At 47.1% G+C, this 70,782-nt stretch overlaps 4 protein-coding genes and 2 long non-coding RNA genes across 8 annotated transcripts; 4 read left to right on the forward strand and 2 right to left on the reverse strand.

Annotated features, from left to right (window-relative positions):
* The first annotated feature begins 1,066 nt into the window (after positions 1-1,066).
* LOC109754442 (uncharacterized) lies at positions 1,067-4,192 on the forward strand. The gene is made up of 5 exons (XM_020313352.4): positions 1,067-1,316; positions 1,391-1,529; positions 2,235-2,461; positions 2,899-3,156; positions 3,658-4,192. Exons 1-5 carry the CDS (start codon positions 1,098-1,100, stop codon positions 3,961-3,963), a joined length of 1,149 nt encoding a protein of 382 aa, XP_020168941.1. The 5' UTR covers positions 1,067-1,097; the 3' UTR covers positions 3,964-4,192.
* Positions 4,193-5,230: 1,038 nt separating this feature from the next.
* Positions 5,231-7,356, forward strand: LOC109754443 (uncharacterized). Its single transcript, XM_020313353.4, has 4 exons — positions 5,231-5,691; positions 6,337-6,504; positions 6,685-6,793; positions 6,939-7,356. Exons 1-4 carry the CDS (start codon positions 5,356-5,358, stop codon positions 7,124-7,126), a joined length of 801 nt encoding a protein of 266 aa, XP_020168942.1. The 5' UTR covers positions 5,231-5,355; the 3' UTR covers positions 7,127-7,356.
* Positions 7,357-18,159: 10,803 nt separating this feature from the next.
* On the forward strand, positions 18,160-23,115 carry LOC109754440 (hexose carrier protein HEX6). Its single transcript, XM_020313350.4, has 3 exons — positions 18,160-18,512; positions 19,346-19,674; positions 21,638-23,115. Exons 1-3 carry the CDS (start codon positions 18,377-18,379, stop codon positions 22,751-22,753), a joined length of 1,581 nt encoding a protein of 526 aa, XP_020168939.1. The 5' UTR covers positions 18,160-18,376; the 3' UTR covers positions 22,754-23,115.
* LOC141021413 (uncharacterized) lies at positions 18,925-20,040 on the reverse strand. Its single transcript, XR_012182717.1, has 2 exons — positions 19,913-20,040; positions 18,925-19,685 (listed from the first exon to the last, which is right to left on the reverse strand). It is a non-coding gene; the product is annotated as an uncharacterized lncRNA (long non-coding RNA).
* On the reverse strand, positions 23,069-23,864 carry LOC109754441 (uncharacterized). The gene is made up of 2 exons (XR_002230691.4): positions 23,689-23,864; positions 23,069-23,259 (listed from the first exon to the last, which is right to left on the reverse strand). It is a non-coding gene; the product is annotated as an uncharacterized lncRNA (long non-coding RNA).
* A 166-nt stretch (positions 23,865-24,030) lies between these two features.
* LOC109754439 (U-box domain-containing protein 35-like) lies at positions 24,031-29,289 on the forward strand. 3 transcript variants are annotated; one of them, XM_020313349.4, is made up of 11 exons: positions 24,031-24,134; positions 24,543-24,755; positions 24,888-25,009; positions 25,715-25,839; positions 25,950-26,149; positions 26,418-26,689; positions 26,799-26,876; positions 27,238-27,339; positions 27,439-27,867; positions 28,091-28,828; positions 28,972-29,289. In XM_020313349.4, exons 2-11 carry the CDS (start codon positions 24,563-24,565, stop codon positions 29,167-29,169), a joined length of 2,457 nt encoding a protein of 818 aa, XP_020168938.1. In that variant the 5' UTR covers positions 24,031-24,134; positions 24,543-24,562; the 3' UTR covers positions 29,170-29,289. The 3 variants fall into 3 exon arrangements, with proteins under 3 accessions (XP_020168938.1, XP_073353330.1, XP_045084013.1); XM_073497229.1 differs by having other exon boundaries at positions 28,975-29,289; XM_045228078.2 differs by having other exon boundaries at positions 26,799-26,861.
* The last annotated feature ends 41,493 nt before the right edge of the window (positions 29,290-70,782 follow it).

The raw sequence follows: 70,782 nt of genomic DNA on the forward strand, positions 1-70,782 counted from the left end.
TCCCATCAATAGGTTTCAAAGGGCTCGAAGTTCTATCACCAAGATGACCATCTCGTTCCATGTACACTTTTTGGGCCTAGCGTGTGTCTGGACTCCCCTTGCCCTTCCTCTGGTATGTCCTCCACCCTTGTTGCCTCGACTAGGGGCCCGACCTCACGATGACGGGGGATAGGACACAACCCTTCTCTGGGTGATCAGCAAGCTCCTGCCCCACTACTTTCTTTCTCCTTCCAAACTCCATTGCCACACTCCTCAAACCATGATCCATCAAACTGCAAACCTCGTAGAAAAAGGGAATTTTCTCATACTTAACCAACAACATGTGTGATCCTTCTCCTTCAGTTGTCAATGGAGTAAATCAGGTCAAAGGCTTTGCAGCAAGCACATGAGCATGGACTCGCACATAGTTCCCCAATATAGCGCACATGGATAGTTGTGCCTCTCTTACCTGCCAATTCGACGAGCTAGTTGACCACCACCTTTTCATGACAATACAAGTCAGGAACTTTATGAATCCACGGGCCCCATGCACAACCTTCTTCCAATAGCCTAGGCAAAATATTTGGAACACAAACAAGCTCTCTCCCGCTTCTCTAAACTTTGGGATATGGGACAAGCTCCACACGAATTTCATATGCTGAAACATCGCAGTAGTTCCGCTAAAATAACGATCGGTATTCAATCTTCCCACCGCTAGCCAACGCTTTTCCGCCTCCATCTGCTCCACTTCTGCTTTCCCGAAGACGACATCATCTAATTCGTTATCATGTAGGTCCATATGCTTCAGGATCTCAACTAGGTTATCCTCTGTCCAAGGGCCCGCGTCAGACGAGGATGTAGGCGCATCCACCTTGATTTAACCGAAGATCGGTGTAGACCAGGATCGCCTCCGGAGAGCAAGATAAAGCTTAACGGAGATGGCACACGAGAAGCCTTTTGGTAGGTGGCCCAACAAACTCGGGCATGGTCAACATTTATCGGGACTGATTTTATCTTTTGGTAACAAACTTTGGGATGATTGGATTTTGATTTACAAAAAAGAGAGGGAAGGTAATATCAATGGATGGAAGGTGGCACGTAGACGACGTGGCCGATCGATGACATTGACGCCCCGCTCCACTCGCCTGGCACCCTTCCAATCCGTCTTCTCCTCCCCCTCCCCTGCCGCTACTCCTGTCGCCGTCACTCCCCGCCGCTCCAACTCGCACCCCGCTGCCCGCCTCCACCTCCGCCTCCGCCTCCGCTGCTGCTGCTCCGCCAGCGATCCGGCGCCGATGGTGAAGGCCATCAGGGTCCACGAGCTCGGCGGCCCCGAGGCAAGCCGATCCCCTCTTTGTTTTCCGGGCCGAGGGTAAGGGCTTCTCTTTTCTAATCGATTCCTGGTGCGCAGGCGCTGCGGTGGGAGGATGTGGAGGTGGGCGAGCCCGGGGACGGCGAGATCCGGATCCGGAACACCGCCATCGGCGTCAACTTCATCGACGTCTACTTCCGCAAGGGCGTCTACCCCGCTCCCCTCCCCTTCACCCCCGGTACCGTACCCAACCCTAGAACAGATTTCCACTAGATTGATATATGATAGCTTGCTGTTGCTGACGAAACTGAAGAAACCGTATCTATCCCGGGCCAGTTGCCACTCAAACTAACGCTGTCCCACTTACCATTTTACTACTACACTGTCCCATAATGTAAGACGTTTTTGCAGTTCAATTTGAACTGCAAAAACGTCCTATATTATGGGACAGAGGGAGTAGTTGACACGCCATAGTTTGATTTGATCGATGGTCAGTTGGTGTAAATGCTCAGGGGCAGGATTCTCGAGATCATTGCTCACTGAGTGTCACACCAAATGGTCCAACTAATTTTATACTCCCTCCGTCCCATAATATAAGACGTTTTTGCAAGCTCTCAGAATTGCTACGGGCCTATTGCCACTCAAACCAAACATTGTCTCACTTACCTAGGTTCAGAGATGTCTCATAAGTTTGGCCGTCGGCTCTTTTAGATGCTCAGACGCATGATTCTCTCGAGATCATTGCTCCCTGAACATAAGACTAATTGGTCCAATTTATTTTATTGCTCAAAGAAGAATTGCTGCTCTCTTGTGTTACCTGGTGACATGTATTATATGGCATCAGACCGTTGCTTGTATCAATTGGCTTGTGGGTTGTGCTTTGCACCGTTATCAGTGTTTCTGTTCTATTATTCTCTAGCTTTATGGTCTGTTCCACCTCCAGGCATGGAAGCTGTTGGCGTGGTGACTGCCGTGGGGCCCGGACTGACCGGCAGGAAAGTCGGGGATGTTGTCGCGTACGCAGGCAAGCCTATGGGCTCTTATGCTGAAGAGCAGATTATTCCAGCCGATGTTGCTGTTCCTGTCCCACCTTCAGTAAATCACAAGACAGCGGCTGCCATCATGCTCAAGGGGATGACTGTTCATATGCTAGTTCGCCGCATATTTAAGGTACATTCTGTCTTGTTCGTGTTGTAGTGTTGTGTGACATACTAATAAAGTCCTAAAGTTAAGAATTGTGCATAGGTCAATCGGAGCACCTAGATGGATAAAACACACTGTATGTATCGAGGGGCATGATTACTATTGATTACGTGTTGCTTGTTGAAGGCCTGATAAGCAATTTAAACTGCTTTTTAGTGCAAGGTGTTCATACATCATATACTAATATAAAGCGATCCACTGTAAGAGTGAACATGGGGATTTTCGTTATCATGGATTATTGCAAAAATAATTGCTAACCTCTACAGCATATATATGTTGGATCTCTACAACCTGTAAGTACTGTGTGTGCATATGTTACATATGCTCAGGGATCAACATTGCTTCATGATGATTCACCCGATTGCCATGACAAAAAGCTTGACTGCATTTTGATTACCATGCAGGTTGAGACCGGCCATACCGTTCTCGTCCACGCTGCTGCTGGTGGAGTTGGATCACTCCTTTGTCAATGGGCAAACGCCCTTGGTGCCACTGTCATTGGAACTGTTTCAAATGAAGAGAAAGCCACACACGCACATTTTGATGGATGTCACCATATGATCATCTACACAAAGGAAGATGTTGCAACCAGAGTCAAGGAGATTACAGGTGGAAAAGGTGTAAATGTGGTCTATGATTCTGTTGGAAAGGACACATACAAGGTAAGATTGCTGTACCAGGTCCTAGTTTGGAAGCTTGATTCACTAGGAATACATTTTTTTTATCCTTTCGATGATACTTTGCGTAGAACTACTATTGGCAGAACATCTGAATACTGAGATCTGAACATGATCTGCTCGTGTTGCGCCATCCCACTAATAAAAAGAATAACTAATATATAATTAATACCTTGTTAATATGATCTGAGCACCCATTTCAAAATAAACGGTTGGTGTTTCCCTTCGCATCGTCATGACTCAGTAGCAATCCTGGGCATAATTGGTTGCAACTACGCCACCTGCATTTTCATATCTTTCAATAGACACAGCATGTTATCTAGTGTTTTGGCTGCAGCCCATGGCCTTCTTGTATGGCGTTTGTGTAACTACCTGATATATCGCCTCTTATCTTTTTTCCCCATTAATTCATGTTATGAGTTTACATACATATGCATGTTGTCATACTGACATGAGTAATGACACCTGATCTGTTCATGTGTGCAGGCATCCCTGGAGTGCCTGGCGTCCCGCGGTTTCCTGGTGTCGTTCGGGCAGTCCTCAGGCTCGCCTGACCCGATCTCCATGGGCGACCTGGCGTCGAAGTCGCTTTTCCTGACGAGGCCGAGCGTGATGCACTACACGGGCACCCGCGACGAGCTGCTGGAGGCGGCGGGCGAGGTGTTTGCCAACGTGGCCAACGGGGTGCTGCACACCCGCGTGAAGCACACCTACCCGCTGTCCGAGGCGGCCCGCGCCCACGCCGACCTCGAGGCCCGGAAGACCTCGGGGTCCGTACTGCTGATCCCGTAGAACTAAGCACCGTCTTCTTTTCGGTAGGAGAAGCTTGAATAAACGGGGGACGCGGCAATGTATGCGCTCTACAATCTACGAATGCTTGTGAATATGTTGGCTGGAGTTTAGCATCTGAACACTGAATCCTCTGTCTGTCTCACCTCACCTGGTTATGTTGGATTCAGTAGTAAGAATGAATGTTGGGTGATTATGTGTTGAATGAATTGGATTGTGGTATTGTTGCGCACATCACTGTTTGTCTAGTACATGATGAATGTGATCATCTCATGTCATGTGTTGATTGGCTGTGAGGAGAGATGGACAGGTGTCATGTACTTGCACCTGTAAGTTGACCTTTTTACCTGTCCTTGTCCCTGTTTAGGTGGAGATAACAGGTAGAGAGAAGTAGGAGATTAAGAAATATTTTTGCAAATATTGTATGTGTGATGATCAGCATTCTATCTACTACTCCCTCCGTTCCTAAATACTTGTCTTTCTAGGCATTTCAAATGAATATCACATACGGATGTATGTAGACATATTTTAGAGTGTAGATTCACTCATTTTACTCCGTATGTAGTCACTTGTTGAAATGCCTAGAAAGACAAGTATTTAGGAACGGAGGGAGTAGATGACTCAACTTTGTACTAACTTTAATATAAACTTAGTACAAAGTTGAGTCATCTATTTTGGAACGGAGGGAGTACTTCATATATAGAATGCAGATAACAGGTAGAGAAAAGTAGAGAGGTAGGATTATATCTCATTTGTTTGTTTGAAATGGTCAGTAGAGGAAAGAGAGGAAGAGTTGTTCGCACGCAAGTCGACTTCTGCAGATATCTTATCTGTTAAATTTGCGATTCAAAATTGTTGGAAACCTGAATAAGAAGAGTTGTTCACAAGTCGATTTTATAATCATTATTATCTGTTGTAATAATAATGCTACTAGTATAAAATTGAAAGAAGAAACACAAATTGAAAGCTTCGGCCTTTGCCTTCCTGGGTTTAAAAACAAGTTGGTTGTTTCAGAGATATATTTGCAAATATTTTATGTGTGATGATCAACATTTTATCTACTACTATATCTCTTTTGTTTGTTTGAAATGATCAGGGGAAAAAGAAGAAGATGGTATTTTATCTACTCCATTTGTTTGTTTCAAAATCATTGGAAATATAAACAAGAGTTGTTCACAAGTCGACTTTGCAATCATTGTTGTAAATAAGTATGAAAACAAATCAATTGAAAACGTCGGCCTTTTTTTCTGTTTAAAATGGGGAAGATGGTGGTTGTTGTTCAAAAAAGTTCCAGAGAGGAACAGTCCCAGCAGCGCTGCCTTCTACTACGCCTCTTCTCCAAGAAACAGAGGAGAGGAGAGGGGCGAAAGGCTTGATCTTGACCGGCCGGCGTCCATGGCGGCGGGGCGGCAGCAGCGGGTGGTGGTGATGCGGCACGGGGACCGGCTGGACCACGCGGAGCCCATGTGGCCGGCCAACAAGCCGCGGCCGTGGGACCCGCCGCTGACCGACGCCGGCGTCCTCCGGGCCTGGACCGTCGGCAAGCGCATCCGGGCGCAGGCCGCCGCCGACGGCTACGCGCTCCACCGCGTCCTCGTCTCCCCCTTCCACCGCTGCCTCCAGACCGCCGCCCAGGCCGTCGCCGCGCTCTGCGCCGTCCCCGACGACGCCGCGCTCGCCGCCGTCCTCGACTCCAGCGCCAATGTGCCCCTCGACACCTCCCGCGTCAAGGTACCCTCCTCGCTTCCCTCCCTCCATTGCTCTGTGTTGGATTCATTCGCTCATGCTCGCGTTGATATTGGTTGGATCTGCGCCATGTTAACAAGCCTGAACTTGACTTGTTTTTTAGTTAACTGAAACACACCAGACAGGTTTCAGACTCTCAGTTAACCGAACTGAAGTTAAACTGACTGACTGTTTGTACAGATACTCATTATGATTTAGGGTAAATAAATCCTAACAACAGTTTAGCTTTCCGATTTGCGCCCTTATAGCCGATGAATAGCTGGAGTAAAAATGACTGTTCCTAACTTCCTGTTGCTTAAACCTGAACTGAAGGTTCTTTGTGTGGCACACACCTGAACTCGCTCAAGTTGATTCTGTGAAAGAAACTTAACTTGTTGGAACAGATACTGATTTAGGGTGATTGTAGCATTAGTTTACCTCTACCGCCCTGTCACCGTGGTCGAGTTGCATCGTGGAATCTAGCTTCAACTGTTGTGAGCTTATTGTACTCTCGTGCGATTAGTGCTTCTACGTTCGCTGGATTTTGTGTTGCAGATTGGTTAAGCTAGTGCAGAGATTGAACTATCAACTTTGCTGTTCCTGCACTCAACAGTTATGCGCAGTGATAAGGAATCCCTTTGACAATTTCAGGTGTCGATCGAGTATGGACTGTCTGAGATGATGAATGTTGAAGCGATGGGCGCTCTTGTCAGCCAGGTCGCGCCCAGTGTCGAGAAGTGGTTCCCTGACCAGGCAGAACTCGAAGCCATCTTACCACCTGGAACCATCGACCATTCTACACAACCGCTCTTCCCAGAGGTCAGCTTGGTCCATAGATTGCGATTTCTTTCCTTTTTGCAGTCACCATTGACACATCTTATTTTGTTAAGTCACCACTAATTTCCAGTTGTGTCCGCTTTTGTGCACAAATTGACAAACAGTTTGTCACACAAATTCATCATATATATACCTGAAACTGTCAAACAATTTCCACTGCAGGTACCCAAGTGGGGAGAATCTGTGAGGGGGGCAAGGATCAGATACGCTAGTGTTATCAAGGCTCTGGCCGACAAATACCCCAACGAGAACCTACTCTTGGTAACACACGGTGAGCTCGAAAGCGTTTAGCCTCTTCTACAGCGAAACACAACAGTTTAGATTCAGTAAATCACAATCGCACCGCATATGTGGTATATCGTTCGATTCAATCCTGCAATGGACCGGTGAGTTGAGGCGATTTGTTGCTGCTGCAGGGGAGGGCGTCGGTTCGTCGGTGGCGTGCTTCGGGGCGACGGGCATGGAGGTCTACGAGGTGGAGTACTGCGCATACGCCGTGCTTGAGAAGCAGCCTGGCGGTGTGGGTGGCGGTGATGAGAGCGTGCTCAAGGTGGTGGCGGATCGAAGCGGCCCGACCACGGGCATACACTACCTGGTCACCTGATGAACACAATCAAGCAGCATGATGCCATTGCTATCGCCATCATCATACCACTCCTCGAGCACTGCACGGTCACGGGGAGCTTTGATTAGTTTAGTTTTGCAATCTGTATTTGTTTCCACAAGATTTTATGCTTGCTGTGTCATCTTTAGAAAACTGTGGTCGGTTCGTCACGGATATTTTTTGTACTACCAATCGGGGTAATAATTTGCTAAACTGCTTTTCTAAGACAACTTTTGCATTCATTAATTAAGCACGACATAAGATGTAATGAAAGACACACCATTAATTAAGCACGACATGCTCTACGTAAATGGGGTTTCTCACAGCAGTGGATTTCTTGGATTATGGTATGTGTGACGTCGGTAAAGAGTATTCAGTGAAGCTGAATGGAAAATTATTGGAGTCCTTCATCCCCTCACGCGGCCTCCGACAAGGTGATCCCTTGTCTCCGTTTCTTTTCCTCTTTGTTGCTGATGCATTGTCTCTGTTGGTCAACAAGGCTATTTCGGAGGAGGGGTTGGAAGGAGTGAAAGTTTGTCGGCGGGCACCTATGATATCTCACTTGTTATTCGCAGATGATTCATTGTTGTTCTTTCACGCCACTGTGCAGCAAGCAACTATTGTAAAAGGTTTGTTGAGCACTTATGCACGAGCTACGGGTCAACTCATAAACCCTTCGAAGTGTTCCATCCTTTTCTCTGGTAATTGCAGTGAGGTGGTGTCTGTGGAGGTTAAACGTATTCTGGAGATAACAAGTGAAGCTTTTGAACCCAAATACCTAGGGTTACCGGTTCCGGAAGGGAGAATGCATAAGGGTAGGTTTGAAACTACTCAAGAAAGAGTAAAGAAGAGACTAGTTGATTGGAGTGAGCAATTTATGTCCTCTGGTAACAAGGAAATATTAATTAAATCGGTGGCACATGCAATACCCACTTACGTTATGAGTGTTTTCCGCTTACCTGCATCAGTTTGTGATGATCTTACCAAATTGATGAGACAGCATTGGTGGGGAGTTAAAAGAGGTAAAAAGAAGATGGCTTGGCTGAGTTGGGACAAACTAAGGCTGCCTAAGAGTAAGGGTGGCATGGGCTTCAGAGACATGCGTGCGTTTAACCAAGCCTTGCTTGCAAAGCAAGCTTGGAGATTATTAGAGTTCCCTGATAGTCTTTGTGCTCGACTATTAAAAGCTAGATACTATCCTCATGGCAGTCTGTTGGATACAGTTTTTACTGGAAATTCGTCTGCGGTTTGAAAAGGTATTGTGCATGGACTAGAGCTGGTGAAGAGGGGAATTATATGGAGAATTGGGGATGGTAATTCGTGTTGGAATATTAGGCAAGTTCATGATTAATTCCAGTAAATAATTCATGACTAGAAGAGATACTAGCATGCAATAATCTAGCAAACTAGAAGAACAGCAAGACATGCATAACAGCAGCAAACACGTAACAATAGCTGTAGAAACAGACATGAACAGAGGATGTTGAGCGTACTGATCGTTAGCTATTATGGGTGCGACAGTGCTGATGACGATGTTGGCGACGATCTGCTGCTGACGGCGATGAATACGACGATGAGTAGCACCGCCCGACTTGGACGGAAGACGACCCGTGATGACGAATTTGAGCAGTCGCGCACAGTGCTTCCCAAAAACCTAATTCGTCCTCTCCCGGTGCAGGATCGCAAAGACGAACGGTTCCGGAGACCTGCTCTCCCACGCGCCGATGCACGCCGGCGTTTGGGATGGAGTAGACTACGATGGCGGCGCAAGTTGTGAGATGAGGCAAAACCCTAGGTGTTTTTCGGTGTATCTCTGGCCGCAGCCGGTAGCTGTATATATATTAGGACCAGAGGCGGTATTGTGTCGCGACCACAATCCCAAACCGACGCCCCGCCCCGCCCCGCCCCGCCCCGCCCCGCCCCGGCCAGGCGAGGCGAGCGAGCGCGCGCGTGTGGTTTTCCCTTTCTCTTCTCACACACCACTTAGAGTGGTGGAGAGAACCCACTATATAAAGAGGTCCAACTCTTCTTCAACTTCCGGGGTGGGACTAAACTTAGCACATGAGTGAACCGACAATTTGAGAGTATCTTAATTGATCTCTCGTTTCTTTCTTGTTCTTTCTGAGTGTCACGCTGGGATCATAAGGTGTTGGAGAAGGCTTGCTATCCATAAAACCGAATCGGTTCAAGACCTTCTCAACATAGTGAGATTGCGTTAATGTAATCCCACTCTCATCCTTAATAAGTTTGATGTTAAGAATTACATCGGCTTCTCCCAGATCTTTCATGTCAAAACTTTTTGATAGAAAAGACTTGACCTCATTAATTGCATTAATGTTTGTACCAAAGATCAGTATGTCGTCCACATACAAACATAATATGACACTATTGCCCCCACCATGGCAATAGTAAACACACCTATCAGCCTCGTTAATGACAAATCCTGCAGAAGTCAGAGTTCTTTCAAACTTCTCATGCCATTGCTTAGGTGCCTGTTTCAGACCATACAAAGATTTTAACAACTTGCACACCTTTCTCTCTTCACCCTTAACCACAAACCCGTCAGGCTGATCCATATAGATCTCCTCTTCCAACTCTCCATTGAGAAAAGCTGTCTTTACATCCATTTGATGAATGATAAGACCATAAGAGGCAGCCAAGGAAAGTAACACTCGAATGGTGGTCATTCTAGCAACGGGTGAATAGGTGTCAAAGTAATCTTCGCCTTCTTTCTGAGTGTAGCCCTTGGCCACTAGCCGCGCCTTGTACTTATCAATAGTACCATCAGGCTTTAGCTTCTTTTTGAACACCCACTTACAGCCCACAGGTTTACAACCATATGGTCTATCAGTTAGTTCCCAAGTTCCATTAGAAAGAATTGAGTCCATCTCATTATGAACAGCTTCTTTCCAATCATCTACATCCGGAGATGCATATGCTTCTGCAATCGTCTTGGGTGTGTCGTCCACAAGGTATACAATGAAATCATCACCAAAGGATTTTGCAATCCTTTGTCTCTTGTTCCTTCTAGGAACTTCATTGTTATCCTTCTCAAGGACTTCCTCATGTGATTGTTCGAAATATTCATCAGTTGTACTAGATTCAGGAATTATCTCAGAAGAAAATCTAGCAATGCTATGCATATCTTTCATAGGAAATATGTTCTCAAAAAATGTTGCATCACGAGATTCCATTATAGTATCAACATGCATATCAGGTACTTCAGATTTTACCACTAAAAACCTATAAGCAATGCTCCGTTGAGCATACCCTAGAAAGACACAATCCACTGTCTTTGGTCCAAGTTTGCGTTTCTTAGGAATAGGAATATTGACCTTTGCCAAACATCCCCAAGTGCGCAAATAAGAAAGTGATGGTTTTCTCCCAACCCACTCCTCATAAGGGGTTTTCTCCTTATTATTGTTGGGAACTCTATTCAGGACATGACATGAAGTCAACAGAGCCTCCCCCCACCATGCCTTAGATAAACCGACAGTGTCTAACATGGCATTCACCAAGTCAGTCAATGTGCGGTTTTTCCTCTCGGCCACTCCATTTGATTGAAGTGAATAGGGAGGCGTCCTCTCATGAATAATACCATGTTCCTCACAAAATTCATCAAAAACTTTTGGAAAATACTCTCCACCACGATCAGACCTAAGACGCTTGATCTTTCTCTCTAGTTGATTTTCAACTTCAGCTTTATAGATTTTAAAGTAGTCTAATGCTTCATCTTTAGTTTGCAACAAATAAACATAGCAAAATCTAGTCGCATCATCAATCAAAGTCATGAAATATCTCTTTCCACCTTTTGTCAACACACCATTCATCTCACAAAGATCAGAATGTATGAGTTCTAGAGGTGCCAAGTTTCTCTCCTCGGCAGCCTTATGAGGCTTTCGAGGTTGCTTAGATTGCACACAACTATGGCACTTAGAACCTTTGACAACTGTGAAGTTCGGAATTAAACTCATGCTGGATAGCCGAGACATTAAACCAAAATTAATATGACATAAACGAGAGTGCCAAATACTTGCATCATCATTAACACTAGCACAAATTTGGTTTATTGACTTATTGCAAAAATCTGAAAGAGAAAAGCGGAACAAGCCTCCGCACTCATAGCCTTTTCCTATAAATTGTCCAAATCTTGACACGATTACTTTATTGGACTCTAAAACTACCTTAAATCCATCTCGACATAGAAGGGAGCCGCTAACTAGATTCTTGTTCATAGTAGGGACATGCTGCAAGTTCCTTAGTTGCACGATCTTTCCCGAAGTAAACTTCCGATCCACCGTGCCAATGCCACGAACAGAAGCATGTGACCCATTCCCCATTAGGACGGAAGAATCCCTTGCGACCTGATAAGAAGTAAACAGGGAGATGTCAGCACACACATGAACGTTAGCACCCGAATCAATCCACCACGAAGATGATTGAAATACTGAAAGCACAATAGGTAAATTACCATACCCATCAGTATTGCTAGCGGTCACCATGTTGACAGTCTTGGAGCTTGTTTTCCCTCTGCGGTCTGCACGTTCAGGGCATTCCTTGGAAAAGTGTCCAGGCTTCCCACAGGCGTAGCACTCTAGCTCAGCCTTGTTAAACTTCTTCTTCTTGAAGGTAGTAGTCTTGGTAGGCTTGTTGAAAACAGGTTTGTTCTTCCCTTTGTTCTTGTTCTGTGGGTACCTCCGCACCATGTTAGCAGTAGGCTGAACCTCACCTCCTTTTTCAGTAGTATCTTTAGCCCGAGCTTTTTCTTCAACATCAAGAGATGCAATCAGATTTTCAACTGATATCTCCTGTCTCTTATGCTTCAGAGTTGTGGCGAAATTCCTCCATGAAGGAGGCAACTTGGCAATCATGCACCCAGGCACGAATTTGTCGGGTAGAACACATTTAAGGAGTTCAAGTTCCTTCACAATGCACTGTATCTCATGAGCTTGTTCAACCACAGAATGGTTATTCACCATCTTGTAGTCATGAAAACTCTCCATGATGTAAAGTTCACTGCCTGCATCTGTTGCACCGAATTTTGCATTCAGTGCATCCCACAGAATCTTTCCGTCATTTATGTGAATGTACACATCACACAGACGGTCAGCAAGAACACTCAGAATGCATCCCACAAACATAGTATTGGCTTCCTGGAATTTTCTCCGATCTTCGTCGGTCATTCCCTCTGGAGCACCAACACTAGCGTGGAAAATTTTCAGAGCAGTAAGCCAGAGCGTGGTCTTCACCTGCCACCTCTTAAAGTGCACACCGGTAAACTTATCCGGCCTCAGTGCATCAGCGAATCCAGCCATAGTTAACTCAGGAAATTGCCTATAATTAGGTTTTTGGTTTGTTGGAATATTAGGCAAGTTCATGATTAATTCCAGTAAATAATTCATGACTAGAAGAGATACTAGCATGCAATAATCTAGCAAACTAGAAGAACAGCAAGACATGCATAACAGCAGCAAACACGTAACAATAGCTGTAGAAACAGACATGAACAGAGGATGTTGAGCGTACTGATCGTTAGCTATTATGGGTGCGACAGTGTTGATGACGATGTTGGCGACGATCTGCTGCTGACGGCGATGAATACGACGATGAGTAGCACCGCCCGACTTGGACGGAAGACGACCCGTGATGACGAATTTGAGCAGTCGCGCACAGTGCTTCCCAAAAACCTAATTCGTCCTCTCCCGGTGCAGGATCGCAAAGACGAACGGTTCCGGAGACCTGCTCTCCCACGCGCCGATGCACGCCGGCGTTTGGGATGGAGTAGACTACGATGGCGGCGCAAGTTGTGAGATGAGGCAAAACCCTAGGTGTTTTTCGGTGTATCTCTCTGGCCGCAGCCGGTAGCTGTATATATATTAGGAACAGAGGCGGTATTGTGTCGCGACCACAATCCCAAACCGACTCGGTTTCTAATTCGTATACTTACCAGACAAGTAATCAAAAACTTGTCTGCCAAGACATAAAAATAAAACGGCAAAAGGAAGCTGCGCTCCTGCAAGGAGACGTGTGGTTTTCCCTTTCTCTTCTCACACACCACTTAGAGTGGTGGAGAGAACCCACTATATAAAGAGGTCCAACTCTTCTTCAACTTCCGGGGTGGGACTAAACTTAGCACCACCACTTGCCATTTTACACATGGGCTTTGAGATTTCAGAAATTGCTATGGGCCTAGCCCATTAATTCTAACAATTCGGTGAGAACATGGAGAGATCCATGGATCCCTCGACGGTATAACTTTCGGCCTATTACCCCTAAGAGGAACTGCCGGTTTAACCGAGTGTCGGATTTCTTGGACACCAATGGAGCCTGGATTGTGGATCAGATCCACGAGCACGTTTGGCCGATGGATGTTGTAGAAATTCTGAAAATCCGTACTTCTCCAAGGAATAGGCAGGACTTCATTGGCTGGTCTCCTGAGCCTCGTGGTAATTTTACGGTCAAGTCGGCGTACAAGCTAGCTACTGAATCACATGATGATATTCACGCTGGGGGTGCTAGCAGCAGTAGACCGGACGGCAACCGGACAATCTGGAATTCTATTTGGAAATCTCAGGTCCCGCTCAAGATGCGCATCGTGGCATGGAAGACAGCGAGTGGGGCGTTAGCTACTAACTTGTGCAAGGTACAACACCATATTCCTGCGCGTAGTTCCTGTCCGGTCTGCGGCAAGGAGGAAGAGAGTAGCTTTCATGCTCTTATCACATGCATGCATGCTCGGCAAGTCTGGGATGGTCTGCGCAAGATTTGGCCACTACCTGATGATGTTCTACTAATTGAATCAGGGAAAGATTGGCTCTTGCAAATCCTATCAAATTGCCCAGCACACACTAGGGACATGGTGATTATGACCATTTGGCGAATATGGCAGCTACGTAATGATATTACTCATGGAAAGGGTGAGACCCCGGTTCAAGCTACTGTTGATTACTTGGACAGCTATTACAAGTCACTTCATTTGGCAAGGAAATTTAGTGTGGAAGAGATATTAAAAGGAAAGATGCCAATATCAGAGGATGGACGTGTTGTGAGCAGAAAATATGCACCAACCCCTGTTCCATGGCCTCGCCCACCAACAGGCTGGGTAGCCCTATTTGTTGATGGTTCTTTTTCGAGCCATGATGGGCGTGCTTCTGCTGGAATGGTACTGCGGAACGGGGACGGGACTACGATCTTTGCGGCATATAGATACATTTTTCATTGCAATGACGCCCTTGAAGCGGAAATTCATGCAATCATGCAAGGTATGGCTTTGGCCATTCAACATTCAGACATGCCGGTCATAGTCCAATCGGATTCTTCGAATGCATTGGCAACCCTCACGGACGCCACACTTTCCAGATCAGCCTATGGTCATCTTGACGCAGAGATTAAAGCTCATATGGTTGCTAGGGAGTTTGTTCCTTGTAAAATTGGTCGAGAGCAGAATAGGGTAGCACATCTTTTGGCACACTATAGTCGTACCGAGTGTTGTACTGCGGTATGGTTGAACTCGAGTCCTCCATGTTGTGAGGAGCAGCTGTCTCGAGATTGTAACCCTATCATTTTGGAATAAAACTCCCTTTCACCCTGCAAAAAAAAAAATTAAGCACGACATAGTTGTCCGATTAATTAACAAAAAAAAACCCAGACGGAACCGATAAAACAAGGCCCAAGCCCACCCCCGAGCACTGAAACATGCCGCGCGCCCCGTTTTTGAGTGGTTGTTACTCGACATTGATGATCAGTTGATAGCAAACGAAAAGCTATTCAGGTAGACAATAGTCTGGCTCGATTGGCTAGGTGTGTCCTAGTCACGCCCACATAGGGTTGAGGAACACGTGTTTGTCCAATGTCGACAAAAAACAGAGGATGCCTCAAGAAGGAGAAGCCGTGACCGCTGTGGGAAGAGCGTAGACTCCCCTGCAGAAGTGAATGGCATGCACTCCACAGGCCTGGCAACAGTTGCATCACTTGACATTCTAGAAGGTCTAGCTCGTCATCTTTATGCATATCGATCTAGTCATCTAGATCTAGGAGTATATGGTTACACGATGATCCACGCATATACTACAAAGGTGGCAGTGCACCATCATCGGTGGCTATAGCTTTACGTCTGTGTTCTGCACCAAAAATCGAACAGCAACATAAAGATTGCAAGACAATGAAATGAAAAGGATGGATCGTCTCGTCCGCCCTCAAGAAAATGCAGTGCAATCTACTATCTCGTCGATCGTCGGTCGTATATCCATGATGTTTCGTGTACCTACTACACGTCCTATGTAAGATCCAATCCATGCCTAAATCCCCTGTTAATTAGTTAACGATGATGTGCACGTCTCATACTGGATACTGCCTTTGTGCTGCTGCTGCTGCTGCTGCAAAAAAGCATGAATGAAAGGGATAAAAGAGAGAGGGACCAGCCAAGCCAAATAGCCAAGTGTATGGGCTTGGGTGGTGGTATATGTGTAGTAGAATCTTCCATCCTTGCCTTTTTTTGTGTGTGTGATAATGCACTAGCGCAAAGTAAGTCATGTCGATCGTCGCTAGCTGGATCGATCTAGGCTACGCATATATACAGTTTCTAGCAGGAGTTGACCGGACACGACAGTAGCACCTCACTAAAACGACATGCAGAAAAATCACTAGTAACACCGTTTATCCAAAGTGAAATTGGTATGAAGAACCTTTAACTAGCATGATGAACACAAACACACTGCATGTTAACATGACTCACGCAAAAATCATGTAGTAATGCAAAGAGTGTCGTGGTTTTGATCTTAGCTCGTAACAACCGAGTGAAAAGGGGGAGTCAATTCCCCCACGTCCGTGCTTTGTTCAGAGGCACGCAAAAGCAATGGTTGGTTTCGGTCCCTGATCCCTTGAAAGGGAAGGGCTGGAACCATAAGTCAACAATCAATCTTGAAAAGGAAGGGTTATGTCTCTCACTGGTTGGACTATCTAGCCGTCTTGTCTTCCCATATACTAGTGGCGTTCGTGTTGGTGAGCAATTTCTCGATATAGCGTGCGTGCATGAATCCGACATCCATGGTCACCTGGAGATTCGTGTAGCATTCTTTGGTTTATGTCAAAAATTGTTTGTTTCAAAATGTCATAGAAGATCATTGCTGCCTTTTTTTGTGTTTCAAAATGTATTATCATGTTTTCGATGTGTACGTACCACTGAAAGGAAAACTATATGCTTTTTTAGGTTTTCGTCCGGCTTCTTCTTGTTTCTTAGGGGCATCACAAAGTTTTGCCCGCAAGTCAGCAAGGCTCGCGCGTGAACGATTTCTAAATGCTAGGGCTGTAATTTTAACTCAAAACTCGTGAGCCAAACGAGTAGCTTGTGACTCAGCTTGACTTGACTCGAACTCGGTGTTTAGCGAGTCGAGTCGAGTTTTCATCTGAGCTTGGTAACAAAACAAGTTTAACACCGAGCTAACAAACTACTCAGTTAGCTCATTAAGATCATTATTCAGAAGGGGCATGAGATAGATACCAATATTTGCTGTCGATTGTTATTATTTGGTGTACCAAATGTTCCTTTAGTGTGAATTGCTAATGGACTTGTAAAGAAAAGCTGATGTATGTCACAAATATATTTTTATAAGTCAACTGTATATATAATATGTATATTTTGTTATTCACGTTTGTAACAAACTTAACGAGTTAAACAAGTCACGAGTTACACCAGTCAAGCCGAGTTTGAACCTGAGCTCGTTATGTTAACGAGTCAAGCCAAGCTAACTCGTTATCTTAACAAGCTCTAATGAGTTGCTCGACTCGACTTGAATTCCGTACCTACTCGAAGCTCTGATCGGTGGATCACCCTACATAGCGTGCACTGTAGAAACACATTTTTATCCCGGGCTAGGTGCTACACATTTTTATCGGTGGATCACCCAAGTCAAGTCATGGATCATGGTACGTTCCAGCGATGCATGCTGGGCTGCTGGCCACATGCCCTTGTCTAAATATAGGGAATTACGCGCCACGAGTGTGTGCATCGTCTGGAAAAAGTAAAGGAAATCAAATGTGTGCGTCGGTAGAGAGAGAGAGAGAGATGCTCAGCTGGGATAAATGAGAATTTTGTTTCCTTCCGGAAGAGGTTACTGCAAGCGGGAAGAGAAGATAGAGCAAGAGTGTGAGTGAGTTTTCTTTCTTGTTGGTTATTATTTACATTAACTTTAATAAAGATATGGCTTCTCCTCCTCTCTTGTGACTGCGGCGGCTAGGGCACTCACCCCTCCAAGCTTCGCCGATGAGTTTGCGGATCCACCCCCCCTTTGCCTGACCGTCGGCGGTGCTGTCTAGTGGTAAGTTTTTCCTTTTTTTTTTGCTCGCAGGAGTGGTGTTCGGGTGGATGGTGTCGCCTCATCTTCGAGCTGGTCCTCCGGGCTCCGACCCTCTTCGAGTTCGTCAATCGGGTTGGATTCGACGGATCTGCCATCTCCTTGACGCGCTGAAGTTACGGTTTTCTCGCTCTGCGTGCGCGGCGGCCATACTTGGTGTTAGGCACGTCGGATTGATACAAGGGTTGTTTGGCGATGCTGCGGCTCTGGTCCTTGGACATGGGCAAAGTGAAGTCGGCTCCGGCAGGGCAAGCGGCGTGTACTGACGGCGACGGTGGTTCAATGATGCAGAGGCTGGATGTTTTTCCTACTTTTTTTCTTTCTTTCTGTTAAACGAAAGAATGATGGATGCAGAGTGACACAGCACGTGGTGGCATGCTCGCTTGCTCCAGCTTGACCGAGGACCGGGCCGCCGACGCGTGGCCCCTACCCACCGAAACCGAAACCGAAACCGAAGAAGCCAACGCTAGACAAAATCTGGCACCAGCTAAGCTAGGCAAGATTGATTGGTCGATGTGAGCGGGTGAGTGAGGCTGAGCCGTGGTCCCCAGCTGCTCGATCCGTCCGCTGAGAGGAGAGGCAGAGCCAAACCGTCGGCCAGAAGCATCCAACCCAACCCCCAACCCGGCCCACCCTCACCGCCGGCCCGGCTGTAAACATCTGCTAGGACACAGGAGAGGCATTGCCTGCCGCTGCCATTGCCCAGTCGAACCAGAACGCGAACGCTTAGCTAGCTCATAACAATAAATAGGCACACCCCACGACCCCTTCCTTCACATCCCAAGGGACTCTCGCTCGCTCGCTCACTCCCCACTGCTTGCTAGTGCTACCCAAGCCAAGCTCCCCTTCCGTCCCCCGATCCATCTCCAACTCCAGCCTACCAAGAATCAACCAATCAATGGCGATAGGGGCGTTCGTGGAGGGCCCGGCGGGCGGCGCCGGGTACAGCGGCCGGGTCACCTCCTTCGTCGTCCTCTCCTGCATCGTCGCCGGCAGCGGCGGCATCCTCTTCGGCTACGACCTCGGAATCTCAGGTACCTCCTCCTGCAATTCTTCCCATCCGCCTAGCGCTAGCAGCTCGCATTCCTTCCTTCAAGGGCAGGCAGGGGCCCTGTAGAGTTCATCAGAGTGAGGAGAGAAGGCAGGCAAATAATAATTTATCCATTAATTAAGCGCACACTCAAAAGGACACGGTCATTAAGGAACGCTTACCTTGGGCGTACTTGCGGCGGTGCCAGATTGGAATTGGAAGCCCCGTCTTTCTTTCTTGCACCAGATTGGATGGATGGGCTTCCCTTCCTTGTGCATTTAACACCTACCCACCCACTGCCCGTACCACTCACTCTGCACCCGTATGCATGCATGATTGTCCAGTGTTCTCTTCACAGCTGCATGTACTACTAGCCAGCAACAAATTCACCTCATCAACATGACTTCCTCTTTCCCTTTCTTCTGGAAACGACGAACTCATCACCATGACTTTGCAAAATTCACCATACCAACTTTTACAGTTACTACTTACTTCTACCACTCCCTCCAATCCATTGCATGAATTCTTGCCGTGGTCTCAGTTCAAATTCTAAACCAAACTAAAACCAGCACGAGAATTATGGAACGGAGGGAACGCTTGTCAACATTGTTCTTACTAAAACCTGTCGAATCAATCAAAAAAATTAATTAATTAATCCTAGTACGTACGCAGCAGTACATCCCATCTAGTCTAGTTCAGTTTAATCAGACTACGACTTGATGTGATTAGCCAAGCCAGCTAACAATAACTGCTGTACATACTCCTACATGTACAAACATGATGTGATTCTGATGTTGATTGGTTGATTGACTGATGGATGGATGACCAAACACACAGGCGGCGTCACGTCCATGGAGTCGTTCCTCAAGAAGTTCTTCCCGGACGTCTACCACCAGATGAAGGGGGACAAGGCCGCCACCGTCTCCAACTACTGCCGCTTCGACAGCGAGCTGCTCACCGTCTTCACCTCCTCCCTCTACGTCGCCGGCCTCGTCGCCACCCTCTTCGCCTCCTCCGTCACCACCCGCTACGGCCGCCGCGCCTCCATCCTCATCGGCGGCTCCGTCTTCATCGCCGGCTCCGCGTTCGGGGGCGCCGCCGTCAACGTCTACATGCTCCTCGTCAACCGCATCCTCCTCGGCATCGGCCTCGGATTCACCAACCAGGTACTTCCTACCTGCATGTCACAATAACATATATACTTAATCATCAGTTAGTTATTATTAGTCTTTAAATACTAATAGGATTCCGGTCACAAGCAAGTCCATGATCCATTGACTTTGACACTTGGTACCGAACTTGATCGCGAGAGGCAGACATCGCTGTGCAATTTGTCCAGATCAAAGCTGCCACACACACGCACACAACCAAGATTATTTAGTGGACTTCGTTTTCTATAAGTACCTTTCTTACCTGGCCCTTCCAGTCTAGCAAGAAAGCAACCGATTGTGGTCACCCTCTCACTGTGGATCCACTTTTGTCCTTGTCAAAATTGGCAAGTGGCACCACACCTACACACTTCATTAGTACTGTCCACAGATTATTCATTCATATTATCATATAAAATTACCTCGAGGGAAAATATTTCGTTTGAGAGTGTGCATCAGTAATAATCAAAGTCAAGTCAGCACTTGTCTTCATGAACACAACGACAATTTAGTCGACAAGTCAACTTTTCAACCATTATTATTGTGGCCATAATGAATTGGTGTAATTTTTTAATTTTGGGAAATGGATGGATTATTTCTAATTTATACAACGCGGCAATTCGCCAATTAGATAAAAACAGCAAGAAACCAACAAAATAGATCAGTGTCCCAACTTGCTACAGCAATGTGCTGCCTGAACCGAAATGTTACCTTTGAGATATTTCAAGTTTATAACTGGAAGAATCAAGGTCAAGTCAGCAGTCTTCTTCAAGGACACAACAACAATTTAGCCCACAAGTCAAATTTTCAACCATTGTTAATTGTGGCCAGAATGGATTGCTATAATTTTTATTTTGGGGAATTGAATGGATTATTTCTGCTTTATACAACATGGGAATTCGTTAATTAATTAAATGAAAACAACAAGACACCAACAAAAATAGAACAGTGTCTCAACTTGCTACAGCATTGCCGCTGCCTCAAGGAAAATGTCCCGTTTGAGATATTTCAAGTTAATAGCTGCAAGAATCAAAGTCAAGTCAGCTGTCTTCTTCATGGACACAGCGACAGTTTAGCCCACAAGTCAAATTTTCAACCATTATTAAACATGGCCAGAGTGAATTGGTACAATTTCTATTTTGGGGAATTTGATGGATTATTTCTTTTTATGTCTTCTAGGCATAGCCGGTCCCAAGCCCGGGTAAAGGAGGAGGGTTGTGATAGGCTTGCAAGCCAACGTAAAAACTAGCCAGTCCCATAGGTATGAAACCCATTTGAGCGAGAGTAGTACTACGATAAGTGGCCTCCTGGGAAGTCCTCGTGAAAGGGTTTCATATCTAAGGGTTGTGATAGGCTTGGCGAGCCAACGTAAAAAGTAGCCAGTCTTTTGGGTATGAAACCCATTTGGGCGAGAGTAGTACTAGGATGGGTGACCTCCTGGGAAGTCCTCGTGAAAGGGTTTCATATCTAGCCTACCCCAACTTGTTTGGGACAAAAGGCTTCGTAAGTAAGTAAGTATTTCTTTTTAACACAATGCCAGGATTCATTCGTTAGATCAAACCAGCAAGAAACCAACAAAATAGATCGGTATCTCAACCTGCTAAAGTGGTGACTATTCACATCAACGAAAGAGCAGAAAAGGAAGTTCACTATGATCATCACCAAAAGCAACCACAGCGCAATATGTTTTTTGCAAAAGAGAAACACAAGATGCTCTCTCCTGAAACTTTATGCTGTCTCAACTTTATTTTCATATTCGTAATCCACAAAGTATATTCACGTGTCCTCCTTGCGATATGCTTTTGCAAAAACGAAATACAAGATGCTATCTCCTGAAACTTTATGCTGTCTGAATTTTCTTTTCATACGCGCAGTCTAGAAAGGATATTCATGTGTCCTACAAGTATATCTTTTTCAGGAGAATTGAAGGTTAGACTTTTATTCTACTGGTAACTAACTAATGAGTAAATTTGCCTTGCAGTCGATTCCACTGTACCTCTCGGAAATGGCGCCGCCGCAGTACCGTGGCGCCATCAACAACGGCTTTGAGCTCTGTATCAGCATCGGCATCCTCATCGCGAACGTCATCAACTATGGAGTGCAGAAAATCGAAGGAGGATGGGGGTGGAGGATATCACTGTCCATGGCTGCTGTGCCTGCTGCATTTCTAACTATCGGTGCGATCTTCCTGCCTGAGACCCCCAGCTTCCTGATCCAGCGTGATGGCAATGTCGACGAGGCGAAGATGATGCTCCAGAGGCTGCGTGGCACGACGGGGGTTCAGAAAGAGCTCGACGATCTGGTCACTGCCAGCAACATATCCAGGGCAATCAAGAACCCGTACCGGAACATCCTGAAGAAGAAGTACAGGCCACAGCTCGTGATAGCGCTCCTCATTCCTTTCTTCAACCAGGTCACGGGAATCAACGTGATCAACTTCTACGCGCCGGTCATGTTCCGGACCATCGGGCTAGGGGAGAGCGCGGCACTCATGTCAGCGGTCGTGACACGCCTCTGCGCCACAGTCGCCAACATCGTGGCCATGATCGTCGTCGACAAGTTCGGGCGCAGAAAGCTCTTGCTGGTAGGCGGCATTCAGATGATCCTGTCACAGTTCACTGTCGGTGCGATCCTGGCCGTGAAGTTCAAGGACCATGGAGTCATGGATAAGGAGTACGGATACCTGGTCCTGGTCATCATGTGCGTGTTCGTGGCAGGGTTCGCCTGGTCCTGGGGACCTCTCACCTACTTGGTGCCAACAGAGATCTGCCCGCTGGAGATCAGGTCGGCAGGGCAGAGCGTCGTGATTGCGGTCATCTTCCTGATGACGTTTGTGATCGGGCAGACGTTCCTCAACATGCTGTGCCATCTCAAGTTCGGCACCTTCTTCCTGTTTGGCGGGTGGGTGTGCGTGATGACGCTGTTCGTCTTCTTCTTCCTGCCGGAGACGAAGCAGCTGCCCATGGAGCAGATGGAGCAGGTGTGGAGGAAGCACTGGTTCTGGAAGAGGATAGTTGGGGAGGGGGAAGAAGAGGTGGATCAGGCGCACACTGGAGCAGGAGCCATAGCCATGTCCACCGCACCACATAGCAGTTAGTGACATTTCTTTTGGGGGGTGTAAAACCTGCACCCAAAAATGATGAACTAGTCTGATGGTCAGTCAGTATATCTGCATGTACAAGGAGAGGTGGTACTCATATAGCCATACTATATATATACTGTATGTATCCTAACTCAAGCCAATAGAGTATGACTGAATTAATGTAACCTATATATAAGTTGATGTTTGGAATGGCAGAAAGTGATAAGGTAGGAGTATATTGCAGAGCAGCTTGACTGAATAAGATAAGGTTTTGTAAGCTGTGCTTGTAATTAGAGATGCATGTCAGAAGACAAGCCCTCACCTGTGCTCTTGTATATGGAAGAAACCACATTATATATGATTTGGTTTTCATCAAAGTACAAGGATCTATCTTGGGACTCAGATGATGTATCTTCTGTGAGGGCACTCATTTACACGCATCATATTCGACCGCCTTGAGCTGTTGGTTAAACTGCCCTGTGTTTTTCACCTTGGTAATACAAATATGCAGCACACTTGTCCTGCAACAAAAGAGGAAAACAGCAGTGAGTCCGCGGCGGCGATGCGACGGGAAGTCGAGCAGATTGTCATGAAACAAGACTGTTGACTACTGACTAGATCAATGTGCTCATGTGCAGTTCAGCTTCCCGTGCAGTGAAATTGGCAAGCAATGGCAGCATGCCACTCAGACAGAGAAACAAACATGCCACATACTGAATTTTAGCTGACATTTTACTGGTTATTATTATGCCTTATCACAAACGAACTCAAAATGCTACTAGTGGTTGCTGCTTTGACACTAACTCCTAAGGAAAATCCTGTTGGGAGTCAAATCAGCTAGAGCTAGGGATCAGTTAAGTGGAGGGGAGGCAGGCCTAGGTTGCCATAGGGGAGTGAATCCATGGTGATTCAGCAGCTCGGGAGCGGGGAGAAGAGAGGGAGGGGCATACCTCCGGTCGGAGCTCTTCGGCGGAAGGGAGCCGCGCACGTCCTGCCGGCGAGGCCGTCTTCTTCCCAGCGGCCGGCGGCGGCCGCGACTCCCCCCCCTCCAGCGGCGGTCCGTCTCAGTGTGCAGCGGTGACAGTTTTTTTCTTTTTCTTTTTTTGAGGGGGGACAGACAGAGCGGAGGCGGGTGGGCCGAGCCGAGCCCTAGAGCAAGAAAGGAAAGGATGGGCCCAACATCCAGCTGGGATTTCACTCCGACCGGCCCACGAAGCCAGCGTGGCCCATACGACCAGGTCCGTTCCGTCCTACAAAACTCCGCATCCTCCTGCTCTCTTCTTCCATAACCGCCGCGCCGTAGCGTAGCTTCCCTCCTCCTCCGCTCCGGGGGCCTCGCCGTCGCCGTCGCCGTCGCCTTCGCCGGCCGGAGTGAAGCACCGCCCGCGCTCCACGGGTAAGCCCCGCCCCGCCCCCCACCAAATGCATGTGAAACCCCTTCCCCTCTCGCTCGCGCCGCGCCCCTTACCCCAGAGCGCGCCCGCGCGACCCCTCGGCTCGGCACCGCTCGAGAGGGCCTACGCTAGCCTCGTCGGCGGCGGAGGCGGAGGCGGTGCTTCGCGCGGCTGCCGCAGAGGCGGAGCCCCTGTGCTCCTCTCTCTCGCTCGCTCGCTCTTCCCCGACCAGAGCGCGCGCGCGCGCGACTGCTCGGCTCGGCTCGAGAGGCCCTACCCTAGCCTAGTTGTCGGAGCGGCGCGCGTCGTGGTGGCGGAACTCTCGCTCTCTTCCCCGACGAGAGCGCGTCGGTAATTTCCTGCTGCTGTTGCTGATCGATTTCATTTCCGCGCCTCTTGCCGATGAACAGGGCGTGCGACTGATCCACCGATGGCCGCCAACGAGGGAGACGGGACCGGAGCGGGCGCGGCGCCCACCGTCGTCGGGCTGGCGCTCGGCGGCTCCAAGTCCAGCGCCTACGTCCTCCAGTGGGCGCTCGCCAACTTCGCCAGGGACGACGCCGCGCCTCCCGCCTTCAAGCTCATCCACGTCCTCACCCCGGTCCTGGCCGTGCCCACGCCAAGTACGTACGCACGCTCCAGCTCCGCACGCCCAGCTCCTTCTTACCTCGTCGCTTCCGCCCGCTTGAGTTGCTTCCGCTACATGCTCACCATCTGTTTGTGCCTGTGCCTGTGTGCGGCTTACCTACCTTCAGTGGGGGGCCGCCTCCCGATTGATGAAGTCAAGTCCACCGTCGCCGACGACTATCTCGGGAAAAAGTGGATCAAGAAGCAGCAAATGCTGTTCCGCTGCAAAGACACATGTGATGAAAACAAGGTGGTTTCAGTTAGCAACTGTACTCCATTTCCGTTTCATGTTCTAGACTGAATCTGAATGAATGGATGGATGGATGGATGGATCGACCCCCTTGTATGTTGGTTGGATTTATCTGTTTAGTTAATTGGATCAGGTTGGCTTGTACTCCATTTCCATTTCATATTCCACACTGAATGAATGCATCAACCCCTTTGTCTGCTGGTTGAATTTATTTGTTTACTCACTAGTCACAGGTTGATTTGCCTTATAACAAGGAGCATGTTTCCATTTCCTATTCTAGACTGACTGACTGAATGCATCAACCCCTTGCCTGTTGGTTGAATTGATTTCTTTACTTTCTTGGCTCAGGTTGAATCTCTCCGTAAAGAAATATAAGAGCGTTTAGATCTAACGTAGTTATCTAAACGCTCTTATATTTGTTTACAGAGGGAGTACTTGCTAATTCAAATGCATGTGGGTTGGATTTAATTGTTTACTTAATTAGCTCAGGTTGACTTGACTTGACAAGTAGTCCGTTTCCATTTCATGTTCTACACTGAATGAATGCATCAACCCCTTTGTCTGTTGGTTGAATTTGTTTGTTTACTTACTTGGCACAGGTTGACTTGCCTTAACAAGCATATCTCCATTTCCTATTATAGGCTGACTGGATGAATCAACCCCTTGTCTGTTGGTTGAATTAATTTGTTTACTTACTCGGCTCAGGTTGAAGCTCAAGTACTGCTTGTTGAGGGTAACGATGTCGCGGATACCATTTCCAGTCTTGTTTCTCAGTACAAGATACAGATCCTCGTTGTCGGTAACTCTTCCAGCATGATCCCATTCACTAGGTAGCTCCTCATACTCATACTCATACTCATACCTGTACTGTACTAATTCGTGGTGAATAATAATTAATGTGCATGCTCCTTTTGATCATTGGATGATATATGTCTTATAGGATGTCCAGTGTAACTAGGACGTCCTCCAAAATCTGCAAGAGTGTCCCCAGCTTTTGCACAGCATATGTTGTTTCAAAGGATGGATTGTCTTCAGTTTATGCTTCTGAATCAGAAAGTGGCTTGCCCTCTGGCTCTCTAGTACCAAAAGGCAACTCCGAGAGCTCCGAGACCGAAGAATTTATAGATTCCTCAATATCAGGTAAGGCCCCATAGTCGTCAAGCTACCATCAAATATTTCTCACGTATTGTTCCCTTCCTGTGCATCTTTGGCGTGCAGTATATTCCTTCCTATTTCTTATTGCTGCTGGAACTGTGAAACTGCAGCAAGCTTGCATGAAGACATAAGCCTATTATTGTCTCTAGTACTTGGCTTAAAAGTATAATCTCAAATGCAAAGATAGACAAGTTGGAGTTGCTTATTTCCCCTTCTCATCATCTGAATGTTACCTGTTCCCTTGTCTCATCAGATTTGGATGACAGTTCAGGGCGGGGCCTGTCTGGTTTTCCAAGCCTGCCACGCTCCAACTTGGCATCAGAGAACCTCGAAAGTATTTCATCTGTTGAAGGTTTTAATCTATATGATTATCTCACTGGAAATGCGTCAGTATATGCCAACAAGGACAGAAGAATTACCCCATGCACTGGTGCTCAAAGCTCTATATCAAGTCAATTTCAGGGTTCAGACAAGGTGCCAACAAAAGAAAGTTCACTGCTGGGATTCATGCTTTCAGACAAGAAGGTTGGTGGTGCAATTTCTTGGTTATTGACAGGATTTTAATTATATGAACATCTTCATTGAAACTATATTTACGTGTCCAACACATAGCTTTTGATTTGGTTAATTGCAGGGTTCGGACAAGGTGCCAACAAAACAAAATTCACTGCTGGAATTAATGCTTTCAGAGAAGAAGGTTAGTGGTAACAAGGTTAGTGCTGCAATTTCTTGGTTATTGACAGGATTTTAATTATATGAACGTCTTCATTGAAACTATATTTACGCGTCCAACCCATAGCTTTCGTTTTGTTTTTTTTTCAGATAACATTTAATATATTAAAGATTCCCAGTTTTTTCGCTAACTTTGCCACAGTAATTTGTTTTCCTCCAATCCGATTGATAATGAGTTACTATGGAGTTCGCACGTGCCTTATGGATCTTGATCTTATTATAGATGCATTCCTTAATTAGGCAAATTTACTGTTGCGCTGGAAGAAGATGTGAATGGAACATGTATATTTTGTGGGTTGCACTCTAACTCTGCTCTGCTCTCGTAACCTGTGCCAATGCAGGATGATATCAGTACAGAGCTTGAAAAGCTGAAGCTTGAACTGGGACATATACAGGGAGCATACAAACTCGTTCAGGATGAGTCTGTCGATGCATCTCATCAGGCAAGTCAGTGGTGTGGCTGCTGTCAAAAAGGGTGAATGTACCAATTCAGCACAAATGTTTAAATCATCTTACCTCTGATCCTTATTGATGTCGATCAGGTGAATGAATTAGCTGCCAGGCGCATGGAAGTGGAAGCTCAGTTAAGTGAGATACAGGCCAGGGTGGATAAGGCCAATGACGATGTACAGGAACAGATGGCGCAGAGACTCCTCGCAGAGGAGGCAGCAACCCAATTAAAGGATCTTGTGAGGGCGGAGGTTATGCAGAAAAATAGGCTGCTGGCAAAGGCATCCAAGGACGCTGATAGGAAGGCGAGGCTGGAGAAGCTCCTTGTACTTCAAGGCGACTCGTACTCGACGTTCACTTGGGAAGAGATTGATAACGCTACAGCATCATTCTCAGAGTCACTCAAGATCGGAACTGGGTCTAATGGAACGGTATACAAGGGCCATCTCAACCACTTGGATGTAGCGATAAAGGTCCTTCATTCTAATGACAGCACCAGTACCAAGCATTTCAACCAAGAGGTACGTATTGGCTGAATTCATTTTGTGCTTCTTCTTCTTCTTCTTCTTCTTCTTCTTCTTCTTCTGGTGAGCTGTTTGTTTATTAGGCAGCACTGCGTGTATTTTTAATGGCCTTTTCTTCATGACGCAGTGAAGCAGCTAGGGTCCCATCTTGAGAATTTTTATGTCAAGTTATTAAGTGACAATGTTCAAAAAATGTTGATGCAAGTGCCTGTTTCTGCAGCTTGAGGTTCTGAGCAGGATACGCCACCCACACTTGCTGATGCTCCTGGGAGCCTGTCCGGACAAGGGCTGCTTGGTGTACGAGTACATGGAGAACGGCAGCCTTGCTGATCGTCTGCAGCGCAGAAAAGGCACACCAGCGATCCCATGGGTTGATCGCTTCCGCATTGCCTGGGAAATTGCTTCAGCCCTGGTGTTCCTGCACAGCACAAAGCCCAGCCCAATCATCCACCGTGACCTGAAGCCTGAAAACGTGCTCCTCGACAGCAACCTAGTGAGCAAGATTGGTGACGTGGGCCTGTCAACCCTGATGCCACAGAAGGAGACTCTGTCAAACCGCACGGTGTACAAGAGGACGGGTCTGGCGGGCACACTGTTTTACCTGGACCCGGAGTACCAGAGAAGCGGGCAGGTGTCGGTGAAGTCGGACACGTACGCGCTTGGCATGGTGATCCTTGAGCTGCTGACGGCCAAGTCACCGATCGGACTACCTGAGCTGGTGGAGCGAGCAGTGGAGGACGGCCAGATTACTGATGTCTTGGACAAGAGTGCAGGGGACTGGCCCGTGAAAGAAGCGCATGAACTCGCCCAGCTAGGGCTAAAGTGTTTGGAGATGCGGAGCAAGGACCGGCCTGACCTCAAGAGCGTGGTGGCGGTGGATCTGGAACGGCTGAAGCATAGCACGGCCGTGCCAGGCTTGGCCGGGCCGCCCAGCCACTTCATGTGCCCAATACTCAAGGTACGTACGGTTTCTACAGCAGATTTATAAGTGTGGCAGTTTGTGTGATAGATAGATAGACAGGCTGATTATCATTTGGTGCATGGACGTGTGATTAATACAGTAGCTGTGTGTGTGTGTGTGTGTGTGTGTGGTTGGTGCAGAAGGTGATGAAGAACCCGTGCCTGGCGGCGGACGGGTACTCGTACGAGCACGACGCGATAGTGATGTGGCTGTGCGACCAGAACACGTCGCCGGTGACCAAGGCGCAGCTGCGTGACAAGAAGCTGGTGCCTAACCTGTCTCTGATGAGCGCCATCGCGAGCTGGATGGCCCAGGGGGGGAGGCCTCTGATGGAGTGAGTGAGGCTCATGGTAAATACTAGTACCATGCTAGTCTAACAGAGTGCTGCACATATCATGGGGGCTTGGTTGGGTTTTGGGTTGGGAGAGAAGGTTTATGCCATTGCCTCCCTCCCCAAATCGATCCATCCAATCCAAAGCGTTCCAAATCGGAAGAAAGAAAAATCCACCCGTCAAACCTGCTGCCTGCGACCACAGCAAGCCTGTCCCCCGCCGGGATGACGACGACCACAACCCGCACAAGGACGAGTGGAACGACGCCGCCGACTTCTTCGACGACCTGAGTAGGCACCTCGCCGCCAAGCAGGCCGTGCTCCGGGCCGAGTACATCGCCAAGGGCTGCATCGACCTCGCCGCCGACCAGGTGGCCAGGAGATCGCGGCTCAGTCACCAGGTGTATCTCGAGGCCAAAGCCGCCGCCGCCGATCACCATGGCGATTTCGTTGAAAAGCTTAACCGTGACAAGGAGGACGATGGCGAGTGAGTCCGCCAGCCAGAGGATAGAAACACTTCTCACCATGCAAGTTGTTTATCTACTATATCTACTCACGGAGGGAGCATATATCCTATAAAAAGTTGTACCAAGTCATCCACGCTATTTTGGGCCAAAGAGAGTAGTAGGCATGTCTCAAGTTGGCTCTACAGTTTATCTTGTGGTTAAGTCCTGCACCTTGTTATGTTTTCGCTATGAGTGTGGCTAAGTCTCCGTCGACAAGTGACATAATTTGCAAGAAAGAAAAAGAAAAAACTAATTTTTTTACACAGATCTCAATGTAAAATCTCACGGATATAGTATCGATTGAGACATAATCAAATCTCGGTTGACTAAGATTGCGTGGCCAGAGAGCCATAACGGTTCTGAACGAAGATGACAGTGTTAATCGGTGATATATAAACCTACTGATATTTAGTAAGAGATTTTTTGGACATTGTTTTATTCCCTAGCAACGCATGCACCGAGATATTTGCTGTAATTCTTGTTCGTAATACTCTCCTCCATAGGGGTGGCCCAGTGATCCACCAGGTTCTTGGGTGACACACCACTTGACGTACTCGTCGTCGTCCGCACGATGATGCTGGCGCTGGTGCGGATGCCGGCGAGGAGGGCCATACAGGCCGTGCACCGGGGGTGCGTAGTGCTGCCCGTCCCTGATAATTTCGTCTTGCGCCAGCCATGAAAGGTTAATCTGCGTGACGCCGACGTCGCACCGGATCATGATGCAGTCGTCGCGGATCAGATCCCCGCGGCGCCTCTCTAGCTCTTCCTTCGCGATGAATTCGTCGTGGCCGCATCCTGGCCCTGATTCCTCGCCGTCACCGTCGCCGATGGCGGGGTTGTAGTGAGCGTGGACGTCTGGGAAGACGCCGGTGAAGGAGCCTGTCTGGGCCGCCAGCTCGTACGCCGGGACGCCGTCCCGGTCCAGCAGGCTGAACTTGTACCGCGCCTGCTGGGGGCTCTGGGTGGCGTGAGTCAGCTGGAGGCAGACGGAGATGGCGCCGGAGTTGGACTCGTCGCTCTCCTTTCCTTAATATTCACCGTCGAGTCATCAAAGCCGTCAACTAATTCAGAGGGGCTCGGCTGGCCCGGTCACCCTACGCTACTGGCGCTTCCAAAGGCGAAGCTCTCGTCTTTGGCGACCAGCAAACGGAGGGCTAAAACCTGTAGTTTTGAAGCAAGGGATGAGCGCGAAAGCCGTTGCGCTCCCTCTCGCCAAAATGAGATGAACCTTCTCATGCAGCTTTTTGATTATTCAGGGCGCAGCGAAGCCAATTTCCATCAAGGCAAGGGGGTAAATAAGGGGGAACACTCCTTCCCCATACTACTAGTGAAAGAGAAAATGTAAAGACTACCATTAAAGCAGCCCAAGCGAGACTGAGATCGAAGTAGTGAGGCTGCTTGAGTGCCATCGAAACCCGACAAAAAAGAAAAGGAAAAAGGAATTTATAGGGACAGTGTTACCCCCTATATATCCCTAGTTTATATTGTAGGAATAATAAAACAATTTAGCAATCTGACACACTTACGTCCGGCCGTTGGGGTAGTAGTCGATCGCCAGTTGTGGCCGGTGGAACTCCTGGGAGGAGAGCTTCTGGCCGGGGAGGATCTTCTTGGTCTGCGAGTAGCCGTCGATGCGCAGTAGATGGAACCCGTCCGCTGGCTTGACCACGATCCTCGAGGCCGACCGCGACAGACGACCGGGGCCGGCGCCGGACATGGCTGGTCGCCGAAATGAGATGCTTGCCTGATCCGATCGATCGAGAAAACCTTGCTAGGTCTAGGTCAGGTGGGGGAGATGAACTAGCGTGGAAAACTCTATTGAAAACTGATAGTTATATTGCTTCGATTCGATACAGGTTTTATACAGCAGGGACGGATCGAGTACAGGAGTCCAAAAGTCGGTTTTACAGACTAACCGACCTGGTTGACAACTTTGGCTCCAAGACTCCTTTTTTTTTTTGGCATGGAACTGGAGGGTTTTATTCAATCAAAAGAGTTCCAGCAGTGTCCGCCATCAGGCAAGTCATCAGAAACCCAGGGGAAGAGTACATCCAACAGTCTGTCACCTCTAGTGTGCAAGCATTTTTCGCACACAAGTGGGCAGGTACATTAGAATGCCTCTTTACATGATGAATACTAAAAGAGGAAAAATTATCTGCTAACCCTTCAATATCTAGAAGCACTGGCGCTATCAAAGAGCGCGAAGAACGGCGCGAGTTCCAGAGATCGACCACATCTTGACTGTCAGTCTCCATTTGTACTCGCTCAAAGCTACGAAGCTTTGCGAAGACTACACCTTCGCGGAGGGCTAGAGCATCTGCGACAAGCGAGTCAGTGACGCCATGGATCGGCTTGCACCAGGCACCGAGGTAAGTCGTAGATGATCGAGCAACTCCTCCTACACCTGCGAGCCTGGCTTCCATTGATATGCCTGCATCAACATTGATCTTGATGCAGTCTTCCTCAGCAGGTCGCCAGCCGTGTCCAGGCAAGATCTTAGCTTGGTGCATGGGAAGTTCCAGGATCACCAGAGCTTCTCTGGTTTTCTTCATCGACACCACTGGATTCAAGCTTTGTTTGTCATGAGTAATGTTGTTCCTAGACGTCCAGATCATCCACATTACCGTAATAATTTTTGCGCGGTCAGCTTCATCAAATCTGGAGTCACACAAAATGTCCTGGGACCAAGTAGTTGGATGAAGCTCCGGTAGTTTAATGTTGAGCCACTCCCTCGCCTCTCTCCAAAACATCTTTGCATGTGTGCACTTTATCAATGCATGATACAAATCTTCATCTGCATCAAGGCAGACTTTGCAGCGTGCCTATTGAGTAATGTGTCTGTGCTTCAGAGTGCTCTCAACAGGTAGAATTTTCCGTAGCACTCGCCACCAAAACACACGAACTTTTGGCACCACCTTGAGCTTCCAAAGTCTAGACCAACACTGTTTCTGATTCTCTGAAGATTCTGTAACCGTCCCTTCCCCTAGAGCTGAGTGCTCGTGAACGTGATGCCACCGGTGGAGGTGAACGTGATGCCACCGGTGGAGGTGGAATACCTCCTCTCCCGCGACTACAGCAAGCCTCCCCCCGTCGGGACGACGACGACGACCACAACCCGCACAAGGACGAGTGGAACGACGGCGTCGACTTCTTCAACGACGTGAGTAGGCAGCTCGCCGCCAGAGAGGCCGTGCTCCGGGCCGAGTACATCGCCAAGGGCTATGTCGAGCTCGACGACGACCAGGAGATCACAGCTCGGCCACCGGATGTATCTCGAGGCCAAACACTAGTAGAAAACAGGGCTTTGGTTCGGCCAGAAAAGAGCATTAATCCCGGTTGCATTACGAACCGGGACTAATGTGAGCATTAGTCCCGGTTCGAGCGGCTAGGGCACCGTACAGGCATTAGTCCCGGTTGGTGCCATGAACCGGGACTAAAGGGTGCGATGCCCATTAGTACCGGTTCGTGGCACCAACCGGTACTAAAGGTTAGAACTTTAGTCCCGGTTCGAGCCACCAACCGGTACTAATGGAGTTTGAGGCATTAGTACCGGTTCATGGCACGAACCGGTACTAAAGGTCCCATTTTCAAACTCTACCCCCCCCCCCCCCCGGTGGATCGCCTTTTCAGTTTGTAAAAAGCAAAAGAAAATGATAAAAACTTCAAAAATTAAAATCCTTCCAGATGTAGTTATGTTACTACATGTACTAGTTAGGAAAATTTAAAAACTTAAATTTGGACATGTTTTGCAAAAAGTGTAGGGAAAATGTAAAACGGCTATAACTTTTGCATACGATGTCAGAAAAAAATGTATAATATATCAAAATGTTCAGCACGAAAATCCGCATCCGATTTTGACGGCCTACGGCCTGTTTGCAAATTTTTAGAATCCTCAAATTCTAAAAGGAAAAAAAGTTATGCTCAAATTTTTGTTTTTTTGAATTTTTGTTAAATCTGGTCAAACTATGGTCAAACTACTTATTCAAGAAGTATTAGTGTTACTAAATAATTATTCAAGAATATTAGTGTTACTAAATAATTATTTCAGTTTTTTTTGAATTTTGGTCAAATCTGGTCAAACTAATTATTCAAGAAATATTAGTGTTACTAAATAATTATTTCAGTTTTTTTGAATTTTGGTCAAATCTGGTCAAACTGTGGTCAAACTACTTATTCAAGAAATATTAGTGTTACTAAATAATTATTATTATTTAGAACAATAGTTTCAAACTCAAACAGTGAAATGTGTGACTTCATGCTCAAGCTAAATTCCTGAGGGTTAATAGGATTGACATCTTACTATTGTCAGGAAAACAACAAGTGCAGACTTGGAAACGAGGGAGAATAGAACCCGAAAGTTAAGCGTGCTCAGGCTGGAGTAGTGAGGTGATGTGTGACCGTCCGGGAAGTTAGATGATTTGGAATGATGAGGGTTGATTAGAGATTAGAGGTTAAATTGAGCAGTGATGAGGGGTGATTAGAGATTGGAGGTTAAAATAATTCAAAAATTTAAAAATAAAAAAATCAAAAAAGAATAAAAAAATCATAAAATTGCATTTAGTACCGGTTGGTGTTACCAACCGGGACTAAAGGTGGACCTCCAGGCAGCGGCCACGTGGAGGGCCTTTAGTCCCGGTTCGTGTAAGAACCGGGACTAAAGGGGGAGGCTTTAGTAACGACCCTTTAGTCCCAGTTTCAGAACCGGGACTAAAGGCCCTTATGAACCGTGACTAAAGGCCTTTTTTCTACTAGTGAAAGCTGCCAAAAGCTGAACCGTGGCGAAGAGGACAGTGACAAGTGAGTCCGCCAGAGCATCAAGACTCATCTCAGCATGCATGCAGTTTATCTACTACTACTGTATATCATACGGTGTCTCGAGTTGGCTCTCTCTATAGGTCCGGAGTGCTTCGGACCACACGTGTGGCACTTATCATTTGGGATAGGTTATCATATTGTTACTAATACAGCTTAATAGACTTTCTATGTTCATCAACAATCTCACAAGCTTTGTAGGTACGCTTAAAACTTTAGTTTTAAACCACATCAAGTAACAACGATCTTGGTATATGTTTTTTACAACAACCTTCGAAAGGTACTAACATATCTAGGTATAATATGTATTTTTTAGAATCCCCCCCTAGAGTTCTCCCACCCAAAGTCCAAAATTCAAGAGTCACCCCTTAGGCTTTGGCTGATTCAGTTTCCAATTTAAACCATATTGAGAACCTGAACAAGTCGGCCTCTTTTATAAGGAAAACTGATTCAGTTTCCAATTTAAACCATATTGAGAACCTGAACAAGTCGGCCTCTTTTATAAGGAAAACCGGGCCAAAAACCGTACATATAGCGAGGGTAAAAGAAGAACAGAGAAAAAAAATAATGTCCAAGATAAGGCACAAGAGGTACTGTAGTATAGTGATCTTGGTGGATGGATGAAGTATACCACGATCCACTAAAGCATAAAGATAAGAGGAAATATTGCGGCCACATCCGCCTGCCATAGTTTTACCATGAGTGCCTCTTTCTCGTGTTCTTCTTTTGTTGTCCTATACAGTTCTAATTTTTCGTCTTTGTTTTGTTTGAGCTGACGTCCTTTGTGCCATCTCGGTGTTTCATCTTCTAATATACAGAATGATGTACATTTTGACGGTTTGGGATTCTGCACTCCGAGTCACTCACTGGGTCCAGGATATTCAGTATCCAGCATAAATAGTCAGCAAATATTTAATGTACAAGATGTAATTCCAGGAGCCTAAATATGATAATGTGCCTCCTTGTCTCATGCAGTAAAAAAAAATCTGGAACAATGTGAAACATACAATAACATGGAAAATACGCGAAGAGGAATTGTTTTGTAGGCTGGGAGAAAAATCTCAACTGGCTTTCCCATAATCGAGTAACTTTTTCGATGACAATTCAATTAATTCTTCCATCTGAATATTTTGCTTTCAAAAGAGATTAGTACATAATTCTTCGCATCAGTTACATATACCAATAAGTTTATACCACAGGTCAAGAGTTTTTTCATAAATTGTGGCTACAGTAAATGTACCTTCTTAAGCTTTGCTTTGGGATTGAGATCTTTCAATCGCAAAGCATGTACCACGGTGTGTTACTGCGTTTATATATATGCCGCAGCAACAGAAATGTAGGTAAAATGAACACAAGCACCTAGCAAATAAAAGATTTTCCTAGATGAACAAAAAACACCTAGCACAATTGCAACAGTTTTGCATTTGCCATGACTTATGAAAAACAAAATTATCGTAAATTTTGCCATTGATCAAATATAAGAAAGATTACCAATAATACATACAAAAATAGTGCATTTGCCATGTATGTTATAGTAAACTTGCCATGGAAAAAATATAAGTAAATTTGCAATGGTCCATCGAAGTTACTTTGTCATGGCAAAATAAAAAGTAAAGAATTTTCCATGTATGTTAAAGTAATATTGCTATGACAATAAAGGTAAATTTGCCATGGCAACAATAAAAAGTGAAATTTGCCATGGCAATAAATTATTTTTTTACCATGACAATAAAAGTAAATTTAGTAAATTTACCATGCTAGAGAAGTAAAAATTGCCATGTCCTCCAAAGGAAAAAGATGTTATGATAATCAAATTTCCATACATTTGGTCGTGTGATTATTCCAAAAATAATGTCTATGATGTATTCCAAAAAATGGCTATTCCAATATTAATTTCCATTGTATTTTTATTATAATTGTGATGCTTTGTATAAGAAAATTTGTCATGTAAAATAATTTTGCCATGATACAAAAGAAGACATTTGCCATGGTACTTGAATTAAACTTGCCATGGTACATAAATTAAGTTTGCCATGATACATAAAGTAAGATTGCCATGATTGAGAAATGATATTGACATGGCACATGAAAAAATATTGCCATGATACGAAAACGAATTTGCCATGGTCCATGAATTAAATTTTCCATGATAATAAAAATGAAATTGCCATGGTGCATGAAGTAAATTTGCCTACACCACGCATATGACCACTACAAAAATAATTATCTAAAACTTGCTATGGTTTTCAAGACACAAATGTTTTCAAAACTTACCATGTCAATGAACTAAAAGAATGCAAATTTTCCATGATGTAAAAATTGCCTTGGCACTACTATACAACATGTTACTTGACATGGTGAAATTACCATGATGTAGACAAAATGTTTTCAAAACTTGTCAAAGTTTTGGAATTTTGTTCTCTGAAAAACATGTCAAATTTTTGAAAATGAAGATTTACCATGGTCCATAAAAATTGAAATTTCCATGTTGCATCTACCATTTGTCTATAAAAAATGAATTAGCCATGGTCTATAACGAAAGAAATTTACCATGGCAACATATTACATTTTTTTTGCCATGGTTTAAAAATACTTTGATTTGCCATTAGAAACAAATAAAAAGATGTTGAGTTACATAATCACAAAAGGGGAGATGCCATGGGAAAAATGTTGACACATGGCAACTATTCAGAAACGGTAAACCGTTAACAAAAGAGAACAAATTTTTTTATTCCCTAAAATAATGGCAAAGTTGCCATGGAAAAATTCTAGAGAACATGAATTAGACCTAAGAAATTTCGTGTGATCATTCCATTCATTTTTCACAAAATTTCCATGTGCTATAAAATCAATTTTTCATGAATTTGTCATGCAACTAGTTACAAGATTTCCAAACATTGCCATGATGATGTGTGAGCCCCATCGATTTTTGTATCGACTAATCCAATCACCAAGCAACCCTGTAAACAAATGGCAAAATTTCCATGGTAAAAAATCTAGAGAACACAATTACACCTAAAATTGCCGATTAGTCCTTCCATTTTACACATAATTGCCATGTGCTATAAGTCAAATTATCATGAATTTGCCAGGTAACTATTACAAGACTTCTAAAATTGCCGTGTTGTTATGTTAACTCCTCACTCATAGCAACTAATCCAATCACCAAGCAAACACTACACATAATCTGGGGGGCAAAGAAGAATCGCAAAAGGTGGAGAGAGCATGCATACCATCAGAGCAGCAGGAACTTCCTACTTGGACATCTGCGCGAGCCGCTCGACAGTGGTGGAGCCAGTGGAAAATGAAATTGCCAACCTCTTCAATTCTCTCCAAGCAGCAGCTCATCCTCTAGCGCGCCGCCTCCGCGAGCACCAACAGCTCCTCCTGTGGCATGGTACCTCCACCTCCTCACCACCAGCTCCTCCTGTGGTTGGAACAGGGGAGGGCACCAGCCCATCGACGATCGTCGGCTGAGGATGGAGGAGGTCACGCCCATTGACGGTGTCCTGGACTAGGGGGTACACACCATGTTGTCTCCTGACCAGGTGGACCGGGCCGAGGACCCCCATGGCGGTTCACTATTGGGCTACTTCAAGCAGCCCATGACATATACGAGGAAGATTTCACAAGACTTGGTGATCAAGACAAGGACTCCTCTCCACCGACGTAGCTGACTAGGACTCTTGTTAAGTTGTTATCCTAGGCCTCTGGTACATTATATAAGCCAAGGCCAGGCTAGTCATAGATATATTCATACACTCATCATACCCCTAGGATTTAGACCACAACCTATGATCTCGAGGTAGATCAACTATGTACTTGATACATCATCATCAATATAAACGAGAGCATGACGTACGGTTTTACCTCTATCAAGAGGGCCCGAACCTAGGTAAACACCGTTTCTTTCGTCTCCTGTTACCCATCGATCCAAGATCCACAGCTCGGGACCCCCTACCCGAGATCAGCCAGTTTTGACACCGACACCCGTGTACGGCAAACATTGGAGATGGAGCTGTAGGTGGGAAGACTTCTATCGTCGACCATCATGAGCATGAAGGAAATATGCCCTAGATGCAATAATAAAGTTGTTATTTATATTTCCTTATATCATGATAAATGTTTATTATTCATGCTAGAATTGTATTAACCAGAAACTTGATACATGTGTGGATACATAGACAAAACATAGTGTCCATAGTAAGCCTCTACTAGACTAGCTCGTTGATCAAAGATGGTTAAGTTTCCTAACCATAGACATGTGTTGTCATTTGATGAACGGGATCACATCATTAGGAGAATGATGTGATGGACAAGACCCATCTGTTAGCTTAGCATAATGATCGATAAGTTTTATTGCTACTTCTTTCTTCATGACATATACATATTCCTTTGACTATGAGATTATGCAACTCCCGAATACCGGAGGTATACCTTGTGTGCTATCAAACGTCACAACGTAACTGGGTGATTATAAAGATGCTCTACAGGTATCTCTGAAGGTGTTTGTTGGGTTGGCATAGATCTAGATTAGGATTTGTCACTCCGAGTATCGGAGAGGTATCTCTGGGCCCTCTCGGTAATGCACATCATAATAAGCCTTGCAAGCAATGTGACTAATGAGTTAGTTGCGGGATGATGCATTATGGAACGATTAAAGAGACTTGCCGGTAACGAGATTGAACTAGGTATAAAGATACCGACGATCGAATCTCGGGCAAGTAACATACCAATGACAAAGGGAATAATGTATGTTGTCATTACGGTTTGACCGATAAAGGTCTATGCATAGATGATATGCACGAGTAGAACACAAAGAGTTGTGGGTGGTGATCATCATACTGCTGATACGTCTTCAACGTATCTATAATTTTTTATTATTCCATGCTGTTATATTATCATTCTTGGATGTTTTATAATCATTTTATATCATTTTTTGGTACTAACCTTTGACATAGTGCCAAGTGCCAGTTGTTGTTTTCTGCATGTGTTTTACATCGCAGGAAATCAACACCGAACGGAGTTCAAACACAGTGAAACTTTTTGTGGATTGTTTTTGGACCAGAAGACATCCAGTGGGCCGGAGAAGCACCTGGGGGGGGGGGGGTGCTCCGAGGGGAGCACAACCCACCAGGGCGCGCCTGGGCCCCCAGGCGCGCCCAGGTGGGTTGTGCCCACCTCGGGTGCCCCCTGAACCGCCTCTTTGCTCTATAAATACCCCAATATTCCAGAAACCCTAGGGGAGTCGACGAAAATCAATTCTAGCCGCTGCAGAGTCCAGAACCACCAGATCCAATCTAGACACCATCACAGAGGGGTTTTCACCACTTCCATTGGTGCCTCTCCGATGATGCGTGAGTAGTTCTTTGTAGACCTTCGGGTCCGTAGTTAGTAGCTAGATGACTTCCTCTCTCTTGTTTGATTCTCAATACAATGGTCTCTTTGAGATCCATATGATGTAACTCTTTTTGTGGTGTGTTTGTTGGGATCCGATGAACTTTGAGTTTATGATCAGATCTATCTTTTTATCCATGAAAGTTATTTGAGTTTCTTTGATATCTTAAATGCATGATTGCTTATAGCCTCGTATTTATTCTCCGATATTTGGGTTTTGTTTGGCCAACTTGATCTATTTATCTTGCAATTGGAAGAGGTGCTTTGTAGTGGGTTCGATCTTGTGGTGGTTGATCCCAGTGACAGAAGGGGAACCGACACGTATGTATCGTTGCTACTAAGGATAAAACGATGGTTTCTATTTCTACATAAATAGATCTTGTCTACATCATGTCATCGTTCTTATTGCATTACTCCGTTTCTCCATGAACTTAATACACTAGATGCATGCTGGATAGCGGTCGATGTGTGGAGTAATAGTAGTAGATGCAGGCAGGAGTCGGTCTACTAATCTTGGACGTGATGCCTATATAATGATCATTGCCTGGATATCGTCATGATTATTTGAAGTTCTATCAATTGCCCAATAGTAATTTGTTTACCCACCGTTTGCTATTTTTCTCGAGAGAAGCCACTAGTGAAACCTACGGCCCCCGGGTCTCTTCTTTAATATATCTGCCTTTGCGATCTATTTTTCTTTGCTTTTATTTTCAGATCTATTAAACCAAAAATACAAAAATACCTTGCTGCACTTATTTCATTTGGTATTCGATCTATCAATATTTACAACTCTCTCACGTCCGTTTGCCAATTTCTGGCGCCATTACCCGAAAGGGATTGACAACCCCTTTTAATACGTCGGGTTGCGAGTATTTTTTATTTGTGTGCATGTGTTGTTTACGTAGTGTTGCTTGGTTCTCCTACTGGTTCGATAACCTTGATCTCATCACTGAGGGAAATACCTATCGTCGCTGTGCCGCATCATCCCTTCCTCTTTGGGGAAATACCGACGTAGCTTCAAGCCGCATCAAAAGGAATTTATGGCGCCGTTGCCGGGGAGGACCTTCAACATCTACCAGGTTCCTAATCACAAATCTCATCCCCTCACAATTTACATTATTTGCCCTTTGCCTCTCGTTTCCTCTCCCCACTTCACAAAAATTTGCCGTTTTATTCGCCCTCTTTTTCGTTTGCTGTTTTCTTGTTAGATCTATCCTTTGCCTGCAATCATGAGTGATTTTGGTATGCCACCAACAGATGATGGCCTAACTCCTAAGATTGGACGTACGGGCAATCTGGATGCTTAAACTTTTATCTTCGGGCCGGAGAATGTTATGGGAAAAGAATGTATCCAAGAAATTTTTTAATTGTGTTGGAAATCTGAGTCTTGATGATGCTCCTATACTTAGAACTACTAGATCTTATGCGGATGCTATTTCAGCACTAGTTTTGAAACTTGAAAGTAAATTTATCCGTACTCATCCTACTTTGCAAAGATTGTTTTTTGAGCTTCCCGTTATAAAGAATCCTAAAGCTAAAAAGTTGGCCACCCTCGTTCTTATGAATGAAATTGACTACATAATACGGGAAACTAGGGAAATCTTTGATTTTTATGGTATGAATCGTGAAAAGCCCGTGATAGATGAAATTCTTTGTAATAGTGATTATGCGTTAAGACATTTGCTTGGGGATAATAAAATCTTTGATGAGAATCTTGAAAAGGAAGTCCCCATTCTAGATGTAATCCAACAAGTTTTCAATAATGTTAATCAACATTACTCTTGGATTGTTGCCGGAAATCAACGGGGTTATGATAATGGGCAATTTAATAGTGCTAAGGTTTCTATGGACGATATGTTTTATGTTGTTTTTACAAAACCTCATGGCGAGAACACGTCTAAAGAAATTAAGAAGAAATATGACAAAACTTAGATCATTGCTTTATGCCTAGCTAGGGGCGTGAAACAATAGCGCTTGTTGGGAGGCAACCCAATGAATAAAATTTATTTTTTCTTTTTGCTTTCTGTTCTTGAGTGTTTGCACAATTATGCTACTGTTATGATTGTGTCTTTTGTGTTTTAATTAGTGTTTGTGCCAAGTAAAGCCTTTAGGATCTTCTTGAGTGATAGTTGTTTAATCTTGCTGAGGAAAACATAAACTTTTGCGTCCAGAGTTACAATTTTTAAAAATCACAGATGTGACGAAAAATTCTGAAGTTTTTACAGTAGATTGATATACAAATTGCTCAGGTCGTCCTAATCTTTCAGGATTTTGGGAGTTACATAATTATTAGAACAATTCAGATTGCTACAGACTGTTCTGTTTTTGACAGATTCTATTTTCTTTGCATTGTGTGCTTGTTTTGATGATTCTATGGTTTTCTTTGATGAGTTTTTGCTTTAGAAAAGTTGGAATACAATAGATATAATGCAAGAATAAAATATGAATGGGTGGCAACAGTACTTATAGTAGTGATTTGTTTTCTTATACTAACGGATCTCACGAAGGTTTTGTTGAGTTTTGTATGATTGAAGTTTTCAAGTTTTGGGTTATCTTACGGTGGATGAAGGAATAAAGAGTAATAAGAGTCAGGCGGAGGCCTTGCTGAAGAAATTCCGCGCCTTCGCTCCCGCGCCTTTGACCGGCGGTGCTACCGATCTTGTAGCTCTGGCCGGTGGTACAGGTGAAGGCAATGCCACCAAGGAGGGAGCACCCCTTGCGGGCAACGGCGACGTCCAGGGATGACTTGCTCGCGGCTGCTTTCCTGTTTTACTCCTGCAACATGCATCATGCCTCGTGGAGGCGTTTAAACTTGCGTTTGGTATTGTGAGAACAATATGTCTTGTAATAATTGCTTGAGACTTGTGATTTTCTTCCTATTTGCTTTTCGTTCTACGTCAGCAGGGCCCGGCCCCGCACATACCCGCCGTTGGGTCGTCCGGAGACCAGGACGAGACCAAGGAGTGAGGGGCTACGTGACCAGTTAGGCTACCGAGTCGCGATGCTCAGAAGTCCCCCTTGACGCGCAAACAGCTTATAAGAAGGAGACGCAGGAATAGGTCTAGTATTCTACGTCGGCAGGGCCCGGCCACGCGCATACCTCAGCCACCGTTGGGTCGTCCGGAGACCAGGACGAGACCAAGGAGTGAGGGGCTACGTGACCAGTTAGGCTCCTGAGTCGCTATGCTCAGGAGTCCCCCTTGACGCTCAAATGACCTCCATACCTTTGTCCTCGCCGAGGCTCGGCTCGGGAGGGGCACGTGACGACCAGGTCCGGGGGACCTGGCTAGGTGGCGTACGCTTGGGCGTGGCCCGAGCGCAGAACCCGTGCCCAGCCCCCTCGCGCAACTATCCTAAGGGGAGGTGTTGCGGTGAGGCCGGACACTGAGCTCAAGGGCTCCCTGAGGTTGATACGGCCATGGGGCCGCCCTCAGTTGTTTATCACCAGCGCGGAGCATAGCGCTTCTGCACTTGCACGGGCATAGCGGCTCCTCGGCAGTGTCGACGGCCAGCGCGGAGCATGGTGCTTCCACTGGTACGTGGGAGGGGAGTCCCTACTGCGGAGAGCCCCCGGGGCATGTACTGCCCCGCCCTGACACGTGGCTTGCACGGCAGGGCTAGACGAGGTGTGTCTGGGCACTCATGAGCCAGCGCGGGACTCACGAGGCCCTACCTCAAGGCGGGTTGCGCCTGGTCTTGATTCTTGATAGTTGTGGTGGTCCTGCGAGGTGGTTAGACAACCTGCGCCGGATGAATCTCCTGAGGTTACCGCGTGAGAAGACCAAGCACCAGCGACCCCAGGAGGTGACATGAACGGGGCCGGCCCGCCAGACAGAGCTCAGCCGTTGGATTTATCGATGCTGTAGGGACGGGCCCGAGCACAGGCACCGTGCCTACCCCTCTCACGCGAAGGGTCCTAAAGAAAGACAATCGGCGCGCGGCTCCCGTGGTGGGTGACAGCCAAGCAGGTGATAACCACAGACAGATTATGCATGAAAAGCGAACTAGCTTAGGCAAATGCAAGAACAATACATGCCGCTGGGCTGGGCCCGAGCGGCTCGGGGATGATGCAGCCTGAGGGGCGCCCCCAGCAAGGTAAGCTAAAGATGTAAAGGGATACATGCCACAGGGACGGACCCATGCGGCCTGAGAATGATGCAGCCCGAGGGGCGCTCCCAGCTAAATAAACTTGGGAGATGTCACCTGGTTCTGTCGTTGAAGGGGTGTTGAGGCAGCTGAAGACGCATGATGAAGGGGTTGCTCCTCACGAGCCACCAGGGCCCTGAGCCTCGGGAGGCTCTGGGGGTCCAGGCGGTTCCTTGAGGGCCGTCTCCGTCTCCGCCAGGACCGCGCGATGTCGGCCTCTTGAGCCGCCAGGATGCTCCGCAGGTTGCGCTGGAAGGCGGACGCCACGCTCGGCAGGCCAAAAGGCATGCGAACATAGCTGTGAGGCGGGCCCTCGCAGCGTCCCACGCGTGAAGGCCAGAAAAGCTCTTGAGACGCGGCCCTGTTGAGCCCTGGGATGTCGATGCAGACACGCAGCCCGCCATCCTCGCTGGGATGGGGAGCCGCGCCAGGTGAGCGACGGTCGCCGCGCATGGCTCTTGCATCTTGCAGTTCCTGAGTGGTCTTGGCAATGAACTCCTGAGCGCCGGGCGCTCCTCGTCCGGTGTCCTCCTGAGGGAAGCGTGCTGCAAAGCACGCCTCCACGTGGTGCCCGAGCGCCTCCCTCGTGATGTTGGCAAGGTCTGAGGCCCTCTAGAAGAGAGACCCCGAGCCCTACCCAAGGAGGGCGCCGGGTGCGCCTTCCTATGCGAGGGAGGGAGGCGCCCCAGGCGCGGGCGCTGATCCCGACGTGGCTCCACCTGCGGCGCCGTCCTCCTGAGGCCCAGTGCGGAGTAGCTGCTTCTTCTTCTTGGGGACGACCTCAGGAGGGTACTATGCTGCATTGTTGTCGGGGTATTCGATGGACGCTGCTTGGAAGGCGCGCTCAAGGGAGCACACCACATCTCTTTCTTCGCAGGGGACTGTGATGATTCCGCCGCTTCCTGACATCTTGAGGACGTTGTAGCCGTGGTGAGTCACTGCCATGAACTTGGCCAGGGCCGGATACCCGAGGATGGCATTGTATGGCAGACGGATGTGGGCAACGTCGAAGTCGATGAGCTCGGTGCGGTAGTTGTGCGCTGTCCGAAGGTGACAGGGAGGCGGACCGCCCTATCGGTGTGGTGGAACCGTCGGTCACTCCTGAGAAGGGCTTGGTAGGCTGAAGCTGATCGTAGGGCACTTGAAGGCTGTCGAACGTCTCGACGGACAGGATGTTGAGCCCTGCGTCGCCGTCGATGAGGGTCTTGGTGACTTGTACGTTGCTGATGACGGGTGAGCAGAGCATCGGGAGAGTGCTAGTGGTGGCTGCGCACTTGAGCTGATCTGCCGAACTGAAGGTGATGGCGCATTTGGACCACCTAAGCGAGCGTGTGGCCTCGAGCCTGGGGAGGACTGCGTTCACCTCACGAGAAAACTGGTTGAAGATGCGCTGAGAGGCTGGGGCCTGAGCTCCGCCCAGGATGCAGGCGATAGCCCTCGGCTCCTGGAAGACCCCAGCCCCCTCGTCCTGGTGGTGGTCGTCATTCCTTCTTGGTGGTGGCGGCAGCGGAGGAAGCCCAGCATTGCCCTGAGGACGGTCCTCGCGAGGCTGATCCCTCTAGGCGCCCTCGCGAGGTTGGTCCTGCCAGCGGTCCTCGCGAGGCCGGTCACGCCACTCCTGGCGAGGGCCACGGTCGTCCCAGCGTCCTCCGCCACATCCTCCTCCTCGGCCGTAGCCCCAGTCGTTGCGCTCGAGGCGTCGACCGAGGCGTCCATCTCGAATGGCCCTGAGCTCCTGACAGTCGTTGGTGTTGTGGCTGTGAACGTTGTGGAAGGCGCAGAACAGCCGACTGCTCTTGGATGACTCAGGTTGGTCGCGGCCGCGCTTCGTGTCCGGCTCCGCCGTGAGTACAGCCACCCCTTGCGGTTCACGTCCTTGGCCTTGGCTTTCTTCTCCTCTAGGTCGGCAGCTGGGAGCTTGAGAAGGGAAAGGTGCCCTTCCTCAGCCTTTGCACACTTGGTCGCCAGGTTGAACAGCTCCAGGGATGTGCACAACTCCTCGTGGATGGCGAGCTCCTCCTTCATCTTACGTCGCGGACGCCATTGGAGAACGCAGAGATGATGGCCTCGACCGTCATCTTGGGGATCTTAAGGCGAACATTGTTGAAGCGCTGGATGTACTTCTGGAGGGTCTCCCCTGGCTGCTGCTTGATGCGGTGCAGGTCACCCGCGGCAGGAGGGCGGTCGCGAGTGCCCTGGAAGTTGGCGACGAAGCGGTCGCGCATCTCGTTCCAGGAGGAGATTGAGCTCGGAGGCAGGTTAAGGAGCCATGAGCGGGCGCCATCCTTGAGAGCCATGGGGAACCGGTTCACCATGACTTTTTCGTCGCCGTTGGCCGCCTCGATGCTCAGTTCGTAGAGCCGTAGGAACTCCGCGGGGTCGGGGGTGTCGTCGTAGCGAGAAGGCAGGTCTGGCTTGAACTTGCCCGGCCATGCGACGCTACGCAGCTCAGGAGTGAAGGCGCGGCAGCCGGCGGTGGCCACTGGGACCCTTAGCAGATGTGGAGCCTGCCCTTGATGTCCGCGCACCGCCACCACAGGCGGCGCACAGTCTTGTCGTAGTGGTTCTGGGAGCGCGGGAGCGTTTTCTTGCGGACGAGGAACTTCTTGGCAGCTTCCTTCTTCGCGCACGGGTGCCCGACGCGGCGGGTCGCGCCGGGGGGCTGCACGCCTTGGCGCCAGTACGCCGTCTTGGTGCGGAGGTGGTGGCGGTGGTGCTCCATGGGCCACGTCACCCGCAGTTGGCGGAGGGCGAGGCAGCGAGGCAGCCCCCTACGACGCTGACGAGCTCGGCCATGTGGTCCAGCCAGTCCTCATAGAGGTCGTCGATGGGGCGGTAGCGCAGGAGTTCGCGCGCCATGCACAGCGCGACCTGCGCGTCCGTGGGAGCGCGACGGGCGTGAGACGACGAGTCGGCCGGGGTCAACGACAGAGTGGCGGTGCGGCCGTCCCGCCGCACCGAGGGGTGCAGCGAGGACGCTTGTTGCTCGTTCGCCGCCGGTCCGGTGGCGGCGTTGGCGGCAGGCGACGGAGAACGACGGGGTGGCCCACCGACAGGAGCTGTCTGAGCAACATGGGAGGCGAGGGCGGCCCGGCGCTCAGCGCGAGCTCGGCGAGCGTCTGCCATGGAGACGGTGAAGTGATGGGACGCGGATCGACGAAAGGAAAGCTTCGGTGCACCCCTACCTAGCGCGCCAAATGTCGGATTTCGGGTTCCGGCAAAACCCTTGAGCTTCGAACACTGGGGTGCGCACGAAGATCTCCCCCTACCTAATTAGGCCCTCGACCTCGCCGCGATCTCAAAGCTTAGCTCGACGAACTCGCAACACAAGGGACACAAGATTTATACTGGTTCGGGCCACCATTGTGGTGTAATACCCTACTCCAGTGTGTGTGGTGGATTGCCTCTTGGGCTGAGGATGAACAGTACAAGGGGGAGAACAGCCTCCTGAGGAGAGGTGTTCTTGTGCTTGGTGGGTGTGAGGATGGGATGGATCTGTTCAAGGTGAGTTCTCCACTCGTCCCGGATGAGTTGCCTCCTACTGTGGTGGCTAGTCCTATTTATAGAGGCCCTGGTCCTCTTCCCAAATATTGAGCGGGAAGGGATCCAACAACGGCCAAATTTGAAGGGGGACAGCTAGTACAAGCTATCCTGACTAAAGGTGGTCTTCGCCTGCCAAAGGCTCTGGTGGTGACACCGCCTTGGGCTCCACGGTGACCTCCGTCCTGTCGTCTTGCTGGTCTTGGTCTCGTTGCACCGATAAGGAAACCTTTGCATGATGCCTCGGTACTCCTCGCCTGCGCTTGGCACCAAAGAGGAAGCGAGGACACTATGCGCGCTGGCGCCCGCCTGGCCTTGGTTATCATGACTTACGTCATTGGAACCTCGCGAGGTTCGCCTTGCCTTGATCTCTCCACCCCTCGCGAGCCAGCCTGGGGAGGCCACTCCCGAGGAGGTCTTGCATCGTCCTCCTCGTGAGGCTTGGCCCCTCGCGAGGGTCTTGAGCGTTTGCTGGTGAAGATGGGCCGCAACGGGCCGCTAGCAGAGCCACACCATGGGCCGCAGGCAGGCAAGTCTGGGGACCCCCGTTCCCAGAACGCCGACAAACGGAGTCTTAGTCATCTTGCCCATGAGGCATGGTTCGCAAGCATCAAGTGATTCATAATCAAGTGATTCCAAAAGCCCATCAGCATGGAGTTTCTTCATGCGCTTTACACCAATATGACCTAAACGGCAGTGCCACAGATAAGTTGCACTATCATTATTAACTTTGCATCTTTTGGCATCAATATTATGAATATGTGTATCACTACAATCGAGATTCAATAAACCATTTATATTGAGTGTATGACCATCGAAGGTTTTATTCATGTAAATAGAACAACAATTATTTGTTGACTTGAATAACCGTATTGCAATAAACATGATCCAATCATATTCATGCTCAACGCAAACACCAAATAACATTTATTTTAGGTTCAACACTAATCCCAAAGGTAAAGGGAGTGTGCGATGGTGATCTTATCAACCTTGGAATCACTTCCAACACACATCATCACCTCGCCCTTAACTAGTCTCTGTTTATTTTGCAACTCCCGTTTCGAGTTACTATTCTTAGCAACTGAACCAGTATCAAATACCGAGGTGTTGCTATAAACACTAGTAAAGTACACATCCATAACATGTATATCCAATATACCTTTGTTCACTTTGCCATCCTTCTTATCCGCCAAGTATCTAGGGCAGTCCCACTTCCAGTGACCATTTCCTTTGCAGTAGAAGCACTCAGTTTCAGGCTTGGGTCTAGCTTTGGGCTTCTTCATGGGAGTGGCAACTTGCTTGCCATTCTTCTTGAAGTTCCCTTTCTTTCCCTTGCCCTTTTACTTGAAACTAGTGGTCTTGTCAACCATCAACACTTGATGCTTTTTCTTGATTTCTACCTTTGCCGATTTCAGCATCGCGAAGAGCTTGGGAATTGTTTCCGTTATCCCTTGCATATTATAGTTCATCACGAAGTTCTAGTAACTCGGTGATAGTGACTAGAGAATTTGGTCAATCACTATCTTATCTGGAAGATTAACTCCCACTTGATTCAAGTGATTGTAGTACCCAGACAATCTAAGCACATGCTCACTGGTTGAGCTATTCTCCTCCATCTTGTAGGAAAAGTACTGTCGGAGGTCTCATACCTCTCGACACGGGCATGAGTATGAAATACCAATTCTTGGAAGATCTTATATGCTCCGTCGCGTTCAAAACATTTTTGAAGTCCCGGTTCTAAGCCGTAAATCATGGTGCACTAAACTATCAAGTAGTCATCATATCGATCTTGCCAAACGTTCATAACGTCTGCATCTGCTCCTGCAATAGTTCTGTCACCTAGCGGTGCATCAAGGACATAATTCTTCTGTGCAGCAATGAGGATAATCCTCAGATCATGGACCAAGTCCGCATCATTGCTACTATCATTTTTCAACTTATTTTTCTCTAGGAACATATCAAAAAATAAACGGGGAGCTACATCGCGAGCTATTGATCTACAACATAGTTATGCAAATACTATCAGGACTAAGTTCATGATAAATTAAAGTTCAATTAATCATATTACATAAGAACTCCCACTTAGATAGACATCCCTCGAGTCATCTAAATGATCACGTGATCCAAATCAACTAAACCATGTCCGATCATCACGTGAGATGGAGTAGTTTCAATGCTGAACATCACTATGTTGATCATATCTACTATATGATTCACGTTCGACCTTTCGGTCTCCAGTGTTCCGAGGCCATATCTGCATATGCTAGGCTCATCAAGTTTAACCCGAGTATTCTGCGTGTGCAAAACTGGCTTGCACCCGTTGTATGTGAACGTAGAGCTTATCACACCCGATCATCACGTGGTGTCTCAGCACAAAGAAATGTCGCAATGGTGCATACTAAGGGAGAACACTTATACCTTGAAATTTTAGTAAGGGATCATCTTATAAAGCTACCGCCAAACTAAGCAAAATAAGATGCATAAATGATAAACATCACATGCAATCAAAATATGTGACATGATATGGCCATCATCATCTTGTGCCTTTGATCTCCATCTCCAAAGCACCGTCATGATCACCATCGTCACCGGCTTGACACCTTGATCTCTAGCGAAGCATCGTTGTCGTCTCGCCAACTATTGCTTCTACGACTATCGCTACCGCTTAGTCATAAAGTAAAGCAATTACATGGCGATTGCATTTCATACAATAAAGCGACAACCATATGGCTCCTGCCAGTTGCCGATAACTGTGTTACAAAACATGATCATCTCATACAACAATTTATAATCACGTCTTGACCATATCACATCACAACATGCCCTGCAAAAACAAGTTAGACGTCCTCTACTTTGTTGTTGCAAGTTTTACGTGGCTGCTACGGGCTTAGCAAGAACGGTTCTTACCTACGCATCAAAACCACAACGATTTTTTGTCAAGTGTGTTGTTTTAACCTTCAACAAGGACCGGGCATAGTCACACTTGATTCAACTAAAGTTGGATAAACAGACACCCACTAGCGACCTATGTGCGAAGCACGTCGGTAGAACCAGTCTCGCGTAAGCGTACGCATAATGTCGGTCTGAGCCGCTTCATCCAAAAATACCGCTGAATCAAAGTATGACATGCTAGTAAGCAGTATGACTATTATCGCCCACAACTCTTTGTGTTCTACTCGTGCATATAACATCTACGCATAGACCTGGCTCGGATGCCACTGTTGGGGAACGCAGTAATTTCAAAAAAATTCCTACGCACATGCAAGATCCATCTAGGTGATGCATAGCAACGAGAGGGGAGAGTGTTGTCCACGTACCCTCGTAGACCGAAAGCGGAAGCGTTATGACAACGCGGTTGATGTAGTCGTACGTCTTCACGATCCGACCGATCCTAGCACAGAAGGTACGACACCTCCGCGATCTGCACACTTCAGCTCGGTGACGTCCCACGAACTCTAGATCTAGCTGAGTTCAAGGGAGAGTTTCGTCAGCACGATGGCGTGGTGACGGTGATGATGAAGCTACCGGCGCAGGGCTTCGCCTAAGCACTGCAACGATATGACCGAGGTGGAAATCTGTGGAGGAGGGCACCGCACACGGCTAAACAATCAACTTGTGTGTCTATGGGGTGCCCCCCTCCCCCGTATATAAAGGAGTGGAGGAGGGGAGGGCCGGCCCTCTCTATGGCGCGCCCAAGGAGGAGTCCTACTCTCGGTGGGAGTAGGATTCCCCCCCTTCCCTAGTTGGAGTAGGAGAAGAAAGAAGAGGGAGAAGGAGAGAAGGAAAGGGGGGGCCGGCCCCCCACCCAATTCAGATTGGGCTTGGGGGGCGCGCCCTCCACCTGGCCGCCTCCTCCTCTCTCCCACTAAGGCCCATTAAGGCCCAATGACTCCCCGGGGGGTTCCGGTAACCCCACGGTACTCCAGTAAATGCCCGAACTCACTCGGAACCATTCCGATGTCCAAACATAGCCTTCCAATATATCGATCTTTATGTCTCGACCATTTTGAGACTCCTCGTCATGTCCGTGATCACATCCGGGACTCCGAACAACCTTCGGTACATCAAAACACATAAACTCATAATACCGATCGTCATCAAATGTTAAGCGTGCGGACCCTATGGGTTCGAGAACTATGTAGACATGACCGAGACTCATCTCCAGTCAATAACCAATAGCGGAACCTGGATGCTCATATCGGTTCCTACATATTGTACGAAGATCTTTATCGGTCAAACCGCATAACAACATACGTTGTTCCCATTGTCATCGGTATGTTACTTGCCCGAGATTCGATCGTCGGTATCATCATACCTAGTTCAATCTCGTTACCGGCAAGTCTATTTACTCGTTCCGTAATGCATCATCCCGCAACTAACTCATTAGTCACATTGCTTGCAAGGCTTATAGTGATGATCATTACCTAGAGGGCCCAGAGATACCTCTCCGATACAAGGAGTGACAAATCTTAATCTCGATCTATGCCAACTCAACAAACACCATCGGAGACACATGTAGAGCATCTTTATAATCACTCAGTTACGTTGTGACGTTTGATAGCACACAAGGTGTTCCTCCGGTATTCGGGAGTTGCATAATCTCATAGTCAGAGGAACATGTATAAGTCATGAAGAAAGCAATAGCAATAAAACTAAACGATCATTATGCTAAGCTAAGAGATGGGTCTTGTCCATCACATCATTCTCTAATGATGTGATCCCGTTCATCAAATGACAACACATGTCTATGGTCAGGAAAGTTAACCATCTTTGATTAACGAGCTAGTCAAGTAGAGGCATACTAGGGACACTTTGTTTTGTCTATGTATTCACACATGTATCAAGTTTCCGGTTAATAAAATTCTAGCATGAATAATAAACATTTATCATGATATAAGGAAATATAAATAACAACTTTATTATTGCCTCTAGGGCATATTTCCTTCAAGCACAACCCACCAGGGCACGCTTGGGGGCCCAGGCGCGCCCAGGTGGGTTGTGCCCACCTCGGGTGCCCTCTGAACCGCCCGTTTGCAATATAAATACCCCAATATTCCAGAAAACCTAGGGGAGTCGACAAAAATCAATTCTAGCTGCCACAGTGTCCAGAATCACCAGATCCAATCTAGACACCATCACAGAGCGGTTCACCACTTCCATTGGTGCCTCTCCGATGATGCGTGAGTAGTTCTTTGTAGACCTTTGGGTCCGTAGTTAGTAGCTAGATGGCTTCTTTTCGCTCGTTTTATTCTCAATACAATGGTCTCTTGGAGATCCATATGATGTAACTCTTTTTGCGGTGTGTTTGTTGGGATCCGATGAACTTTGAGTTGATGATCAGATCTATCTTTTTATCCATGAAAGTTATTTGAGTTTCTTTGATCTCTTATATGCATGATTGCTTATAGCCTCGTATTTCTTCTCCGATATTTCGGTTTTGTTTGGCCAACTTGATCTATTTATCTTGCAATGGGAAGAGGTCCTTTGTAGTGGTTCCGATCTTACGGTGCTTGATCCCAGTGACAGAAGGGGAACCGACACATATGTATCGTTGCTACTAAGGATAAAACGATGGGGTCTATTTCTACATAAATAGATCTTGTCTACATCATGTCATCATTATTATTGCATTGCTCCATTTCTCCATGAACTTAATACACTAGATGCATGCTGGATAGTGGTCGATGTGTAGAGTAATAGTAGTAGACGCAGGCAGGAGTCCATCTACTAATCTTGGACGTGATCCCTATATAATGATTATTGCGTGGATATCGTCATGATTATTTGAAGTCCTATCAATTTCCCAACAGTATTTTGTTAACCCACCTTTTGCTATTTTTCTCGAGAGAAGCCACTAGTGAAACCTACGGCCCCCGGGTCTCTTCTTTAATATATCTGCCTTTGCGATCTATTTTCTTTTGCTTTTATCAGATCTATTAAACCAAAAATACAAAAATACCTTGCTGTACTTTATTTTATTTGGCGTTCGATCTATCAATATTTACAATTCTCTCACGTCTGTCTGCTAATTTATGGCACCGTTACCCGAAAGGGATTGACAACCCTGAGGGAGTTCTGGACTAAGGGGTCCTCGAGCATCCGGCCTGTTAGCCATGGGCCGGACTGATGGGCTGTGAAGATACGAAGACTGCACCCGTGTCCGGATGGGACTCTCCTTGGCGTGGAAGGCAAGCTTGGCGACTGAATATGTGGATTCCTTTCTTTGTAACCGACCTTGTGTAAACCTAGATCCTCCCGGTGTCTATATAAACCGGAGGACTTACTCTGGAAGGGGAGAGATACTCATTACCATAGTCATACAGGCTAGACTTCTAGGGTTTAGCCATTACGATCTCGTGGTAGATCAACTCTTGTAATACTCATATCCATTAAGATCAATCAAGCAGGAAGTAGGGTATTACCTCCATAGAGAGGGCCCGAACCTGGGTAAACATCGTGTCCCCTGTCTCCTGTTACCATCGACCTTAGACGCATAGTTCAGGAACCCCTACCCGAGATCCGCCGGTTTTGACACCGACATTGTTGCTTTCATTGAGAGTTCCACTGTGCCGTCCCCAAAAGGTTCAATGTCCCCTTCAATCGTCAACAATGACGCTGTCCAAGGAGAAACCTTCCTCCCCGGACAGATCTTCGTGTTCGGTGGCTTCGCACTGCGGGCCAACTCGTTTGGCCACCTGGAGCAGATCTATAGCTACGCCCCTGGCCGTCAGGTCGGATTTGGGAGCTTGAATTACATTGCGGACATCCATGGAGATTTGATCCTCGCCGGATTCGAGACCGCGGCGACCGCTCCTGGTCACCTTGACGAACATGACCTAAATCTGTCGTCAGACCGCATCCAGGAGATAGCTCCTGTGACCACTCTGGCCTTAGATCCAGAGCACACTGTGGCATCCAAGGATCAGAGGCTCGACCCCACCACGGAGGCCACAGATTCCTCGGCGTTGGAGCCGCACATGGACTTAACCTCACACAATATCTGTGTCACCGGAATTCCGGACTCGTCTCTGGTTATAAGTTTCGAACCATGTGAGTCTGCGGATACCGAACTTGATCGCTTATCGATCTTCGGGTTCAGCGCCGCAGACATCTTCCAGCACTCATCTTTCACCTTCCGCTGCCCACCTCATATACACGCAAAATTTGTACCGCGCATACATCACTACGCACTTAAGATACCATGGGCATTGGCGGAAGCACAATACGAACAAGCCTGCAAGCATTCCCGTATTTTTTTACCTACTTTCCCTTTTCTTTCTTCATTATCTCTTAAAAACAGGTGACGCAAAGGACAAAAATCTAAATTGACCCTATCAGAGTTCGGATCCGTACACTCACCTAAGGGGCTACTTCCGTCAAGGATTCCCCTCGTCGAGGACAGGCGGCGCAGACGTGCGACAGGAGGTCCAAAATAACTTTTTGTAGACCGCACTCTTTATTTCGAGCCTGTAATATGCCTTTTTTCCTCCTTCTTCGACCCCGGGCATATCAAATATCCGGGGTTGAGGTCTTTTTATATATAAAGTAATCATGGGCACATCGCTTGGCTCCCAGTAAACACTATCCGAATTAATCATTCGTGTCTTTTCGCAACTGAATATGGCTCCTATGGTTGTTTCACAGATATACCTCGGCACAACCTGCCAGGGGCTCGGTGTGGGAACAAATGAGTTGCCAACAAAGTCCGAACAACTTTACAGCGTACTTCGACGTCGCGAGTTTGGCCTTATATGCATCAGCTCCGAATCATGTCTGGGGTCAATGGTTGGGTTGCCCAGCTCCTGTGCTTGCTACCTTACGTTCCACTCTATCGGCTAGGGTAGTAAAGGGAGAACTACTGCGATTGTACTTCCGATTCATCTGGTCAAGCACCTCAGTAGAGAAAGCCGAAAACCGACTGTCATGATGCTGCGAGAGCTGGTAAACCACTCGATGACTTATCGGAATCTATCGCGATTCCCTCCGTATCACACGAAGGACCTTTTTTCTTCAAGTCATATATGTAACGCACCATATTGGAATAAGCCGTACACATACCAGGGGCTATATCGTAGCCCCCCCTATAAAACTCCTATGGCTAAGTGAAAGTGTTAACGCCCTATAGTCTGATTGCCTGGTTTGCCGCATTATCACCTCCTTCACGGACCAAGACGTTGGGTTAAGAGTGATCAACTACTTTTCAGAACACCCCCGTACTTCCTACGAGGGGGCTGAAGCCGACGACTGGAAAACTTTCAGATATAAAAACGGCCGCACAGGAGGAACACACGCTTTCGAGCAAAACATATAAATAGATTAACTATAAAATTGTCTTTTACGATTCTCATACACCTCACTCAAACATTATGTCTTTTGAGCATTGACCCTCTATCAAGCGGGCGGCCTCTAAGACGTCTTGAAAATAATGCTCCGGTTCGTAACGGTCCTTGCCCTTGGGTGGACTCTTCGCTGCAACATCGATGGCCTTCATCTTCCCCCAGAATGTCTTGACTCGGGCAAAGGCCATCCGTGCACCCTCAATGCACACCGACCGCTTCACAGCGTCGATACGTGGCACCGCATCAACAAGCTGCTGCACGAAGCCGAAGTAGCTATTCGAAACAGGCTCAGTTGGCCACAACCGGATTATGATGTTCTTCATGGCAGCGCCGGATATCCTATGAAGCTCGGCCCATTGGGACATCTGTTCATTCAGCAACAGAGGGCGCTTCGACGCGCCAAATTGTGACCAGAAAAGCTTCTCCGTTGCATACCCCTCTCGCGCTTGGTAAAACTGCGCCGCATCGGAAGAACTCTTCGGCAAGTCTAAAAACTCGTCCGGAGAACTCCACACTTGGTTAAGCTGAGCATAGTTCGGATCGCAGAACTTAGTCTGTAGCAAAAAGGGCCTACCGGCCGCAATCTCCCCAGCTTGCCAGATCTCCTCACGGGCTGCTCTAGATTTAGACCGCGCTTCTCTCGCCTCTCGTAAGGCCTTGTCAAGTTCAGCCGTTTTGGCTTCATTCTCCTTCTCAAGAAGTTCACAGCGGCTAGCAGCATTTTTTAGTTCGAGCGCCATCATGGATATCTTCACCTCATCTTGGCGCGGAGCAGCTTGTTCGGCTTTTAACTCAGCCGATGCCTTTTCGGCAGCCGCATTACTAAACCGGGCCTGCTCCTTGGCCCGGGCCAGCTCCGCCCGAAGAATTTCAACGGCGGCAGCACCATCTGCAGCCATGCACATTCCAGCATATAACTTTCAGCGTCATGCTTATATCACAGAAATATATGTGAAGGGACTACCCCGAATACATACCTTGCGACTCGTCAAGACGCATATTGATTAACGCAATATCATCCCCTGCCACATCAAGCTTCCGCTGCAGCTCGGCAATATCCGTAGTCTGGGAAGTAGCCAAGGGGGAAGCAGCCTGTGTTCCAATTAATCAAATTAGTCCTTGAGTATTTCTTATTGATCCTCCATTCGCCTCCCATGGGAAGCCAACCAGAGTCTCGGGGGCTACTACCTATACACAGGTGCATCTTTGCAAATAAAATATATTTGAAAACATTACATCACAAACCTCAAGCCTCTTAGCAGGCTCATGAAGGCTTCATTCCATATGCTCTTCGCGGAGAAAATATTCTCAACCACCGTACCCATCAAGATACGCTGTTCCCCCGAGACAGATGCTTTTTGCAGCATATCCCTCAATATATCCGGCGCCGCCGGGTCTCTGGAAGCCGCTGTAGGAGCACGACCGTCCTTTGAAGGAACCCGTTCACCTGTCTCCAGAATAATCGTTGGCTGAAAACCGGACAGTCCGGGGCCTTCATTATTGGCCCTCGCATCCCGAACGATCGGAGGACCACCTGCGGGTACTGCCTCTTTCATCCCCTGTACCACTTGTTGATCAAGAAAAACCCTCCGAGATGACACTTCGGAGTCGTCCGCCTTATTGGGCGAGGAGGTCGGGGGAGGCGTCTCGCTTTCCATCATCTCTGGGAGGAGATCTCCCAAAGAAGAGGATTGCCCAGAAAAACTCTGTGCCGAACTGTAAAAGTACACAGGCGCGTTACGTATCTCTTCGGTAACAGGAAAGGAGCGGGACGCTATCAAAGCACCTCGGATTCACTTACGGTTCGATTGAGGGCTTGTCCTCATGATGGAGCTGTTCAACGGCGTCGCCTTCCAATCCCGAGCCGCTCGACGGTGGCATCTTGCCCCTCTTAGGAGACCGCCCCTCCCAACCTTCGGAGGCGGCTTTGTCTTCAGGCGAGGAAATGTCGATCTCTCCGGACTCAGTATCTAACTTACCTCCGAAACGAAGGTCATCCCGAGTCTTCTCACTCTCCACCTTGCCCTCCCCTGCCGGCGCCTGGTACGGTGCCGGTGCCAGCATCCTTGTTAACACGGGGTCCGCTGAGTCTTCGGGAAGAGGGGCCGGACACCTAATCCGTTCCGCTTTCTTTATCCAGCCCTGGAAAAAGATGGTTTGCTCAGTGTCTTAACACAGGATATCTGATTATAAGGTGTTCGGCGGACGAGTACTTACCGGGGTGTCCGGATGGTTACAGTCTAGGCCGATATCTTCGGTGGTGTCCGGCCATTGTTTTCGTTTCCTGAAGAATAATTTCCACATTCCTTCGTGCGTAGTTCCAAAGAAGTGCTGAAGTGTTAGAAATATGCCCTAGAGGCAATAATAAATTGGTTATTATTATATTTCCTTGTTCATGATAATCGTTTATTATCCATGCTAGAATTGTATTGATAGGAAACTCAGATACATGTGTGGATACATAGACAACACCATGTCCCTAGTAAGCCTCTAGTTGACTAGCTCGTTGATCAATAGATGGTCACGGTTTCCTGACCATGGACATTGGATGTCGTTGATAACGGGATCACATCATTAGGAGAATGATGTGATGGACAAGACCCAATCCTAAGCCTAGCACAAGATCGTGTAGTTCGTTTGCTCAGAGCTTTTCTAATGTCAAGTATCATTTCCTTAGACCATGAGATTGTGCAACTCCCGGATACCGTAGGAATGCTTTGGGTGCACCAAACGTCACAACGTAACTGGGTGGCTATAAAGGTGCACTACAGGTATCTCCGAAAGTGTCTGTTGGGTTGGCACGAATCGAGACTGGGATTTTTCACTCCGTGTAAACGGAGAGGTATCTCTTGGCCCACTCGGTAGGACATCATCATAATGTGCACAATGTGACCAAGGAGTTGATCACGGGATGATGTGAGTTACGGAACGAGTAAAGAGACTTGCCGGTAACGAGATTGAACAAGGTATCGGGATACCGACGATCGAATCTTGGGCAAGTAACATACCGGTAGACAAAGGGAATTGTATACGGGATTGATTGAATCCTCGACATCGTGGTTCATCCGATGAGATCATCGAGGAGCATGTGGGAGCCAACATGGGTATCCAGATCCCGCTGTTGGTTATTGACCGGAGAGTCGTCTCGGTCATGTCTGCGTGTCTCCTGAACCCGTAGGGTCTACACACTTAAGGTTTGGTGACGCTAGGGTTGTAGAGATATTAGTATGCGGTAACCCGAAAGTTGTTCGGAGTCCCGGATGAGATCCCGGACATCACCAGGAGTTCCGGAATGGTCCGGAGGTAAAGATTTATATATGGGAAGTCTTGTTTTGGTCGGCGGAAAGGTTTCGCGCATTATCGGTATTGTACCGGGAGTGCCGAAAGGGGTCCGGGGGTCCACCAAGGGGTCCACATGCCCCGGGGGGGCCACATGGGCTGTGGGGTGTGTGCCTTGGCCTATATGGGCCAAGGGAACCAGCCCCAAGAGGCCCATGCGCCAAGAGATAAGATAAAGGGAGAGTCCTAAAGGGGGAAGGCACCTCCTAGGTGCCTTGGGGAGGATGGACTCCTCCCTGGCCGCACCCTTCCTTGGAGGAAGGGCCAAGGCTGCGCCCCCCTCTCCCTTGGCCCTATATATAGTGGGGGGAAGGGAGGGCAGCAAACCCCAAGCCCTGGCGCCTCCCTCTCCCTCCCGTGACACATCTCCCTCCTCCCGCAGTGCTTGGCGAAGCCCTGTTGGAATCCCGCTACTTCCACCACGACGCCGTCGTGCTGCTGGATCTCCATCAACCTCTCCTCCCCCCTTGCTGGATCAAGAAGGAGGAGACATCGGTGCTCCGTACGTGTGTTGAACGCGGAGGTGCCGTCCGTTCGGCGCTAGGATCATCGGTGATTTGGATCACGACGAGTACGACTCCATCAACCCCGTTCTCTTGAACGCTTCCGCTCGCGATCTACAAGGGTATGTAGATGCACTCCTTCCCTCTCGTTGCTACTAAACTCCATAGATTGATCTTGGTGATGTGTAGAATATTTTAATTTCTGCTACGTTCCCCAACAGTGGCATCATGAGCTAGGTCTATGCGTAGTTTCTATGCACGAGTAGAACACAAAGTAGTTGTGGGCGTCGATTTTGTCAATTTACTTGCCGTTACTAGTCTTATCTTGATTCGGCGGCATCGTGGGATGAAGCGGCCCGGACCGACCTTACACGTACTCTTACGTGAGACAGGTTCCACCGACTGACATGCACTAGTTGCATAAGGTGGCTAGCGGGTGTCTGTCTCTCCCACTTTAGTCGGATCAGATTCGATGAAAAGGGTCCTTATGAAGGGTAAATAGAAATTGGCATATCACGTTGTGGCTTTTGCGTAGGTAAGAAACGTTCTTGCTAGAAACCCATAGCAGCCACGTAAAACATGCAACAACAATTAGAGGACGTCTAACTTGTTTTTGCAGGGTATGCTATGTGATGTGATATGGCCAAAAGGATGTGATGAATGATATATGTGATGTATGAGATTGATCATGTTCTTGTAATCGGAATCACGACTTGCATGTCGATGAGTATGACAACCGGCAGGAGCCATAGGAGTTGTCTTAATTTATTGTATGACCTGCGTGTCAATGAAAAACGCCATGTAATTACTTTACTTTATTGCTAATCGTTAGCCATAGTAGTAGAAGTAATAGTTGGCGAGACAACTTCGTGAAGACACAATGATGGAGATCATGATGATGGAGATCATGGTGTCATGCCAGTGACGAAGGTGATCATGCCGCGCCTCGAAGATGGAGATCAAAAGGCGCAAGATGATATTGGCCATATCACGTCACTTTATGATTTTCATGTGATGTTTATCATGTTTACATCTTATTTGCTTAGAACGACGGTAGCATAAATAAGATGATCCCTCACTAAAATTTCAAGAGACGTGTTCCCGCTAACTGTGCACCGTTGCGAAGGTTCGTTGTTTCGAAGCAACACATGATGATCGGGTGTGATAGATTCTAACGTTCGAATACAACGGGTGTTGACGAGCCTAGCATGTACAGACATGGCCTCGGAACACATGCGAAACACTTAGGTTGACTTGACGAGCCTAGCATGTACAGACATGGCCTCGGAACACAAGAGACCGAAAGGTCGAACATGAGTCGTATAGTAGATACGATCAACATGGAGATGTTCACCGATGATGACTAGTCCGTCTCACATGATGATCGGACACGGCCTAGTTTGACTCGGATCATGTATCACTTAGATGACTAGAGGGATGTCTATCTGAGTGGGAGTTCATTAATCAGATGAACTTAATTATCATGAACATAGTCAAAAGGTCTTTGCAAATTATGTCATGGCTTACGCTGTAGTTCTACTGTTTAAGATATGTTCCTAGAGAAAATTTAGTTGGAAGTTGATAGTAGCAATTATGCGGACTGGGTCCGTGAACTGAGGATTGTCCTCATTGCTGCACAGAAGGCTTATGTCCTTAATGCACCGCTCGGTGTGCTGAACCTCAGCGTCGTCTGTAGATGTTGCGAAACATCTGACATACACGTTTTGATGACTACGTGATAGTTCAGTGTGTGATGCTAACGGTTTAAAATTGTGGCGACAAGACGGTTTTGAAACGTCGCAGAACATATGAGATGTTCCGAAGACTGAAATTGGGATTTCAGACTAGTGCCCACGTCAAGGGGTATGAGACCTCTGACAAGTTTCTTAAGCCTGCAAACTGAGGGAGAAAAGCTCAATCGTTGAGCATGTGCTCAGATTGTCTGAGTACCACAATCGCTTGAATCGAGTGGGAGTTAATCTTCCAGATGAGATAGTGATGGTTCTCCATAGTCACTGCCACCAAGCTATTAGAGCTTCGTGATGAACTATAACATATCAGGGATAGACATGATGATCCTTGAGCAACTCGCGATGTTTGGCACCGCGAAAGTAGAAATCAAGAAGGAGCATCAATTGTTGATGGTTAGTAAAACCACTAGTTTCTAGAAGGGCAAGGGCAAGAAGGGATACTTCATGAAACGGCAAATCAGTTGCTGCTCTAGTGAAGAAACCCAAGGTTGAACCCAAACCCGAGACTAAGTGCTTCTGTAATGAGGGGAACGGTCACTGAAGCAAAACTACCCTAGATACGTGGTAGATGAGAAGGCAGGCAAGGTCGACAGAAGTATATTGGATATACGTTATATGAATGTGTACTTTACTAGTACTCCTAGCAGCACCAGGGTATTAGATACCGGTTCGGTTGCTAAGTGTTAGTAACTCGAAATAAAAACTGCGGAATAAATGGAGACTAGCTAAAGGTGAGATGACGATGTGTGTTGGAAGTGTTTCCAAGGTTGATGTGATCAAGCATCGCATGCTCCCTCTATCATCGAGATTGGTGTTTGCGTTGAGCATAAACATGATTGGATTATGTTTATCGCAATACGGTTATTCATTTAAGCAGAATAATGGTTACTCTGTTTATTTGAATAATACCTTCAATGGTCTTGCACCTAAAATGAATCTCGATCGCAGTGATACACATGTTCGTGCCAAAAGATATAAAATAGTAATGATAGTACCACATACTTGTGGCACTGCCATTTGAGTCATATTGGTATAGAACGCATGAAGAAGCTCCATGTAGATGGATCTTTGGACTCACTCGTTTTTGAAAAGATTGGGACATGCGAACCATGTCTATTGGTATATATGCATGAAGAAACTCCATGCAGATGGATTGTTTGGACTCACTTGATTTTGAATCACTTGAGACATGCAAATCATACCACATGGGCAAGATGACTGAAAAGCCTTGTTTTCAGTAAGATGGAACAAGAGAGCAACTTGTTGGAAGTAATACATTTGATGTGTGCAGTCCAATGAGTGCTGAGGCATGCAGTGGATATCGTTATGTTCTTACTTCACAGATGATTTGAGTAGATGCTGAGTGTATTTACTTGATGAAACACAAGCCTGAATTATTGAAAGGTTCAAGTAATTTCAGAGTGAAGTTGAAGATCGTCGTGACAAGAGGATAAAATGTCTGTGATATGATCATAGAGGTGAGTATCTGAGTTATGAGTTTGGCACACAATTAAGACATTGTGGAAAGTGTTTCACAATTAATACCGCCTGGAACACCACAGTGTGATGGTGTGTCTGAACATCATAACTGCACCCTATTGGATATGGTGCATACCATGATGTCTCTTATCAAATTACAACTATCGTTTATGGGTTAGGCATTAGAGATAACCGCATTCACTTTAAAAGGGGCACCACGCAATTCCGTTGAGACGACACCGTTTAGAGAAACCTAAGTTGTCGTTTCTTAAAAGATTGGGGCTGCGATGCTTATGTGAAAGAGTTTCAAGCTGATAAGCTCGAACCCAAAGCGGATAAATGCATCTTCATAGAAAACCCAAAACAGTTGGGTATACCTCCTATTTCAGATCTGGAAGCAAAAGTAATTGCTTCTAGAAACGAGTCCTTTCTCGAGGAAAAGTTTCTCTCGAAAGAATTGAGTGGGAGGATGGTAGAGACTTGATGAAGTTATTGAACCGTCACTTCAACTAGTGTGGCAGGGCACAAGAAGTTGTTCCTGTGGCACCTACACCAATTGAAGTGGAAGCTTATGATAGTGATCATGAAACTTCGGATCAAGTCACTACCAAACCTCGTAGGACGACGAGGATGCGTACTACTTCAGAGTAATGCGTGATCCTGTCTTGGAAGTCATGTTGCTAGACAACAATGAACCTACGAGCTATGGAGAAGCGCTGGTGGGCCCGGATTCCGACGAATGGCTCGAGGCCATGAAATCCGAGATAGAATCCATGTATCAGAACAAAGCATGGACTTTGGTGAACTTGCCCGATGATCAGCAAGCCATTGAGATAAATGGATCTTTAAGAAGAAGACGGATGTGGACGGTAATGTTACCGTCTATGAAGCTCGACTTGTGGCAAAGAGTATTTTCACAAGTTCAAGGAGTTGAATACGATGAGATTTTCTCATCCGTAGCGATGCTTAAGTCCGTCGGAATCATGTTAGCATTAGCTGCATTTATGAAATCTGGCAGATGGATGTCAAAAACAAGTTTCCTTACCAGTTTTCGTAAGGAAAGGTTGTATGTGATACAATCAGAAAGGTTTTGTCGATCCTAAGGATGCTAAAAGGTATGCTAGCTCCAGCGATCCTTCCATGGACTAGAGCAAGCATCTCGGAGTCAGAATATACGCTTTGATGGAGTGATCAAAGTTTTTGGGTTTATACAAAGTTTGTTAGAAACTTGTATTTATAATAAAGTGAGTGGGAGCGCTGCAACATTTCTGATAAGTATATGTGAATGACATATTGTTGATCCGAAATGATGTAAATTTTTTGGAAAGCATAAAGGGTTGTTTGAAAGGAGTTTTTCAAAGGAAGACCTGGATAAAGCTGCTTACATATTGGGCATCAAGATCTATAGAGATAGATGAAGACGCCTGATGATACTTTCAAAGAACGCACACCTTGACATGATTTTGGAAGAGTTCAAAATAGATCAGCAAAGAAGGAGTTCTTGGCTGTGTTACAAGGTGTGAGTATTGAGTAAGACTCAAGACCTGACCACAGCAGAAGAGAGAGAAAGGACGAAGGTCGTCCCCTATGCTTTAGACGTACGCTCTACAGTATGCTATGCTGTGTACCGCACATGAAGTGTGCCTTGCCATGAGTTGGTCAAGGGGTACAATAGTGATCCGGGAATGGATCACATGACAACGGTCGAACTTATCCTTAGTATCTAGTGGACTAATGAATTTTCTCGATTATGGAGGTGAAAAGGAGTTTGTCGTAAAGGGTTACGTCGATGCGAACTTTGACACTAATCCGGATGACTCTGAGTAGTAAACCGGATTCGTATAGTAGAGCAGTTATTTGAAATGGCTCCAAGTAGCGCGTGGTAGCATCCACAAGATGACATAGATATTCGTAAAGCACACACGGATCTGAAAGGTTCAGACCCGTTGACTAATAACCTCTCTCACAAGCATAACATGATCAAACCAGAACTCATTGAGTGTTAATCACATAGTGATGTGAACTAGATTGTTGACTCTAGTAAACTCTTTGGATATTGGTCACATGGTGATGTGACCTGTGAGTGTTAATCACATGGTGATGTGAACTAGATTATTGACTCTAGTGCAAGTGGGAGACTGTTGGAAATATGCCCTAGAGGCAATAATAAATTGGTTATTATTATATTTCCTTGTTCATGATAATCGTTTATTATCCATGCTAGAATTGTATTGATAGGAAACTCAGATACATGTGTGGATACATAGACAACACCATGTCCCTAGTAAGCCTCTAGTTGACTAGCTCGTTGATCAATAGATGGTTACGGTTTCCTGACCATGGACATTGGATGTCGTTGATAATGGGATCACATCATTAGGAGAATGATGTGATGGACAAGACCCAATCCTAAGCCTAGCACAAGATCGTGTAGTTCGTTTGCTCAGAGCTTTTCTAATGTCAAGTATCATTTCCTTAGACCATGAGATTGTGCAACTCCCGGATACCGTAGGAATGCTTTGGGTGCACCAAACGTCACAACGTAACTGGGTGGCTATAAAGGTGCACTACAGGTATCTCCAAAAGTGTCTGTTGGGTTGGCACGAATCGAGACTGGGATTTGTCACTCCGTGTAAACGGAGAGGTATCTCTTGGCCCACTCGGTAGGACATCATCATAATGTGCACAATGTGACCAAGGAGTTGATCACGGGATGATGTGAGTTACGGAACGAGTAAAGAGACTTGCCGGTAACGAGATTGAACAAGGTATCAGGATACCGACGATCGAATCTCGGGCAAGTAACATACCGGTAGACAAAGGGAATTGTATACGGGATTGATTGAATCCTCGACATCGTGGTTCATCCGATGAGATCATCGAGGAGCATGTGGGAGCCAACATGGGTATCCAGATCACGCTGTTGGTTATTGACCGGAGAGTCGTCTCGGTCATGTCTGCGTGTCTCCTGAACCCGTAGGGTCTACACACTTAAGGTTCGGTGACGCTAGGGTTGTAGAGATATTAGTATGCGGTAACCCGAAAGTTGTTCGGAGTCCCGGATGAGATCCCGGACATCACGAGGAGTTCTGGAATGGTCCGGAGGTAAAGATTTATATATGGGAAGTCTTGTTTTGGTCGCCGGAAAGGTTTCGCGCATTATCGTAGCAGAATTTTAAAAATTTCCTACGCATCACCAAGATCCATCTATGCAGTATACTAGCAACGAGGGGAAAGGAGTGCATCTACATACCCTTGTAGATCGCGAGCGGAAGCGTTCCAATGAACGGGGTTGATTGAGTCGTACTCGCCGTGATCCAAATCACCGATGACCGAGTGCCGAACGGACGGCACCTCCGCGTTCAACACACGTACGGAGCAGCGACGTCTCCTCCTTCTTGATCCAGCAAGGGGGAAGGAGAGGTTGATGGAGATCTAGCAGCACAACGGCGTGGTGGTGGAAGTAGCGGGGATCTCGGCAGGGCTTCGCCAAGCTTCTGCGAGAGGGAGAGGTGTTGCAGGGGGAGAGGGAGGCGCCAGGGGCTGTGGTGCTGCTGCCCTCCCTCCCCCCACTATATATAGGGACCCCTGGGGGGGCGCCGGCCCTGGGAGATCAGATCTCCAAGGGGGGGCGGCGGCCAAGGGGGAAGGGGGGTGGCTTCCCCCCAAGCCAAGTGGGGCGCCCCCCACCCCCAGGGTTTCCAACCCTAGGCGCAGGGGGAGGCCCATGGGGGGCGCCCCAGCCCACTAAGGGCTGGTTCCCTTCCCACTTCAGCCCATGGGGCCCTCCGGGATAGGTGGCCCCACCCGGTGGACCCCCGGGACCCTTCTGGTGGTCCCGGTACAATACCGATAACCCCCGAAACTTTCCCGGTGGCCGAAACTGGACTTCCTATATATAATTCTTCACCTCCGGACCATTCCGGAACTCCTCGTGACGTCCGGGATCTCATCCGGGACTCCGAACAACTTTTGGGTTTCTGCATACTAATATGTCTACAACCCTAGCGTCACCGACCTTAAGTGTGTAGACCCTACGGGTTCGGGAGACATGCAGACATGACCGAGACGCCTCTCCGGTCAATAACCAGCAGCGGGATCTGGATACCCATGTTGGCTCCCACATGTTCCACGATGATCTCATCGGATGAACCACGATGTCGAGGATTCAATCAATCCCGTATACAATTTCCTTTGTCAATCGGTATGTTACTTGCCCGAGATTCGATCGTCGGAATCCCAATACCTTGTTCAATCTCGTTACGGGCAAGTCTCTTTACTCGTACCGTAATGCATGACCCCGTGGCTAACTCCTTAGTCACATTGAGCTCATTATGATGATGCATTACCGAGTGGGCCCAGAGATACCTCTCCGTCATACGGAGTGACAAATCCCAGTCTCGATCCGTGCCAACTCAACAGACACTTTCGGAGATACCCGTAGTGTACCTTTATAGTCACCCAGTTACGTTGTGACGTTTGGCACACCCAAAGCACTCCTACGGCATCCGGGAGTTACACGATCTCATGGTCTAAGGAAAAGATACTTGACATTGGAAAAGCTGTAGCAAACGAACTACACGATCTTTTATGCTATGCTTAGGATTGGGTCTTGTCCATCACATCATTCTCCTAATGATGTGATCCCGTTATCAATGACATCCAATGTCCATAGTCAGGAAACCATGACTATCTGTTGATCAACAAGCTAGTCAACTAGAGGCTTACTAGGGACACGTTGTGGTCTATGTATTCACACATGTATTACGATTTCCGGATAACACAATTATAGCATGAACAGTAGACAATTATCATGAACAAAGAAATATAATAGTAACCATTTATTATTGCCTCTAGGGCATATTTCCAACAGTCTCCCACTTGCACTAGAGTCAATAATCTTGTTACATTGTGATGAATCGAACACCCATAGCGTCCTGGTGTTGATCATGTTTTGCTCTAGGGAGAGGTTTAGTCAACGGATCTGCTACATTCATGTCCGTATGTACTTTACAAATATCTATGTCTCCATTTTGAACACTTTCACGAATGGAGTTGAAGTGACGCTTGATATGCCTGGTCTTCCTGTGAAACCTGGGCTCCTTGGCAAGGGCAATAGCTCCAGTGTTGTCACAGAAGAGAGTCATCGGGCCCGACGCATTGGGAATCACCCCTAGGTCGGTAATGAACTCCTTTATCCAGACTGCTTCTTGCGCTGCCTCTGAGGCTGCCATGTACTCCGCTTCACATGTAGATCCCGCCACGACGCTTTGCTTGCAACTGCACCAGCTTACTGCTCCTCCATTCAAAATATACACGTATCCGGTTTGTGACTTCGAGTCATCCAGATCTGTGTCGAAGCTGGCGTCGACGTAACCCTTTACGACGAGCTCTTCGTCACCTCCATAAATGAGAAACATATCCTTAGTCCTCTTCAGGTACTTCAGGATATTCTTGACCGATGTCCAGTGTTCCATGCCGGGATTACTTTGGTACCTTCCTACCAAACTTACGGCGAGGTTTACATCAGGTCTGGTACACAGCATGGCATACATAATAGACCCTATGGCCGAGGCATAGGGGATGACACTCATCTTTTCTCTATCTTCTGCCGTGGTCGGGCATTGAGCCGTGCTCAATTACACACCTTGCAATACAGGCAAGAACCCCTTCTTGGACTGATCCATATTGAACTTCTTCAATATCTTGTCAAGGTACGTACTCTGTGAAAGACCAATGAGGCGTCTTGATCTATCTCTATAGATCTTGATGCCTAATATATAAGCAGCTTCTCCAAGGTCCTTCATTGAAAAACACTTATTCAAATAGGCCTTTATACTTTCCAAGAATTCTATATCATTTCCCATCAATAGTATGTCATCCACATATAATAAGAGAAATGCTACAGAGCTCCCACTCACTTTCTTGTAAACACAGGCTTCTCCATAAGTCTGTGTAAACCCAAACGCTTTGATCATCTCATCAAAACGAATGTTCCAACTCCGAGATGCTTGCACCAGTCCATAGATGGAGCGCTGGAGCTTGCATACCTTGTTAGCTTTCTTAGGATCGACAAAACCTTTCGGCTGCATCATATACAATTCTTCCTTAAGAAAGCCTTTAAGGAATGCCGTTTTGACGTCCATCTGCCATATCTCATAATCATAGTCTGCGGCAATTGCTAACATGATTCGGACGGACTTCAGCTTCGCTACGGGTGAGAAAGTCTCACCGTAGTCAACCCCTTGAACTTGTCGATAACCCTTAGCGACAAGTCGAGCCTTATAGATGGTCACATTACCATCCGCGTCTGTCTTCTTCTTAAAGATCCATTTATTTTCTATGGCTCGCTGATCATCAGGCAAGTCGGTCAAAGTCCATACTTCGTTTTCATACATGGATCCTATCTCGGATTTCATGGCTTCTAGCCATTTGTCGGAATCCGGGCCCGCCATCGCTTATTCATAGTTCGAAGGTTCACCGTTGTCTAACAACATGATTTCCAGGACAGGGTTGCCGTACCACTCTGGTGCGGAACGTGTCCTTGTGGACCTACGAAGTTCAGCAGTAACTTGATCCGAAGCTTCATGATCATCATCATTAACTTCCTCCCCAGTCGGTGTAGGCACCACAGGAACATCTTCCCGCGCTGCGCTACTTTCCGGTTCGGAAGGGGTGACTATCACCTCATCAAGTTCCACTTTCCTCCCACTCAATTCTTTCGAGAGAAACTCTTTCTCCAGAAAGGACCCATTCTTGGCAACAAAGATCTTGCCTTCGGATCTGAAGTAGAAGGTATACCCAATGGTTTCCTTAGGGTATCCTATGAAGACGCATTTTTCCGACTTGGGTTCGAGCTTTTCAGATTGAAGTTTCTTGACATAAGCATCGCATCCCCAAACTTTTAGAAACGACAGCTTAGGTTTCTTCCCAAACCATAATTCATACGGTGTCGCCTCAACGGATTTCGACGGAGCCCTATTTAAAGTGAATGCGGCAGTCTCTAAAGCATAGCCCCAAAATGAGAGCGGTAGATCGGTAAGAGACATCATAGATCGCACCATATCCAATAGAGTGCGATTAGGACGTTCGTACACACCATTTCGCTGAGGTGTTCCAGGCGGCGTGAGTTGTGAAACGATTCCACATTTCTTTAAGTGCGTACCAAATTCGTGACTTAAATATTCTCCACCACGATCTGATCGTAAGAATTTTATTTTTCTGTCACGTTGATTCTCAACCTCACTCTGAAATTCCTTGAACTTTTCAAAGGTTTCAGACTTGTGTTTCATTAGGTAGACATACCCATATCTACTTAAGTCATCAGTGAGAGTGAGAACATAACGATATCCTCCGCGAGCCTCAACACTCATTGGACCGCACACATCGGTATGTATGATTTCCAATAAGTTGGTTGCTCGCTCCATTGTTCCGGAGAACGGAGTCTTGGTCATCTTACCCATGAGGCATGGTTCGCACGTGTCAAATGATTCGTAATCAAGAGACTCCAAAAGTCCATCTGCATGGAGTTTCTTCATGCGTTTGGCACCAATGTGACCAAGGCGGCAGTGCCACAAGTATGTGGGACTATCGTTATCAACCTTACATCTTTTGGTATTCACACTATGAATATGTGTAACATCACGTTCGAGATTCATCAAGAATAAACCATTAACCAGCGGGGCATGACCATAAAACATATCTCTCATATAAATAGAACAACCATTATTCTCGGATTTAAATGAGTAGCCATCTCGAATTAAACGAGATCCAGATACAATGTTCATGCTCAAAGCTGGCACTAAATA

This window comes from Aegilops tauschii, chromosome 4, assembly GCF_002575655.3.
Source record: "Aegilops tauschii subsp. strangulata cultivar AL8/78 chromosome 4, Aet v6.0, whole genome shotgun sequence".
NCBI lineage: Eukaryota > Viridiplantae > Streptophyta > Magnoliopsida > Poales > Poaceae > Aegilops > Aegilops tauschii.

Excerpts from the sequence above, each read along its gene's own strand:
- LOC109754442 (XM_020313352.4), top strand. The coding sequence starts at position 1,098 with ATGACATTGACGCCCCGCTCCACTCGCCTGGCACCCTTCCAATCCGTC. Across the intron at positions 1,317-1,390 it reads ACGAGCTCGGCGGCCCCGAG|GCGCTGCGGTGGGAGGATGT; the intron begins GCAAGCCGATCC and ends CCTGGTGCGCAG. Across the intron at positions 1,530-2,234 it reads TCCCCTCCCCTTCACCCCCG|GCATGGAAGCTGTTGGCGTG; the intron begins GTACCGTACCCA and ends TTCCACCTCCAG.
- LOC109754439 (XM_020313349.4), top strand. The coding sequence starts at position 24,563 with ATGGCCGCCAACGAGGGAGACGGGACCGGAGCGGGCGCGGCGCCCACC. Across the intron at positions 25,840-25,949 it reads AGCATGATCCCATTCACTAG|GATGTCCAGTGTAACTAGGA; the intron begins GTAGCTCCTCAT and ends TATGTCTTATAG. Across the intron at positions 26,877-27,237 it reads AGAAGGTTAGTGGTAACAAG|GATGATATCAGTACAGAGCT; the intron begins GTTAGTGCTGCA and ends GTGCCAATGCAG.
- LOC109754443 (XM_020313353.4), top strand. The coding sequence starts at position 5,356 with ATGGCGGCGGGGCGGCAGCAGCGGGTGGTGGTGATGCGGCACGGGGAC. Across the intron at positions 5,692-6,336 it reads TCGACACCTCCCGCGTCAAG|GTGTCGATCGAGTATGGACT; the intron begins GTACCCTCCTCG and ends TGACAATTTCAG. Across the intron at positions 6,794-6,938 it reads CCTACTCTTGGTAACACACG|GGGAGGGCGTCGGTTCGTCG; the intron begins GTGAGCTCGAAA and ends TTGCTGCTGCAG.
- LOC109754440 (XM_020313350.4), top strand. The coding sequence starts at position 18,377 with ATGGCGATAGGGGCGTTCGTGGAGGGCCCGGCGGGCGGCGCCGGGTAC. Across the intron at positions 18,513-19,345 it reads CTACGACCTCGGAATCTCAG|GCGGCGTCACGTCCATGGAG; the intron begins GTACCTCCTCCT and ends CCAAACACACAG. Across the intron at positions 19,675-21,637 it reads GCCTCGGATTCACCAACCAG|TCGATTCCACTGTACCTCTC; the intron begins GTACTTCCTACC and ends TTTGCCTTGCAG.